This window comes from Gossypium hirsutum, chromosome A11 (genome assembly GCF_007990345.1).
Source record: "Gossypium hirsutum isolate 1008001.06 chromosome A11, Gossypium_hirsutum_v2.1, whole genome shotgun sequence".
In the NCBI taxonomy this organism is placed as follows: domain Eukaryota; kingdom Viridiplantae; phylum Streptophyta; class Magnoliopsida; order Malvales; family Malvaceae; genus Gossypium; species Gossypium hirsutum.
In genome coordinates this window covers 117,225,784-117,290,776 of record NC_053434.1, presented here as the reverse complement: position 1 = coordinate 117,290,776, position 64,993 = coordinate 117,225,784, and the positions used below count along the sequence as shown (strand labels likewise).

Below are 64,993 nucleotides of genomic sequence, written 5' to 3'. Positions count from 1 at the left end.
TATATTTTTCGAATTCCGGCATTTTGAACTTAGGTGGGAGTACTAAATCAGGGACCAAACTCAGATCCTTGGCGTCAACCCCGCGATGATAGTCGATGTTCTCCATGACTCTAAATTTTTCTTCTAACCATCTACATCGGTCCTCCAGCTGTTTTGGCAGGTTCATTCTTGTTTTTTCTGTTTCTACCACGTCATCGAGGTCCGAGACCACAGGATTAGTGGGATTATCCCCGGGATTAGAACCCGAGCCCATTTGAAAATGCACTGGTACCGAGGCACTAGCCAGATATTGAGGTCTAATGGTAACCGGTACCCTCTGTGGGTACACCTCTGGTTGTGCTTGGATGTTAGTTGGGGTGAAACCTGGAGGATAAATAGGGTCATCGTGATCTTCCCCCGCATCGACTACGGGATCTTTTCCTTTGTTGTTTCCTCCAGCCAATAACTGCTTTAATTGGTTCATCACAGTGTTCTGGGATTCTAACATGTCTTGCTGGATTTTTTCCAGTCGTTCATGCATCTGATCTTGCATCTCTCGTTGCAACTGTTCCAATCTTTCCATCCTTTGATCCATTGCTTTTGTTTGGCGACGAGTACCATAGTGATATTTGATTAGATTTTTGTTGGTTTCCAGGGTAACTGTCATAATTTTAATTTTATTAGGGTCATTTTATGAAACTTACTGCATATGATGTAATGCAAATGTATGAGATGAATGCAAAAAGAGGCATTGATTCGAATTCAATTTCATTAGAAAACTCAACTAGAAAGCAAATTTCTTTACATAAAATAAATTACATATACGGCCTCGCCTTTATACCCAAGGCCTTAACCTTCCTAAGAAGCCAAGCTAAATCTCGACCTCGGCTTGATTCTGACTCATATTTTAAACTCAATACATCGGCCTGAACTGCTAATGTTTGCAGATGATCAGCCACTTCCCGCACTTGAGTCACAGCTTCGCCCATAACGTAATCTCTGTCTCTAATCTGCCTTTGAGAATGATGGAATTGCTCTTGCCATTGATCATTACTCCTCTCAAGAAGCTCCATTCGTAGCTCAGAATTGTGTAATGCGCCCTCAAGCTCCTCTACCTTTTCCTTCAGTTCTTCGATCTTATTTAAGCTTGCTCTTAATTCGATCATGGAGTTGCGACTACGGTACGAGTGAAGTGACTTTTCTAGCTCTGCCACCTTGGCCTTTAATCCTGCTTTCTCATTTCGGCACTCTAACAAACTCCTTTCCAAAGCATTTTCTCGAGCTCGAGCATCTTGAAATTTCTTTTCCCACTGATCGGCCCTATTCTTTTCCTCATTGATCTCTTGTCGCCACTGCTCTGACGTTTTGCCCAGACCGACAGTTCTCATCGACAATCGCAGCTTCTTGTAATCTGTTTTTAGACTATCCAAATCCTCTTCAGCTTTGTTCTTTCCCTTCCTTAATTTCTCGGCTTCTAGCTTGTGGATATCGATGTCTAATCCCAAATGCACTCTTTCTTCTTCTAACTGTTCTATCCTCTTTCCCAACTCAGAATTTCTTTTCTCAAAGTCTCGTTTGATGATCTCTAATTCTGACGGAACTACTTGTAGATGCTCTTCTATAGACTGAACGCAATCTTCCCTCGGCTTAGGGATGTTGTCATTGACTCTTTTACTCCACCACCCATAATATTCTGAAGTTGCCATCGCTCCTATGGTAAATATCTTCATTCGGTGAACCTGTTTCCAAGCGTTAGATATTTCTCGAGTTTTTCTCTTGTAGTTTTCATCCTTATAAGAAAACTCACATTGAGCCAGCCCTTGTGTTGCTGGTATGAACTGTCTCGATCTATATTGTCTTAATACGAGTAAAGGGGCATAACCGACAGCTCCCCAAATTCCGAGTAAAGGGACCCAGTCGAAATTACCACATCGATACAGGATCTCGTCGGGTCCCATCCAAGGAGCTTTCCATTCAACGTCGTCCTCCTGAAGATTTTGGAGAATTGTCATCCACTTCTCTTCCGTGATGTCGTCTTGTCTTGGTGTAGCAACCTGTTCCTTCAATGGGGAATAGCCTTCTGAGAAGACTCGATAAGAGACATTTTCCACCTTCCAAAAGTGACTATGGAACCACACCAATAGTAGCTGTGCGCATCCAATGAACCTTCCTTCCCCTGCTCTTCGACATGCGCTTAGAGATCTGAAGGTTTCTGCTAAGATTACCGGGATGGGCGTGACTCCTTTACTGAGCCGATCGAACAAATCAGAGACAGCCTCATCTATGTGCCCTAAAGCTCTAGGGAAAATTACCAAACCATAGATACCTAGAGCGAAGACATCCACTCTTTTCTTCACATCAGGGTGTGCTAATACTAAATCTCGCAAGCTTTTCCAAGGAACGCATTTACTGTTTCCTTTCTGTTGGATTCGGGCAGCGACCCACTGTTCGCTCATCCCCGTAATACTCATCAATTTTTTTAATAATGTTGGGACACTAGCAGCTCTAGAGTAGGCCTTGTCAATTTGAATCTTTGGACACCGGAGCAAGGTCGTATACTCTTCCACGGTGGGCACCAAGTCCACTTTTCCAAAAGTGAAACAACTGTAAGCAGGATTCCAAAACTGGGCTAGGGCTCGGAATAAATGCTTGTCCACTTTGACACCAAGTAGGTGAGGTAAGTCCCCGTAATCACAGTAAAACATCTGCTTGGTCCCGTCGTCCCATTGATCCCATATTTCCTTCATTTCTCGCAGATCATTTTGGACTACGCTGATACGGGTGAAGTCCCATAACTCTGATACGTACCCTTCTGCAAGACTATCGCCTTTCTCTCTCCACATTGTCTCAGCCCATAATCGTACAGCTGCATTGTCTTCTACTTTATCAAGAAACCTCTTTTCCATGATAAGCTTTCTATCTATACTGAACGTGAATCGACACCTCTTTTGAAATGAAAATGCCATGCAATCACAAACAAAGTAAATTAGATCTAGGATTTAAAATAAACAATAATAAATATAGCATCTATTCAGTAAGCACTAGGGTCTAGAATAGCTCTATCTCGATGGGTTCTTATGGCTCGCTATGTGTGGTTTGGTTCTAAAGTGAGGGTACCTGAACCAGCAGATTCCTCGATCCTCACCCATTATAGGCTCATATGGACCGAGTTCAGTTCAGGGGAATACATTTCCCTATGGCCATGCGGAGATGAAAATCTCACGAAGACATAGGTACGGATGTATCCCGGAAGCGATTCACTATCCCATGCGGAGGTGAAAACCTCACGAAGGCGTAGTTTCTCACTCCCACTTAAAAGGTGCGACCAACGGTCATGCAATGGAATGTGCAGAGGTATAAAATAAAATACAGAACACGATAAAAATGTAACTCAAAACAAAAGATGAGAGGATCGTAAATTTAAATCGAATTTTCAACTTTCGACAAAAGACAAGAAATAATTAACACGTGGCTTGACTCTCTTATGTCCCCAGCGGAGTCGCCAAGCTGTTGACAACATTTTTTGATGAAAACGGAGTCGACTTGGATTTAAAAAAGAATGAAAACGGGAGTCGCCACCAATCCTTTTTTGACGAGGTGTGATCGGGTCACCTCAAAAAGTGGTTGTTTTTAATAAATGATTTAATTTTATTAAAACAACGATTTTGGTCTACGAAATTCAGAAAAATGAGTTCGGGAGCCGGTTACGCACGAGGAAGGATTAGCACCCTCGATACGCCCAAAATTGGTACCTAGTTGATTAATTAGTGTCTTAGTGTCGAAAATTGAAAATTTGAAGAGTTTTTTTTTAAAATACGATCCTTAAAAGAAAACTCTGATAACGTGAATTGAAATATAAGATTCTCTTGTTCCGAAGGAATATCACATCCAGCACATTAGGACATGATACTCTAAACCATCGAAACCAAGATCACCTTATAGTTTAATGAAACCATATTTTGAAGCTTTAAGAGGATATTTGGCTGTTTAGTCGAACGAGAAATCGAAACCCAGCACGTTAGGGCACGTTTCCTCGATTTTCCAAACGCGAAATATTGCCTTATTTAAAAGTTTAAAAAGGATATTTGGCTATTTGGTCGAACGAGAAATCGAAACCCAGCACGTTAGGGCACGTTTTCTCGATTTTCCCAAACGCGAAATATTGCCTTATTTAGAAAAATTTTCCTTTTGATGTTTGGTGTTAATGCTTGACGAAACAATAACGAATACGACAAGGTAAGCAAAGTAAAGTGAGTAACAACAATACAATAGGCAAAATGAAATGACGAGGCGATTACGTAAACAAAGCATACAAATAAATAAATAGAACTAACGTTTTAGAAAAAGCACAAGTGTACATGGATAAATAAACAAACACCAAATAACAATGATGACAATGAATACAATTATGTAAAATATATATGTGCATGTATAATTTAAAACCATAAAATAAGAAATATGTATAAATTACAGAATATGAAAACATAGATAAGTATGTACATATATATAAAATCGGTAAATATTATAAAAAATGTAAATGTGTATTTATATTTACAAATCGTGATAATATAAAATATATGTATGTGAATTATAAAATATGTGAAATATACAAAAAACATTTTTAAGAGTATAAAATATATAAGTATGTATATGATGTAAAATATGCATAAATATATGTAAATATATAAGAATTATGAAATGTGAAAAATATATTTAAGTAGGTATAAGTACGTATATCTACATATATAAAAAATATAATATTAAAAAGAAGGGTATATATATATGCGTAATATATATAAATACATATATAATGTAATGTTAAAATATTCACCTAATATATATAATAATTATGTTGAAAACATCTATTAATAATAAATATATACTTATATGTATTAAAGATATATTCATAAATACGAAAACATAGGTAAATACATATAAGATGGTATAGAAATATGTACATGGAAATGTATAAGAACTATATCTAACTACTATATGTAAAATATATTAAAATAGAGACATAATATACGTAGATAAATATATGTAAAACAAATATATGTAATATAATTTTAGGATATACGCGTAAATGTATATATATTTAAAGAATGCATTGGTGATATACAAATATACTAACAAAATAATGATATTAAACCCTTAATAATACTACATAACATATACAGGTTAGTATTAAGTAGAATAACAACAATAAAATACTAAAAATGTAATAATAGTAACGTTAATAGGATATATTAGTATGAAATAATATTGAAATTAAAATAAATAATGATGAGAAGTAAAAGGGATGAAAATCGAAATAAAAAAGGGTTAGGGGGAATTTTAAAAGAAATATATAAAAGAGAAGGACCAATTGGAACACGCTAAAACACGGGAAGGATTAAAAGTGCAAATATTCTGTCCTCTCGAAACGCAGCGTTTAGTGGGGATCGAAATAAAAAATGCGCTTGAATTTTATGCCAATTTAAAAAGAATGAAAACCTGATCGCAAAAGTTTAGAAAAGCGGAAGGGTCATTCGCGCAATTAGACCCTTCCGCAAAAACACGCGGATCCTCCTCGTGGGTCAGGTCGGGTCGGTCCGACCCAGGGCAAAACGACGTCGTTTTATCCCCTGGGTCAGTTTCGCAAACGTCGCCGTTTTATTAACAGTATAAAAGTTAGATTTCCTTTCTTGTTTTCATTTTAGCTGGGTCTTAGAAAAAAAAAGGGAGAGAGGGATTTTTCTCTCTGGGGAAACCCAGAAACCGGCCAGGAAAGCCACCGCGCCGTCACAGCTCCACCGCGCCGGCCACCGTACACGGTGGCCGGAAATCGCCTTAGGTAAAAAAAAATTTCTCTCTTTTTTTTTTGTATTTTTATTATACGCATACATAGATGAGTGTAAATCTGAAGATAAAAAGAAACGAGAAAATATTAGAGACCTTGACTCGTTTTGCCGTTGTTCTCTTCTTCTTTCTCTTTTTGCTAGTAGCGTTTCCGATTTTAGGGCGTTTAAATTTCCCCTTTTTGATGTTTGATCTATGCTACTTGTGAGGTTTTAACTTTTGTATATTGGTTGTTGAAATCTTTTTTTGAGATTTTCGAATTTTACACTGCTCGGTAAAGAGAAAAGAAAAAAAGGCCCCTTTCTCATCCTTGATTTTGGCTTTTTAAAGCCGATCCATAAACATTCATTTCTCCCTTTTTTGTTTCTGTTTTGTTTATTCTTTGCCCCCATTCCTCGCATGCTGCTTTTGCTGTTGTTTCTGTCTCTGTTGCAGGTCGTGGGCGCGGTGGACGAGGGGGTAGTGCGCAAGGTAGCCAATGGTTGGCTGATGGTGGGAAGCGGCGGCTGACAAGGTGGGAGCTAGGGCTTGCTGCTGAAATCTTTTAAGCAGATGGGCTGTTAGGGTTTTAAGATTTGGGCTCAGGTAGTTTTAGGATTGGGCTAGGTTGGTTTAGGGTATTGGGCTAGGTTAGTTGGGTTTTGGGTTTAGCCCAAAATTGGCCTGTACAATGTCAATCAGTTTACGTTTAAGCTTTCAAAAGATAAGTCTAGGGTGAGTTTTCTAGCTTGAGTATAAGGGTGAGGTAGTTACTTGGTTAATGAGTGGGACTTAAATCACAACTTGTACTTATTGAAGCATAGTGGATTAACTCTACATGCAAGGCCGTACATCCACAAGAAGTTTCTAAATTGCATGAACAAACTCGTGATGTCCATATCTATTTTTTCTATAATAGTGACTTAGTCCAATTGTAACTATTGGAGTGTAAACTTGTCCCTTCATCATCCAAAGAAGAATCTTGAAGGACCAACGATAAGTGCTAAAAGTAACATGTTTTAATCTCATTATTAATACGATTTAGGTGATTATTCGATGTTAATGGTGAATTTTATGCTCTTAATCCTTTAAATTCATGTTTTTATACTTAGGAGAGTGTACAGGCCCAAATTTGCCCGAGCCTGATAAGACACAAACCAAAGCCAAAAAATAAATAATAGTCTATTTACATATCATGCCCAAACCCTAAACAGCCCAAAACAAAATAAATCCCTAACCCAAACTAAAACTTAAGCCCAAAAACCTAAAACATTTTCAGTAAGAAGAAATAGAGGAAACCCTAGGCGCGTCGCTACCCCCACGTGCCTCAACAATGCACACATCGCCCGAGGCTCAACCTCCGTTGCACCAAAACAGCAATCTACAACCCCGTTGACTCCCTGACACATGTGAAAGGAAACAGAAACAGCGCAAACCAAGAGCAAACCAAGCAGAGAGCAGACCAACAATAGCAAATAAAAGCAAAAGAAAAACTAATATTTTATAATATTCATTAGCTATAAAGGCCATTCCAAAACCAATGTATTGGGGGAGATTTTTCAATACAAAAAACAGAGAGAAAATTGAAAATAAAAAGAAAACAAAAGAGTTGAGCCCAAGTACAGATTCAAAAGGTTTCTATCTATCTATTTTTGTTTCTATTTCTATTTCATTTTATTCTATTTTAAAATAGAAAAAATGGTAAAATGTTACCTGCTTCAGTTGCCAAAGGGGAAAGTCGAAGAGTCCCCTCGCTTCGAGCTCGACCTTTGCTGAGATTTCGCAACTCTTAACCTCAAAACGGGGCTCCTCGCGAAAAGAAGGCCAGAACGGAGCCTTTTGGACTCTCCGACCACCGTGGATGGCGGCACTGTCACCGGCAACCAATGGCTGCCACGGTGGTCTAGTGACCGGACCTGGGCTGGAGACATAGGTCTAGAGAGTGAGAGAGAGTTGAGAGGATATGTGTGAGAGTTTTTTTTTAGTGAATGGTAGAATGAGTTAAAAAAATTTGCTTTTATAAAAGATGCGAAACGGCATCGTTTAGGGCCTATTTCAGTGGCCTCAAAATGGCGCCATATAAGGCCACCCACGCGCCACCCGACCTGCTCCAGGGGCATCCGCGCGTTTTCGTTAAATGGGTTATTTACAACCCTAGTCCTTCCACATTTTTGTGTTGTTTCAATCTAGCCCTTTTTTCTCTTTTTAAATTTACCCCGCGATTTTAATTATGTTTCACTTTGGTTCATCGCAAAATTGCGCACATAGGGACCAGGGATATTTTCCCATTTAATCCCCATTATTTTTAGCGCATTATATTCTGGTCCTTGTCAGCCTATTTTTATTATTTGCAATTTATACCTTTTAAACTCATTTAAATTTCAATTGAATCCTTTATTTATTTAGTTTCAGCCTTTTAATGATTATTTTTTTATTATTTATTTACCTGTTTATTATCATTGCCTTACCTTTTATTTGAAATTTATATCACCGATATTTGCTTTATTTATTATTCTTCATTTTTTTTATATTCTAAGTTAATATTATTTATACTTTTATATATCTAAATTTAGTATTACCTAAATCTATTATATTTATTGATTTATTTTTCTATTATTCTTTTATCCTTTAAGTATTTAAATTTAATATTATTTATAAATTTTTTTATCAATTTACCTATTTATTCATTTTTTTAACATTTAATTTTAATATTATGTATACCTATTTTATTTATCCATTAACATTTTACCTTTTCAATACTTAAGTTATTATTTATGCTTGTTTTACCTATTCATATATTTATTTATTCTTTTTTATTTAGTTGTTAGATATTTAAATGTGATGTTATTTATTTATTTCATCCATTTATTTATGATTCATTCCTTTTTTTTAATTGGATGCTATTTTTTTTAAACATCTTTTATTTTCATTTTTTTTGAACCATTGTATTTGTTTTATTATTGATGTCATAATTTTATAATCCTCATTTTAATATTCTCGGTCATTTCATATCGTCATTACATCATGAATTGAGTTTAAATACAATTGGTTTTTATACTATACCTCAAACAAAATAAATGTGCATCATTTTCAATATTACACTTATATTTATTCAAAATTATTTTTTAAAAAAGGTGATGTTTGGAAACTCAAGAAGACGTACCCTAACTTACGGGGTTTCGATCTTCTCGTTGAATCTAAATAACCGAACATCCTTTTAAAATTCAAAATACATGTTAAATAATAAAATAAAGGGTCAGCTTATCCTTGAGAATTTAAAATGTCGTGTCCTAACTTACGGGATACGACTTCTTTCGTTACCTCGAGATAAAAGGGCCTTTAGCATACATTTCGATTTATTCGAACGATTTTCACAAAATAATACAATACAAAGAGGGATCATATTTTAAATTCTTTTCAAGTATTCAACTTTCAACATTAAAACATTAATTAATTAATTAGGTACCAATTTTAGGAATTACGAGGGTGCTAATACTTCCTCACACATAACTGACGCCCGAACTCATTTTTGGATTTTTGTAGACCGAAAAATATTATTTTAATAAATTAAACCTTTTGTTAAAAGGATCAAATTTCGAGGTGATCCGATCACGCCTCATATAAAAAGGATCGGTGGCAACTCCTATTTTTGTTTTTCAAAATATAAGTTGACATTTCAAAAAAAATAGTTTCGACAGAGATCATTTGGGAGTAAGTTACAGGAGTCATACGAGCTAACCCTTTCCACACGACCATGTGCTAGGCCATGTTGGTTTTGCGGTTTTGCAGCCTAAACCACGGGAAATCATTTTTCTTAAAGCTTTTCGAGTATTCTAAGATGTATATATGACAAAAATAAAAAGATTGGAGTGAGCCGTCATAGAATGCTCAAGAAAACAACTCGAAAAACACCATTGAAGCAGATTCTGAAGCAAATTCCTGACAAGATTGAAGATTTGCATTTGATTTCTTAGAATATTATCATTAGTTTCTTTGTTCTTTCACTTATACTATCTCTTGGATGTCAAACATGAACTAATTTTCTAAATACCTAGGGAGATGAACCCTATGATGGATTCTATCATTTGATTTTTATTTTATGCTATAAATACTTAAATTTTGTTCTTAATTATGTGTGTTTAATTCTTGGTTTGATATTTTTAGATTACTGATCCATGTTTAATGTGCTTAAATCAAAGGAGGAATAGATCATGTTTAAGAGTAGGTCTAGTGTAATTGAGTGGAATTACATGCAATCCTAGAGATAGGACAACATAAATCTACCAGATTAGAGGCAAATCTAATAGGGAATCTATAACACAAGTTAATGTGATAATAAGGGTATTAATTAGAAAGAATTCAATTAATCAACCTAGAGTTAGTTGCTCTTGCTCTCGAAAGAAATATTAGCATAATTTAGGGATTTCTACGGATCAAGATACTAAGTAAAGAAATTGCGTAATTTAGATTGATAATGACAGATGAAATCTAGGTGAATTCTTTCATGTGTATTGTTTCTCTTTTTGGTTGTTAATCGTTTATGCTTGTTTTGTTCTTTTATCGTGTTCATTAGTTAATTAAATTAGTTAATTTTAGATTTTAATCAATCACTCGAATTATTCGATTAAATAATAGAAAACAGTAATTACTAATACTTTTAATCTTCGTGAGAACGATATCCGTACTCACCGTAACTATACTATGAATTGATAGGGGCACTTACCTTAGTCGAATTTTTAGTTGGTTTTGTGAACATTAATCATTATCTATAAACAACTTTAAACAACTTTAAAGTAATTTGAAAATTGAAAAAATTTTAATAGAAGCCAATAATTAATCTTGAAATATGGAAAGTTATTTTCTAAAATGATCCATTAAATTTATAAATATGCAACCTCATTAATTTTATTGAATGAAAAGCAAGTGAAAATACTAACAGGCTTTTTTTAAAAAAAAAATTCTATGCTTTCTATGTTGGGCAAAAATAACATTTTGAGTGTTGCTCAAATTTTGGAGAAATGATATGATATGAAAATGAAGGATTTGGTTAGCATTCGTGATGAAAATAATAATCTTATCACTTACATAAGAAAGACTAAGAACACGATGTTTTTGCTACGGTTCAATGTTAACGAGGAAAAATGTTTCAAAGCAATTGCCTTGAGTAACTCCTCCCTTTGGCATCTTCGATATATGACCATCTTAACTTTAAGGCGTTGAAGTGTTGGGTTTTTGACAGCAGCAAAAGAACAAGACAGAGAGCAAAAATAGAGCAAAATGAGCTAAAGCCATAAGCTCCCTTGCTGCACGTTTGTGAGCAAGTAAAATATTTTTTTTTTTTTTGCATCTTGCTTCCTTGTTTTACGTCCTGTATTTCTTCCTCTGCTTATGTTTTCTTCTTTTGCTGCTGTCAAAAAACCCAAGATGAAGTTGATGGAATGCTAACTGAACTCATAAAAATTGAATGCCCCAGCAGTTTGTGTGAAGTTTGTGTTATGGGAAGCCTTTCAAGAAGTACAAGTCGAGAAGAGCATCCATGCGTGTTGAGCTAGTGAATTTGGATGTGTGTGGACCCATTAAGCCTATCTCCATTGGTCGAATCAGGTATTTCCTAATATTCATAGATGGTTATTGTGGAAAAACACGAGTCTACATGAAAAACAAAGTGGTTCTCAAATAAAATGTTTTCGGAGTAATTGAGGTGGTGAATACACCTCATCAGAGTTCAAAACTTTTTGTAAGGAGAATGGGATTGTTCACTAGCTCACAATGCCTCAAGCATCACGCCCAAGGAAACTTGTTTTGTTTAGTTATTAAATAGGTTTCCAACTAAACAAATTGGGAATAACACTCCCAATGAAACTTGGAGTTTGCGTAAACAGAAGGTAGATCACCTTTGAAGCTTCAAGGGCATTCCAGAAATTGATTTTCCTGCGATATTGTGAAAATTCCAGTGCCTACAAACTATATAATCCCATAACTTGTAAGGTCGTGATATCAAGATATGTTGAGTTTGATGAGGAGAAGATGTAGGACTGAAAAGAGAAAGATAACCATCAGGAATAATTTTGTCTTGGAGGATGAAATTGAGCAGAAGCAGAAGCAAAGAAACACAGAGAAATCGGAGAAGCATAATCACCTTATCAAGTTGGAATTCAATTCGAAAGCGATGATTTGAGTAGTTGAATCATTAAAAAGATGAGGAGAATCCAGGTAATCAACGATTCTACCTCACATTGAGTAAGTAAAAATATTCCTTTGTAAAAATAGAGCTTAGAACAATTCTCGAGACAGAAAAAAGAAAAAGAAGAATACAACATCACCAACGACAACTGCAAAGCCATAAAAAATGTCCTATAAGAATTCTAAGCTTATTGTCAAGTCAAGCAAAGTGATATTATAGTTTTAGATAGAACTCATGCATGGAAAACCTTGAAAGCCCATTGGCTAATGAAATTTCTTTCTTTTTGTTCAGTAAGTAGTATTCATTTGAAGTAACAAGGATGAGACAAAAGTGTAACAACATTAAAAACAATATCATATATAAAATTTTATTAATCAAGATTTATCATGCTAAATAATTAAGAATAAAACTAAACGTGAAAGTGTACCTGAATTTATTGATTTCTTGAAATCTTCGATCTTATGATTTTAATCTTCCAAATTAACACAAAAGTAATTCAGAGAAAATAACTCTCTTCTCTAAAGATGGGATATTAGAAAAGTTACATATGTGTAATTTAGGACTATAACCCTAATATATAACTTTTACATATTAACCTAATTTCTAATCAATCCATCCTGTATTAGAAATTAATTACTAAAATATTTTCACATATTTGACCCATAATTTATAATGGACATAAATTTATATTTATAATCTTCCAAAGTTAAAAATTGTTATCAATATATATAATTCTCTGTTACTATTACCATCTTTAATACATTTTTTTAAAAATATTTAAAAAATTCCCATTTACAGTTATTTTTTCAAATCTTTATGAAAAATATTTGGATGAACAGCTAATTATTAATAAAATAAATATAAAGATATTTAATAAAAATGTTTGAGCACAAAAAGCATACATCATTTCGCAATTGACAAAAAAAAGAGAGTGAATTTTTGAAAACATCAATTTCAGTTATATTTATTTATAAATCTTTTAAAAAGTACAATGTTATATTTTTATAATTTTTTATAATTAAATTTATTTAAATTAAAAGTTTTAAATCCCTAACGAAGCAGGTGGAAATTTGTAGTAGATATATAGATTCTAAGTTTATCGAGTAGTTTGACTCACCGAAGAAACTCTTCCTGTAACCTATTGTCTTCATCAAGTCTGCTCTCTATGTGACGAACTTGCAGCTGTTGGATCTCCAATTTCCAATGAAGAACTTGTTGTCAAAATCCTTCCTGGATTAGGACCTGAATTCCGAGAAATTTCCACTGTCATCTATGCTCGAGACTCCATTATATCCTATGAAGAACTATATGAAAGGCTCTTTGACCACAAGCTCTTCCTCGGGACCTCAATCACCATGAACCTCGTTTATTGTCATCTACACACATCACAACTGTTTTTGCTCAACAAACTCTGTCCACCCTTTCAAACATCAACAAAAATAATAATAGTCTGCCCAACTTGGAAACCTCAGTAGAATTTTGCTCAACCTACCAACACACTGGTATGTCAGCTATGTGATCGTCCCATTCATTCTGCTCGAGTATGTCGCAGTCAATCTCACAATTACGTGCAAGCTAAAGAAAACTTTGCAACATCAAATGCCCCCAAAATACTCCTCGGATCATTGACACGCTGGCCACTCATCATAGTGCCTCCGGTGCTCAGAGTCTAACAAATGCTAATGATTATCACAACTCAGAGGGAATCTCCATGGGCAATTGTAATACTATCTGATCTCCTGATATCAAGTATAATCTAATTTTTGTTTCTCAATTTTGTCAAGACAATAAAACCTCTTCCAATTTTCATTTTGTCAAGAATCTGATTAACGAAGGGCGCCATTGGTCTGCGGATGGAGTAAAGACGGCTTGTATGAGTGGTCATTAAGCGAAGTAGATGGTCCTACCGAATGCAATGTTTATATTCCCTATCACTTGTGGCATCCTCGATTAGGACATCCTAATCCTCGCGTTCTGAATAAAATTTTAAATAAGTTTTCAATTCTAGTTTATAATTCAAAAACTATATTAATTGTAATCCTTGTAGCCATAGGCCAACTTTTTCCAGAGACTCTTTACAAAGTAACAAGCCATTACATCTAATTTTTAACGACATGCGTGGGTCATCTCCGATTTTATCGATCCACAAAAAACCGATATGATCAATTTTCCAAATATACGTGGTTGTTCACACTTAAAACTAAAATTAAAATAGCGTTTGAGTTCACTAAAACGTATTATCTTCTTATTTATGAGTTAGGAAAGGATTATGGGTAATTGTAGGTATTGTGTAAAAAAAATACGATCAGAACCTATTATGAGATTACTAAAAAAAACTAAAACTGGAATATTGAATATTTTTCAAACATTACATCCTTTACTCAAACATTGTTTCAAAACAAAAATATTATCTTCTTATACTGATGGCGATGATGGTGAATTTCAAAAATTAGATTCCTATTTAGAATCACATGAAATTAAGTGTTTATATAATGTTTGGAAAGTCATTTTGTTTATAGATTTGAGTATAATTGTTTGTAATTACGTAATAATGGCATATTTAGGTAACCATTGTAATTAGTGAGTCCTACTAAATATGATGTAATTGTAGCACCCCAATTACATTTTTTAATTCTTAAGGAAAGGGTAAAAATTGGAGTAATTACACAAGTAATTACATCTAAATCTAATTACCTCATGGCTTTACAAATACTCATACATTATATTATAAGTATGAGCATTTATGAGTATTTGGGATGATCATGGCAAAAATATTAAAACTTATAATAAAAATAATTTTTGTCTTTTATAAAGTTATAATAAAAACTTATATTATTTTAAATTCAAAAAAATTTCCAAAGTTATGAAAAAAAAATTATAAAAAAATAATTTACGTGCTATAAAAGTATTATATTATTTTTTAAAAATGTTATATATTATAAATTTTATATTATTTTTAATTAAAATTACTTATTATAAAAGTGTTATAACCTAATATAAGTCTTTCTATAAATTAAGTTTATATAAGTTTTTATAATCAAAGTTATAGACTGTTTACATTGTGAACCCAAATATAATATGGTAGATGCTACTTATGCAAATACAAAAGGTTTTCTTGCACCATATCAAGGGGTACGATACCATTTGAGAAATTGGAATCAGACACAAACGCCAAAGATAGATTACAAACTCTTTAATTTGAAACATTTAAAACTTTCAAATGTGGTTGAGAGGACATTTGTTGTTCTAAAAAAAATCATTTTTAACAATACCCCCTCAGTATAGCATAAAAAAAGGTTAGATCATACTAGCATGTTGCATACTTTGTAGTTTTATTTATAGGTGGAATTGAGATGATCCATACTTTGAATAGTAAAAGGAAGAATGAGATCATGATAAAGTTAATGATACAGAATCAGATGATGAGAAGAGTATATGTTGGATGTTAAAAAACAAAATCTAACAAATATGGAATCCTAAAGCAATTAGATAAAATTACATATAATATTTATTTTTCTTGTTATTTTTATTAGTAATTATATTATCGGCTACTTTCTTGGACTAATGTATTACATATAATGAATTGATTTCAACTTGTTACTCGTTTAGAAATTTTTTATCGTGTATTAAAAAAATTATCGTATTGATATTTTTATAGTAATTAATATTTTTTAAAAATCTAGATTATCTAACTATGTAATTACAACCTATACTATCAAGCATGATAGAGAAAATTGCTGATATAATTACACTATATTAACCTAACATGTTTACTGTAACAATTAATACACTTGCATCAAATTACCGTACAAACGTTAACTTTAGTGTCACCTCATTGTACTCCTCAACAAGTAGCTTTAGTTTAATGCCGATATCGGCATGTTATATCAATCATCGTTACCCCCAATTTTTGGAGTTATGCCTGGCACCAAGCTATATATTTTATAAATCTGATGACTACACCTAACTTACAAAATAAAACTACCCTTTGAAGTTTTAATCCAAACTGTTCCTAATTATGATTCTATCAAAGTGTTTGGATGTTTATGCTACTCGTGGCTCAAACATAAATTAGAGCCTCGCTCTACACCATGTGTTCATTTAGGTTTTTCTAATAAATTTTACAGCCACTAATGTTTTGATCCTATTAATTCCAAGCTATGTATATTCAGGGATGTATTATGTTTGGAAGATAATTTTTCCTTTGAAAATACGTTTTCAAATTCAAAAATTAAGGATAATATTTCTTGGAACATTCTTTCTACTAAACAACCTAAAGAGGGCAACGATTTACTTTTGAAATCTTCTTATTAGTTACCATCGACAAGTACATTGTTGCCCACCCACTCTCAACAATCTCAATAACTCTCTTCCGGATCCAATTGCTCAAGTATTATTTCTCCTTCACCATCGACTTTAGCTTTGCAAATAAACATTGATATGTTCCAGCTGCCATCCACTACAACTCCACATCAAGCTTCTCCCCGTCCAAGTGTTCCTTCAACTCATATGCCTTCCTCACCACCTCTTCTAACTTATCACCACCGACCAAGACCACCCTCTCACCCACCAAGTCTACTGTTGCGCGGAAGCGTGTGAAAAAGAAAAAATATTGTACTGAAAAATCACACTAAGTTCAATTCCCAGGAAAGAGAGGTAGATCACGAAGATCACTTAAATACCAAGTCTTTCCTAGCCAGAATATCCCTCTATCGTAATTTAATAGCACAATAAATCACTATAATCACATTCACAAAATATGCAAAATAAATAATAAAGAACACCAGAATTTTAACGAGGTTCAGCAAATTTTGCCTACGTCCTCGGGCACTACCAAATATATTTCACTCCAAAAATTACAAGTGAAATTTACAAATAGAGAGATAGAATAATGCCTTAAGTAGAGAATGGCAATTATGGGATGAAGAAAGTAAGAAATGGTTAGGCCTATTTATAGTTGAGGTTCAAGGATCAACTTGCAATGTCCCTATACAATTAGGGACCAAAATTGCAATTATCCCATGCCAACTTTTAACCCAACTTGCCAACCAATATTACTTTCTACTTTTCGGTGCCCACCCATTTTGACTTTTCAAACAAATGGGTGGGTTCCAATATCTACTTCCCTCTACTACGACTCAGCCATCACATTCGATGGCATCTCTACAAAACAAACCCTGATTCACCCACAACCTCTCAAACAGTAACTCGAACTCATCCTATGGTAACTCATTCACAAACAAACAGTCTTAAACCTTGCCAATTCCTCACCAAAGTTGAGCCTACCAACCAAATTCCAAGAACTCCCAACAAGCCAAGTTAATTCCCCACTGGAATTTAGCGATGAAAACTGAATTTGATGCACTCGTTCGCAATTAGACCTGGGAAATGGTTCCAAGTGATCCTTCCAAGAATGTAGTGGACTGTAGGTGGCTATTTTGTCTTAAGCAAAATCCTGATGGTATTATTGACAGGTATAAGGCTTGTCTCGTGGTCAAGGGGTTTACTCAATAGCTTGGTCTTGGTTATCATTCCACTTCAGTCCACTGGTCAAGCCAGTCACTGTCTGTCTAATTCCGACTATTGCAACTCAACTCCACTAACCAATTAATCAAATGGATGTTAATAATGCATTCTTTCAAGGTCATCTTACAGTAGAAGTGTAAATGCGACAACCACCAGGATTTGAATATTCTGAATATCCTAATCATGTCTGTCGCCTCAAGAAAGCAATTTATGGTCTTAAACAGGCTACTCATGCGTGGTACACAGAACTTAAAAATTATCTTCTTAATTTGGGTTTTGTTAAACCATAGTCCGACTCTTCACTATTTATCTTGAATAAGTTTGGCTCCACTGTGTATATTCTAGTCTACGTTGACGATGTTATAGTCCCTAGAAATCAACTTCGGGGTGTTGAACATATCATTGAGGCTCTCTCTAATCAATTTTCACTAAGGGGTTTAGGTTCGCTTCACTATTTTCCTAGTATTGACGTGTTTCAATCTACTGATGGCCTCTTGCTTTCTCAACACAAATGCACAAATTATTTATTACAAGAGGTTGATGTGCACAACTGTAAAAGAGTTTCTACACCTATGATTTCTACAATTGTTTTTGAGCCGTCTCCCAGTGACTCACTTGTTGACAATTCTCTCTATTTGCGGATAATTGATAAGCTTCATTACCTCTCCTGATATTGCCTATGTTGTAAGCAAGTTATCACAAGCAATGCATCAACCAATTATGTCTCATTGGATTGCTCTCAAACGACTTCTTCAGTATCTCCATGCTACCTCGTCTTATGGTCTTTAAATTGCCAAGGCACCTGATCAACGCCTCGTATTTTGGCTCTGATTGGACTAATGATCCTAATTATCGCATTTCAACAACCGGACATATTTCGGTAACTCTCCTCTTTCATCGTCTTCGAAGAAGCAACGCTCTATTTCCCACTCATCGAAAAGGCTGAATATCGAATTGTTGCCGCAGCTATATCGAAGACCAATTGGCTCACTGGCCTACTTCATGAACTTCGTGTTCCACTTATAGCAATCCCTCACATTCTCTGTGACAATGTAAGCAACACTTACATTTGTGTCAATCCAGTGTTCCACAGCCGCATGAAACATGTGGCAATTGACTTTCACGTCGTTCATGAACAAGTTCAAAATAAAACACTTGAAGTTAAAACATTTGCATGCAACTAATCAAGTCCTGGATATTCTAACAAAACCATTGGCTTAGTTCGCAACAACAATTATTTTTTTTTTTATTTCTTGTTATCTTTTTTTAAATTTCCTTTTATCTTTTATTTTATTTTAATTTTTTTTAAATTTCTATGTTTTTTCTTTATGGTTTGCTTATGTAACCTCTATAAATAGTTACCAAGTTCTCGTATCAATGTGCAAGTATGTATTTTAAAAAATACCCTTTATTTAGTTCATAAAATTATATATTAAAAGATACTTGATAAAAATGTTACCAAATTTAGATGAGTAATAAATATAAATAGATAGATAGCTATACACAACAATGAGTAAAATATTTTTACGATTTTCTTTCAAGTATCGATATATATAAATTTATTGAAATCCTCCATAAATAAAAATCAAATCCAAACACACTATTGTATAAGAATTCGGAGCTTAGTTCGTTCCGTTCGTATAACCACTTTTATAAGATAATAATCCTATAAATTTGGAGTTTGAATTTCAACCTCTACTTTCTCTCCTTTCATCCCAAAGCCAAGCCAAGTATATAAACATCACTTGTAATACAACTTTACAGCTTGCTACTTTATAATCTTAAACGCTCTCTCCCTCATCAGTATTCATTACTGATATTCATTACATTAATTAACACAAAAATGTCTGCAATTGTAATTTAAACCAAACTATTCGAAAGATTTCTTTCTTTTTCGATTGTGTTTTTGTCTGTCACAACTGTTCCTGTCATTCCAAGCCTAGGGAGGTTGTTAAGAGGCGAAAATGGGACATTGGGTTGATTCCATTGTCCTTGGTTCTTCGTATTATTTCATGGTTTTGGCTGTTTTTTGGTGCAACAATCAGGTGGGAAATGCGGCTGCTACCAAGGGGTGTGATTTGTTCAAGGGCAGTTGGGTTTATGATCCATCTTACCCTCTTTACTCAGACTGGGCTTGTCCTTTCATCCAAAGAGAGTTCAGTTGTCAGAGAAATGGACGCCTGGATATGCTTTACTCTCAATACCGATGGCAGCCTCTTCAGTGCTCCCTCACAAGGTACTCCATTTATTTGTATAAATAAATATTTAAATTATTTATATTAGAAAATTGTTTGGTAAATTAGTAAATATAATAATTATGGTAATTTTAAAAAATTGCTTATTTTTTAATTTTAATTTGAATTTTAGTAATAAAATATTTTATATTATTTTAAATAATTTTGGATGAAAAATAAATATGTTAATTTAAATATCTCATTTTTTTAAGGTTATTTTATTTCAACTTTTTAATAAAATAAGTAGCGACCTATTTATTTATCTTATTTAACATATTTTTGTTGAAAACTTTATTTTAAGTAAAAATTAAAATGATTGTCAAACACATCTAAAATATTAATTGTTAAAAATTTTTATTTTCAATAAAATAAAATTTAATAAAATTTTTCAATAGTTTATCAAACACGCCTTACGGAATGGATGATATGGTATTTTCTAATTGGTATAATAACAAATTCAGTCATTAATATTTATATATTCTATTAATTTGTTCTTAATTCTAAATAATTTAATAAATTTAACTCTTTACATTGATAAATTCTATCAAATTAATCCTCAAACACATGTCATTAAAATCTAATTAAATAAAATTTAATATTAATAATAAAATAAAATCTAATTAAAAAATCTTATTATATAAATATAAAATAAAATATTCCACCCCTCCCCAAACCTTCCCCTACCGTTCCTCTGCCTATACCTCTCCCTCACTGTCCCTCCCTCTCACTCTGAATATCAAATTACTGACTTCGTCCCTAATTAGAAATATGTGATAATATAAGTATAATTTTTATTATTGTTATGTTGTAGATTTGATGCATTGAAGTTCCTAGAAAATTTCAGAGGGAAGAGCATAATGTTTGTGGGAGACTCCCTAAGTCTAAATCAATGGCAATCCTTGACATGCATGCTTTATTCTGCACTTCCTAATGCCAATTTCAACATTTCTCGAGTTGCAGCTATCTCCATCTTCCAATTCCAGGTCTGTAAATAAAACCCTTCATCTTTATTTAATTTGTTCTTCTTGCTTCTATAAGCACACTCCGAATTGAGTTAAATATCCGACCAATCGAATACAAATTAGTAATTGATTAAGAATTTTTATTTAAATCTAATATAATTTTTTAAATGTATGAAAATAATTTTGATTTTTTAAAAACATCAATAAATTTTCGAGTTCAAAGATTGAATTAGGGTTTAGACAAGCAAAATTTTCACTGTCAAACAATGGCAGAATGTGCTGGGCTAGAGGTGTGCATGGGCCGGGCTACTCGGCCCGGCCCGAAGGCCCGCCCGAAAAATGGGAGGGTTCAAGTAAAAATATAGGCCCGAAATATGGGTTTGGGCAAAAAAATGAGGCCCGTTTAGAAAATGGGCCGGGCTCGGGTAAAAAAATTTTGGTCCGGGCCCGGCCCGGCCCAGCCCGAATTATATAATAAATATATTTTTTTTATTTTTAATCATATTTTATTGTTTTAAGAATTGTTTTAATATATTTTTTATTTGTTTCTTGTTTTAATATTTGTTTTAAATGTATTTAATTATTTAATATATTTTAAAATTTTTTATTTAATGAAATAAGTTAAAAAAATTTAATATGGGTCGGGCCGGGCCGGGCCGGGCTCGGGCTTAACAATTTTATTTCGGGCCGGGCTTGGGAAAATTTTTAGGCCCATATTTTGGGCCGGGTCGGGCCCGGGCCTAGAAAATGGGCCTGAAATTTTCAGTAGGCCCGGCCCGAACCCGGCCCGGCCCGGTCCATGCACACCTCTATGCTGGGCAGCCTACTTAAAATTTTCAAAAATTCCAAGGGGTTTAATTAAAATTTATAATAAAAAAAATTAGGGGCTTAATATTTTGTGAGGATATCAAAATTTTCAAAAATTTTAAAACTTTTGAAAAGCATAATTAGAATTTCTAGAAATTATAGAAGGACCAAATTAAAATTTTCAAAAATTTTAAAAGCCAAGGTCCCCTCTGACTCCAATTATGTTTTGCCCACTATCATCATAAAACTTTGATTCCCTCTATCCGCATCATGATGATATGTTTAAGTTATTCCATAAAAATTTCATAAATCTAGAAAAATACCATGCAATAATGTTGGTAATCGAAATATGATCATAAATTGAAGTACAAAATATGTAATTTGGACGTTATTTTGCAATGTTGATCATCATAACTTGTGGGGAAAAATTTTGCAGGATTATGAAGTGAAGGTGATGCTTGATCGAAGTTTGTATTTAGTAGATGTTGTGAGTGAAGACATTGGGAGGGTATTGAGACTTGACTCAATTGAAGGAGGCCAGTTATGGAAAGGGATTGACATGCTTATCTTCAATACTTGGCATTGGTGGTACCGTAGCGGACCGGGCCAACCGTAAGTTTTTAATAACATCACAAGTCAATCGTATATCAATTTCATTAAGAAATGAGTAAAAAAAATATTCTTTTTAAAAAGTAATAAATATTATTCTATAAGTATTTCTATCTTTTTATATAAAATTTATTAAAAATAATAAAAACTCATAATAAAACACACACAATAGGTTTTAAACTTAGGACAATGTAATTTTTAAAGTTTCAACATTACCATGTCAATTAAAATCTCAATTGTCTTTTATATGAATATTTTTTAACATGAATTTTTTCAACTACATCGTGATCATGCGATCAAAGACGGAGGGAAAGGGCAAGAAGTGACCTTGGCACCCTCAACATGGTAAATTTGCCCCTCCAACTCCTTTAAATTTTATAAAAACGTAAATAGGTAAAATGGTAAAATTTTACCTTGATTTTCAAAAAATTGTAATTCAATTTTATCCCTTAAATAATATTCTAACTTTGTTTAATTTAGTGTGTAAGTGTATGTATGTATAAACTTGTCCATTTCTATATACAATATATATACATGATTATGATACATTAAATGCTTAGGTTATTTTAAACACATATAAATTAGTAAATAGTTTTTAACACGTTTTATCTAAGTTGAAATTTAGCGTCAAAGCATACGCTTAGACTGACAAAAGGACCTAAATAGAATGATGCTTTAGTTTGAGATTTAATTGTAATGTTTTGAAGTTTAATAATTAATTTAGGATTTGATATATAATTTGGGGATGTCTAGTGGAAGTAACTCTAAAACATTTTGAAAAAAAGCAAGAGCAATTTTTTAAATAACTTGGTTTGTTTTAGAATTTTAGGGATAAAGCACTATTTAGTCCTTAAACTTGGTAATTTTTTTCAATTTGGTCCTTGAATTTTTTTTATCCCCATTAGTCCTAGTATTTGGAAACCTTTCTAACTTGGCCTTTGAACTTAAATTCCATCAAAGTTTGATGGCGTGACAATTTATCAGAGCACAACACCATCACCTCAAAATTTTTAAAGCATTATATAACATCTAAAATTACAAAACTATATTAAAAATCTAAAGAAATTATAACATTTTTTTTAAAGTACCACATCATCACACTTTAACGGAATCCAAGTTTATGGTTGAAATAGGTAAAAGTTGTTAAGTTTCGAGACTAACGTGGATAAAAAAAAGCTTTGGAAAAGTTATCAAATTCAGGAGCTAAATGGTGCTTTATCCCAAAATTTTATTCAATCAACAAAAAGAAATCATATGCTTTTATTGGTAAAAGTATTATAGAGGCCCTTGTAATAGGAGTCGGGTTGCACTTTGCCCCTTCTACTAAAAAAATTAGCAAACTAGTCCCCATACATTAGATTAAAGAGCAAAATGATCCTTTCTGATAAAAATTCCATCCATTTATACTATTAAAAATTGGCATGGTTGACAAAATAATTAAACAATGACACGTGTTCCTCATGCTAATGTACAATGATCAATTTTTAATGGCAAAAAATGATGAATTTTTTAACAGAAGGACCAATTCGTTCTTTGATCTAACTTATAGAAACTAATTTACTCATTTTTTAGTAGAGAGGTCAAATTGAAATCTGATTCATAGTGAAATCTAATTGGAATATATATTAATGAAATTTTATAAAAAAAATTTCCAGATGGGATTTTATTGAAGTAGGAGGCGTAATTATGAAAGACATGGACCGTATGCTTGCTTTTGAAACAGCACTCAAAACATGGGCTGCATGGGTGGAAGCCAACATCGATCCTTCAAAATCTCTTGTCTTCTTCCAGGGAATTTCTCCATCACATTACAAGTAAAACCTTTAACAAAACACAAACTTCATCAAACCCTTCAATATCAAAACCCTCAAATTCGAATCAAAGTTCATGTTTTCTTATGCTTTATTTCAGCTCATCTTTATGGAATGACCCAAAGGCAAAGGGGTGTTTAGGGCAAGAGCAACCGTTGTTAGGGTCAAGCTATCCAGGAGGTGTTCCACAAGCTTTAGGTGTGCTGAAGAGAGTGTTGAGCACAGTGAGAAAGAAGGTTAAATTGCTTGATATAACGGTGTTGTCGTTGCTACGCAAAGATGGGCATCCCTCCGTATATGGATTTGGAGGGTCGACAGGATTGGATTGTAGCCATTGGTGTTTAGCTGGTGTTCCAGATACTTGGAACGAAATTCTTTTCAATCTTATTTTTTGAGTACATTTTTAATTTGTTAACTTTAGCTAATAATTTTCAGGGAAAAAGATAATAATGTTATAATGATCAATGCTTGATGTGATTATTTTCGAGACTTAAATGGTGGTTGTAATTTCATGTTATTAGGAGGTTTTTTTTTGTGTGTGATTTTGATTCTTTCTGTTTCAATTTTTTTATACAAATTGTTTAGATTTACCCATAGTTCTTTCCCAATCCTTCGATAGGAGGATAAATGTTATTCAGCACACTCAAAGTTACATCCTCCTGCATAAGCAACAATATCGATGCTAACCAAGCTAGAACTCAATCAATTACAAAACTGTAGCACTTGGATATTGAGGCACTTGTAAAGGTACCTCTTGTAATATACTATGTTGAAAATTTATTGTAGAGACAATATATGATTTGAGCTCAATCAATTCTAGCAGGAAAAGTAATACCAAATCCTGGTTTCAAGTTTTTTTTTTTTGAACTTTTGTTTGCACCCTGGGTGAGGCCAAAAAAAATTGTAAACTTTTTGAGAGAAAAGTGTAATTTAACCATTTTATTAATTAAAAAGTTTACAATTCTGAGGGAGAGAACGAAGAAATTTACCAATGATTTGCACATAAATAAATATTGATCTTTAATTAGCGTTCAAATAAGCTCTTACATTTAATTTAATACATAAGCCTTATCTTTTAGGTTAAAATATGATGTTAGCTCTTGTTCTTTGACAAATTTTGAGATTTAGTCCCTATACTTAAAAAGTTAGAAATTAAGTCCTTCAATTATTTTGATTTAAAAATCTCAATCCAATCATTAAAATCATGAGTATTTTCTATCAGAAGTTGTTAATTTGGCATGTTGATAAGTATTTTCTAACAGAAACTACCAATGACGATAATGATTGAATTAAGATTTTTAAATTAAAAAAGTAAGAGGATAAAATTTTTAACTTTTAAAGAATAGGGACTAAATCTCAAATTCTATAGAAGTATAGGAACTAATAACATATTTTAACCTATCTCTTGTTTATAATTTTTTTTTCCTTTAAAGTAGGGGGAAAAGGTGAACATAATTACAAAAAGTGCAATAAATCCAAGACTTTTCCAAATATATTACCTATATAATTCACATCACTGCTCATGCCTTTAATCTTTTTGTTTGCTTTACAAACAAATTATTCCATACTGATTAGGCTAAACTTTTAAATCAATGAATATCAGAAAAAAATGTATATAATTACCTTCATTATTTTCAATTTGGACACATGTCATAATTGCAATTTCTTATTACGAATTAGGCATGGTTTTCTTTTCCCCCCACAATTAGGCATGGTTAGTATTGTCAAATATTCTGGCATCACTTCCACCAACACTCATACTTCCAGAAAAACACAGATATAAACAATATATATAATTTAATTGTATCTTATTGAGTATAATATATGGTTTTCATGTTTATTAAATATATATTATATTCAGGAATGAAGCCAAAAAAAAATTTAGGAGGGCTGAAATTAAATTGTATTTTTTATCTATAGTAAAAATATAAATTTTTATCATTTTGAGGGCAAAGTGTAATTTTATCATTACAATTTTAAAATTTTAAGGGGCTTAAATGAAAATTTTTCATTTTACGCGACTGGGCCCTACCAGTCCCTGGATTCACCACTGATTATATTGGAATCATATCCAATTATAAAAAAAATATATATCCGAAATAAATCATGGAGAGGTGAAATAATTAGGTTAAAATATTATATTGTTGGTATTCTATTTTTATTTTTAAGAATTTAGTCTCTTTACTTTTTTAATATTAAAATTCAGGTCCAATTATTAATCTTATTAAACTTTCTCTATCAAATTCACCGGCGTCACATTTTGGAATAAAAAACATTCACTTCGTAGTTATGTAATAAAAAAGACCATGTTACAATAAACTTGAATTTAATAGAAGAAGTTTAACAATATTAACAATTGGATTTACATTTTTAAATCCAAAAAATAAAAAAAAAAACCTAAATTTCTTGAAATAAAAGTAGCACTAAATTTCAAATGTACGGAAAATATAGAAACATCCACCATATTTAAACTAATTAATTAAATTCTAATATTATTCACTAAATTCCCTTGCCGACAGTAGAAAGATTCTTTACTTTAGTATTGTAAATATTGAATTTTCTTAAAAGAACCAAAGTAAGAAATTTATATAAATTGTTGTCAACAACACTGCAAGAAGATGCATTACCCCCCAAAGGAAGCTTTCCTTAGAAGGCTGGTATCTAACTATACCCTAATGATTGCAGATTTAATTGGCCTTCACGTTTTCCAAGCACCTATCTTTGTTTGGTGCAATGGAGGCCATACTGTAGGTAGCGCTTAACATTTTGATCCCTTGGATTTTAAAACGTTAAAATATAGTCCAACTTTCTATATTCTTTTTTGTATATTTGAAGTTTAATTTTGGAAATTGAGTTCTCTATTTTTCAAAATTGATGTTGTTCAAATTATTTTTTTAAAATTTATTGGTGGTATGATATTTTAAAATTTTAAAAAAAAGTATTTACTCGCTAACCATATAACAAAAAATAACATTATAATAGACTAAATTTTAGTAATGTTTACGATGGGACTTGCAGTTTTAAATATAAAAATAGAGGGATTAGATTTATAGAAATGTAAGTAAAAATATTAAATTTCAAATATATGAAGAGCATAATAACTTAGAGTAAATTTTAAGATAAAAACAGTAAGAAAAATTAAATCAGTGGACTCAAATTGAAGAAGATACAATTACAAATGTAAGTAGCATGAATGCAGTCTGAACAACTACACGAAGATGGGTATAGGAAAGGGCAAGGGTCCTTGAAAATGGAAAAATTATCATTTAATCCCGTCAAAATTTTTTAGATTATAAGTTAATATAATGATAAAATTGTATTTTAATTCCGAAAATTTTATACTTCATTTATAGTCCTTCCAAAGCTTTTTTTTCTTTTTTCACTTACATTATACATGTTGGGACTTGAAGTTGAAATCTCAAGATTTTGAAAATCTTTTACTACCTTTGAATCAAAATCTTAATTATCAACAAAAAAAAAATTGATTGGTTTAGGATTTAGGGGGTTCAGTCAACTGATTGAAATAAAAAATTAATTCAAAGGTTAAAAAGATTTATCACTTTTAAAAGTAATCAATCCTTATGTCGATTGAGTCTTAACTTGATTGGCATAGGCATTTTTGCTAATGAAGGTGAATATGGGTTTGAGTTCACTGAAGTGTATTATACTCATATTTATGAGTTGAGGAGGAGATAAGGGTAGTTTTAGGCATTATGTCAAAAAGAACAGATATTATTAAAATTGTTCAATAAAATAATAATCAATCCACACAAATTTTAGTTACAATTAATTTGTATGTTAATTATGTTACCAAATCCAGTGAAACTAATCACTTAAATGAATAATTAACTTTTTAATATTTAAAATTAAACATCACAAATCAAGTTCACCGAATTATAGTGTAGCGATGTAAAAATTTTAGCTTAGCTTGGTCGCTAATTGTGGCAATTTATTGAAAAAAAGTTTGAAATTTGACGTTTGATTTTTGAAATAAACAGGGAGTCGCCACCGATCCTTTTTCCTAGGTGTGATCGGACACCTATTAGATCTCTTATTAAAACAAATAAAAGGCTAAGTTTAGGTCTATGTTAAAATTCAGAGAAAATTTAGGGTTCGGGAGTCGGTTACGCGCGAGGAAGGTATTAGCACCCTTGCGACGCCCAAAATTGGTATCTTATTAAACACATGTTGTCTTGATTTTCAAAAATACGAATTCAATTTGACATTTAAGTGTGATCCGATTGAAGGAAATGAGAAGTTGCAAGTTTTTTTGTTTTTTAGAAGGACGTCCCGTTTTTAACACGAGCCGATTAATTTCACCCAACATAGCGATGAAATCGATGACTTAATGTTAAAATCGGTACATTGCCTTATTCTTAAAATTAAAATGTAAAAAGTTTTTAAAATGATAGTAAAAAAAATCTAAGAATATTATTGTCAAAAAAATGCGAATAATGATGTGAATAATAAAATATATAAAATATTAAATATTAAAATATCAAAATATTAGAATAATAATAATTAATATTGACAAATAAAAAATAAAATAGAAATAAAAAATGTACATAATATATATATATTAGAAATAATAATGATGTTTAAAAATCAATACTATTAATAATACTACATCAATATGTACATATATAAAAATAAATACGTGATAATATTAAAAATATGTACATAATATAGTGTTAAAAATACATACATAATATAGTTAAGATATATACATAAGATAACATGTAAAATATATATATATATAAATAATATAATATTAAAGATATATACATAAAATAGTATAATATATATACATAATATAGAATTTAAAATATACCTAATATATTAAAAGAATATATATAATATAATATTAAGAAATATAATAATAACAAAAAAAAGGAGAGAGAGGGAGAGGGTGGATGATTTTCGGCCACAAGGTCGGCCATCGTCCGGTCGCCGGACCGCCGCCGGCTCCACTATACACGGCAGCCGGACCTCAAAAAAACTTTTTAGATAAAAATGGGTAAGCTTCCTCCTTTTATTTTTTTTTTACTTTCGTATAAAAGAAACAAAATAAGATTGAAAAGAAAACAATAAGTAAACAAATAACTTAAAATGAGAATAAACAAAGAAACCTCTTTTGCTTTGATCTTTGATTAATCTTCAAAAAAAACTAGCTTCTCCAAAAACTAGCCTTCACAATAACTCTTCTCCTTAATTACTTTAAAAAGAAACCTCTCCAAAAATCCTTTACAATAACTTTCTCTCCCAAAAACTCTCCAAAAAAAAATCCCCCCATATACAAAATATGAGAAGGCTTATATAGCCATTTACAAAATATTTTTTTATTGTTTATGTCTTCATTTGTAGGTACAAGTGGTGGTGGAGCAAGTGTGGTTAGTGGAGTAGGTGGTGGAAAAGGAGTGGCTAGTGGAGTTGGTGGTGGAAAAGGTGTGGCTAGTGGGTTTTGATGTAAATGGGCTAAAATTGTCCTACAACATATAGAATCTATTCAACTTGTTTAAATGTATTACGTAAATCAACTAGATTAAATTGTCAAAAAAGAAGAAGCCAAAAAAGGTATCTTTGTTCTAAAGTGATCCCAATTGGCCACTATAGGGAAAGAGAAAAGTAACACTTTCCTTCCAAATCCTGATTAGCATATATATAAAAACCCTTTTCAACTCTTGATGGAAATTAATACACATTTTGCTTCCAACACACATAATTGTTCTTTCATCTTCTCTTACAATGGGAAATGGGTTTCCTAGGTTTTGTTGGATTGTGTTGTCTTGGATTTTGATCGTAAGCATTCAACAGGTTCAACTGAGTGAACCACAAGCCGCAGCTGTTGGCTGTGATTATTTCCAAGGGAGTTGGGTTTTCGACAAAACTTACCCTCTTTACAACACCATGGATTGTCCATTCATTGAGAAAGAATTCGATTGCCAAGCCAATGGCCGACCTGATCAACTTTATCTCAAATATAGATGGAAGCCAAATGATTGTATGCTGCCAAGGTAATGAAGTTCTTCTATTTTTTATTATTGAATCTTGGTTCAGGTGGTTCATATAATTATTTTTAAGAGGTGGTATTCAACTAATTTAAATATTCGAACGTCTTTTATTCTCATATTAACGTGTCAGCAAATAATAAAAATTGAATCTTAAATTTATTGAATATCACTTTTTAAAAATAATTAATTGTGTTTTTTTTAAAATTAATAAATTCATTACTGAATTTGAAGAAAAAGTTTTGGTGAAATCTACCTATCGTTCCAACTCCTAAGTGATAATTAGCACAGACCTTTTACCTATAAAGGTCCAATAATTTCTGTATAAAAGGGAAAGTTTTATTTAATTATAAGGTAGTTGATCTTTTTTTTTTCCTCTTTTTACTTAATTATTGATCAATTTACACCATTAAAAGTAGTCCGAGTTTTTGTAATAATATCATGGAGACTTATGTATTAGGAGTTAAATTGTATTTTGCCTTATTTAATCAAAAAATGAGCAAATTAATCCTTGCAATATGAGTTAAATTTTCATTCATTTTTACTATTAAAAAATAGAGTGGCTAAAGTGTAATTTTACCATTTCTAATTTAAATTTTTTAAATTTCAAATGGATAATTTTCCATTTTAAGGAGGTCGGGGCCCTACCAACCCCTAGATACGCCACTATGGCATGCCATATGTAACTCATGTCAACAAACATGAACCCGTTTTTAACAGTTAAAATGAATGATTTTTTTAGCAGGAGGACTAGTTTGCTCTTTAATCTAATATATAGTGATTAATTTTCTTATTTTTTGAGTAGAGGGAACAAAATGCAATCCGATTCCTAATACAAGGTCCTCCATGTCTTTCATCATTACTCAATTATTTGTCACCAAAAGTTATATATGTTCAAATATAAATACAATAAAACATACATGTAGTTATTAAACATATCATGCTAATGTCACTGTTTCTTCTTTATCCAAAATTATTGGATTTATGAATTTCGAATTTCAACTTTTCTAGAGAATAAGAAAATCCCATGAAACTTCCTTTTAAGTAAAACGTGTGTTTAAAATCTTGAACTAGGTTTTTGCAGCAATAGAATTTCACAAGCTGTTTTTTGATACATGAGATGTGAATCTCAAAATTTTAGGGTTTCTGATCTTATATATTTTGGATCCAGATTTAATGCTAAGGATTTGTTGAGAAAGTTGAAAGGGAAGAAAATGATGTTCATTGGGGATTCACTAAGCTTGAATCAATGGCAGTCTCTAACATGCATGTTGCATGCATTTTTGCCACAATCAAACTACACTGTTCACAGAGAAGGGAACCTTTCTACCTTTTATTTGCCTGTGAGTTGCCAAATCTAGTAGCTATTTTATTTCCTTCTTATATTTAAACCTTTTCAATGTCACCTTTAGAAGGTAGCTGCATGAATCAAATGAGTTAAATCAAATAGACTAATTACTATTGTTTGGCAAAAATACCGAGTAGACCTTTTTAAAAATAGTTATTAAACTTTTATTACAATAAAATAAGCAGGGGTGAATCTAAATTTTTTTTTAGCCTGATAGAAATTTAATTATAATTTTTTCATAGATCAAAATATAAATTTATTATGTATTAATTTATAATTTCATTATTTTTAAAGGGACTAAACAGAAATCATTTCATTTTTATAGGGGCTAAAGTACAATTTTACTATATATTAATTTATAAGGAAAAATTTTTATGGGGGCCGAAGTACAATTTTACTATATATTAATTTATAATTTCTCTTGTTATAAAATAACTAAATTAAAAACTTTTCTTTTTTTGGGGGGGCCAAGGCCCCTGCCCACCCCTTTCAGATTCACCTCTGAAAATAAGTCATTAAACTTTAATTTATATATCGATATCCAAATAAATCATAACATTTTATTTATACTCAAAATAAAAATTAACATAAATAAAGGTGAGAGAGCAGCCTTGGCCTATTGGTTAAAATAAAAATTTTCATTTAGGCCTAGAGGTAAAGTCAAAAAATCGTTTTAGGGGATCGGAAATGAATAATAAATTTTTGGGAGAACAAATTACAATTTTATCATTATATCAATTTATAATTTCATAAATTTTGAAAAGATTAAAAGACAATTTTATCAACTTTCGAGGTTGTCTACTCCCCTGAGTTGGCCTCTATTGAAAATTAATAATTCTATATAAGCCTTTTCCATGCAAAAATATAGCTTTCCTAAATTTATAATTTTAACTCGACCCCTTAATATAAAATTCGTTGCTTTGCCCCTTATATTAAATCAAAAGATAGAAACTTATTATGTTACTTTTTTTTGCTCGATCGAATTATTACACATTTTAAGCATTTGCAAATAATGTTACAATCTGCAAAATGCAACAATCCCCCACGAAACTGTCTCACCCCCAAGTACAAAACACCAAAATCTCAACCCGATAAAATCATAATTTCATACCACTAGACCCCAAAAAACCCCTATGTTATTCTACTCTCTAAAAAATGTGTAAAAGCAAACTATTTCAAGGACTTTTTTGGTAGTTTGCACTTATAGTTGGTATTAGTTAGAATTAAGTGCCAAGATTAAGTTTCTTTTTAAATATGTAGTTGGTTAAGCAATTTAATAAAAGTGGAAATTTAGACCCCTAAGTTATACCCTTCATGCATTTGGACAATTGTGTTGAGCCAAAAAAAAAATTGCAGGAGTATGAAGTTTCCTTGATGCTATCACGCAATGCATTTCTTGCGGACATTGTCCAAGAAAATATAGGCACCGTTTTGAAGCTTGATTCCATTAAAAACGGCGAATCATGGAAAGGATATGACTTTCTCATCTTCAATACCTGGCATTGGTGGCTCCACACTGGAAGAAAACAACCGTAAGCAAAACATAATTTCAGTAATTAAAACCCAATTTTTTAATTGCATCCCCGAGTAGATTTGTAAACAAATACAATACTCGAATTGGGTTGGGTTTGAACCGGAATATGATTCCTATAGTTCTGATTAGATCTGTTCAAAAATTAATTATTTATCTAAGTCTGAAAGTTCAATTGAAATTTGGAAGGGTTTAGATAAAAATATCAGACTTTATAAATAAGCTTGAGCAAAAAAATTAAACCTATTTTTAATATGTGTTAAGTTTAAGCTCAAAAAAGTTAAGGATCGAGACATGTTGATGAACTTAAAATGAGTTTGCGATAACTATTTACAAATATTAGTATGTTGGGGAAAAATTTTAAGCCATTGTTTGACCCAATTAAACTTAGGCAAACATTAAGTGTATTAATATCATGCTTAAAAGTTAAAACTGATTCAAACCGAACCCAACCCATAATCACTTCTAGTTCTGATTAGTTTGACCCAATTTTTTATTTTTTTAAATACTTATAAAATCTCTTATCTAATTATATTTATATTTGAGCAAAAAAATGATGTATGTATGTATGTATGTATGTAACTTGAAAATGAATTGGATATTAGATGGGATTTCATTGAATCAAGAGGAAAGGTGAAGAAAGACATGGATCGTATGGCTGCATATAGAGAGGCACTAAGAACATGGTCAAAATGGGTGGATTCCAATGTTAACACTACAACTACCCAGGTGTTTTTTCAAGGCATTTCTCCCACTCATTTCAAGTAAGCTTTAGCTCTTCTCTTCTCTTCTCTTACCATTTGCATTAACTTCCTTGTTCTTGTTTTACTTAAAAGAAATAGAATTATGAAAAAAATTGAAAGCCATTTTTCTCCGATAGAACTTAATCCATTTTAATCCCATTAGATTTGGTTCAAATTAGAGGTGTTTATAAGTTTGTGAGTCAATCGACTTAATCCCCTTTAAACTGCACTTGAAGTTAAGTTTTTAAGTTTCGAGCCAGATTAGCCTTACTTGTTTTATTAGTTAAAGAAAACTATTTTTAATTGTTTTTTAAACAATGAAAATGGACCATTTAGGCAAGCTCGAGTTTGGAAATCGAGCTTAAACTTGACTTAGTCCATAAACACCTGTAGTTGAAGGAAACTCATTTGTCATAAAAGCAAAATTACTTTTATGATTAGAGACATTAATGGACCTGAACTTAAATTTTCTTTTGGGTTTAAGCTTGGTTCGAGTCGAAAACTCGTGTTGTTTAAAATATTTTCAATATATTATTATTTAAAATATTTCATAAATATTTTCAAGATGAAATATGTGTAAGAATCATAAATTCAAGCTGTAGTGTTTCCTCATATATATATATATATATATATATAAATTATGAATCACTCTAGATATCTCAAAGAGAAAATGACAGTTCATTGACATCTATTTAAAGATTTTTTTTTTTAAATAAAAATGAACAAGTCTCTTACGTTATCCATATATTATATGTGGATGTACAATTATAAACTTCATCTCATACAATTTGGTATTTTGATCCACAATTTTGACAGTGGCAAAGAATGGAATGGTACCAAAGCAACAACTTGCACACATCAAATCAGACCGGCTACCGATTTAACATACGAAAGTGGTCCACCTCCGGAAGTGATGATCGTAAAGGAAGTGCTAAAAAACATGTCGACACCGGTGGTTTTGCTCGACATAACCAGATTATCACAGCTGAGGAAAGATGGTCACCCATCAATTTATACTGGTCTAAAAGGAAATGATTGTAGTCATTGGTGCCTAGCTGGTGTTCCTGATACATGGAATGAAATCTTATATGCAATTCTTACAAGTAGGAAAACTTAATTCAAGATTATAAGATAATTTTTTTTTCAATTTAATGTATTTAGTTAATAAAAAAATTAATTTCCCATTAATAGATGAAAAATTTTAAATTTAATATTTTTTTACCCAAATCCAAATTAGGTCAAGCTCAAACCAATGAAAAACTTATAATGTTACAGGCTAATTTTGACCCACCAAATTCCAAACCTAAATTGAATCAAACAACCCAAAACCTTTAACCCATCAGACCTACTTAAACCCATTTACACTAAACTCACCCCATTACATTAGCCCAAAACCAAACTCAAACTAATTAAAAAAAAAACCTAGCAGCCCAACCTAATCCTAGCCCAAACAAAATTAGAAAAAGAAAAAACCCTAGCCTTCCCTTAAGTTAAGCCGCCGCTCCTAGCCTCTGCCACCACCAACTCCTCTGATGCCTCTGCCACCACCCACCGCCACTTGCTCCAGCAACTTACATCTGCAAAAGGAAGGAAAAGACGACAAATAAGAGAAAAAGACTTGTACAATGGCTATAAAAGCCGATTTAGAACCTTGTAAAAAATGGGGGCAATTCATGAATAAAAATCATAGTTTTAAACGCAAAAACAAGTGACTCCAAACCACCAAAGTAGAGAACAACACTAAAACAGAGGATAACCAAAAGCAAGAAAAATATAGAAACGAAAGAAGGTGGTTTGCATCCTTTTCTTTTTTTTCTTTCTTTCGAATCTTTTTCTTTCTTTCTTTTTTGTTTTTTTTCTCCTTTTATATACATATACATATGTATTATTAAAAAAATAAAAACAAAAAAATTACCTTTTGAACTTCGGGCCACCGTGTGCGGTGGCCGACGACGGTGGCCGGTGCGGTGGCAGTGACCGGAGCTCCCATCTGAGATTGACTGGAGAGGGTAGAGGATGAGAGAGTTTGAGAGAGGGAGTTTAGTTTTTTTTTTATGAAATAGGAAAATGAATTTTTTTTATAAAGTTAGGTCTTTTATAGCCTCCCAAAATGACGTCGTTTTGGGGGCTACCTTTTAAACCCAAAACGATGTTGTTTTACTTGACCCGGATTTGACCCGACCCAATAGGCTGAGATCCACGTGTTTTTCATTGGAGGGGCTAATTTCACTTTTAGCCCCTCCACTTTTTTATGGTGTTGCAATTAGATTTATTGTGTTTTTAATTTGGCCCCATGATTTTGTTTCATGTTCATTTTGGTCCTATCTTAAGTGCAGTGTTTTGGAAGGAAGGAAAAATCTCCGTTTTAGTCCCCTATTTTATTCGCGCACTTCAAAAGGGTCCCTATTCTCATTTTTTATTTCAATCTCGCCCCAAGCCTTTTGTTTTTAATTCGATTCGATCCTTTTTAATCACTTTATTATTAAAATTAATTATTTTAGCATTATTATTATTAGTACTATTCATATATTATCATTATTGTTACTATACTATTATTTATCTTCGTATTATTGTTATTTCTTTACTTTTATTTTATATTATTAGTTTTTACTATATTAGTATTAGTTTTAGCTTCAATTAATATTTTTAACATGCACATATATATATATATACTTTTATGTAACATTATTAATAATTGTTTTTTAAATATTGTTATTATTTTTAATACATGCATATATATTTTGTGTATATTCTTTTTAATAGATATTATGTATATATTTTTGTATATTATTTTTAACTTTATATTATGTATATATTTTTAATATTATATTTTTATATATATTATGTACATATTTCGAATACTATATTATTATTATTATTATTATTTATATATATTATCTCATGTATATATATTTTTGATAACTATATTATATATATATTTTTAATACCATATTATGTACGTATTATTATTATATCTATTTTTATCCCTATTATATTTATTGTTAATACTAGTACATACATTTTATTATATGAGTATATATACTTTTATATATAGTATTATTTTCATACATCATTATATTTAGTATTATACCTATTATTTTCACTATTATCACTTATTATTTTATTTTAATATCATTATGTATATATTTTAACATTACTAGTTATATATTTACTATCTTAGGTATATACTTCAAACACTATATATAGTATATTTCCAACACTATTACTATATATATATATTACGTACATACTCTTAATATCACTATTATGTATATATATTCATTGTTTTTATTTCTTGTTTGAAACTATTATTACGTTTAATATATCGCATGCATTATCATTGTTTTTTATATTATGGTCATTTTTATTATCATATTTAATATTTGCTTCGATGTATTTCCAATGCGGTTCTTACCCATTCTGTATTAGTTTGCTTATCTTATTATATTATTAGCATGTCATTATTTATATATTTTTTATTTTTATTTTTTTATTGTAAATATTGTTTTTTTTTGTTTTTTTTTTATCTTTATCCTAGGATTCTTATATTATATGTTAACATTTGTCGCTCATCATATCATCGTTTGTACCGTTTATTTACTTATGATTTTTTTTTAAATATTTGATTCATTTTTATTAATTTCAATAAGCAAGGCAACGTATCGATTTAACATTAAGTCATCGATTTCATCGCTATTTTGGGTGAACATCAATCGACTCGTGTTAAAACGGTATGTCCTTCTCAAAAAAACCAAAAAATTAAAAATTCTCGTGTTTTAATCGGATCACGATTAAATGCTACATTGAACTCGTATTTTTGAAAATTAAGACAACACATTTTTAACGAGATACCAATTTTGGGCGTCGCGAGGGTGCTAATACCTTCCTCGTGCGTAACCGACTCTCGAACCCTATTTTTCTCTGGATTTTCTCGTAGACCCAAATTTGGCCTTCATTTTTGTTTAAGAATAATTTTTTTCTTAAAAAAGATGATTTATTAGGTGTCCGATCACACCTAGAAAAAAGATCGGTGGCGACTCCTTTTTTTTTAAAATCAAACTTTGGTTTTCAAGTTTTCACTAAATCGCCACAATTAGCGACCGAAAGCAAAGCAAAAATTTTACGTCGCTACATATAATATTATTCATAATAATATTAAAAAAATTAGATTTTTTATTAATATTATATATTTTAATAATTAATTTTAAATATTTTTATTAATAAATAGTGTCGAAACCATTTTTTTGAAAACAGAGTATCGACTTAGGAAATGAAAATGAAAGAACGGGAGTCGTCACCAATCCTTTTTTTCGATGAGGTGTGATCGGATCACCTTAAATTAATCATTTTAATAAAAGTTAAGATTTACTAAAATGATAATTTTTGGTCTACGAAAAATCAGAAAACGAGTTCGGGAGTCGGTTACACATGAGGAAGGATTAGCACCCTCGATACGCCCAAAATTGGTACCTAGTTGATTAATTAGTGTCTTAGTGTCGAAAATTTGAAAACTTGAAAGACTTTCAAAAATGATCCCTCTTTTTTTGTAAAAAAAAACACTCGAATGTTAAAGACCTTCTCATCTCGAAGTAATAAAATGTCACATCCAGTAAGTTAGGACACGACATCTCGAACTTTGAGAATGAGCTTGCCTTTTATTTAAAATTCGTGTATTTTAACTTTTTTAAAAGGATATTCGATTATTTAGGGTAAACGAGAAAGATCGAAAACTAGTAAGTTAGGGCACATTTTCTTGAATTTCCAAATACCGAATAATGCCTCTATTTACAAAAATTCTTATCTCGAGGTAACAAGATACCATATCCAGTAAGTTGGGCCACGACACCTCGAATCTCAGAGAGTAAGTCTTTATTCAAAACTCGTATTGCGATTTTAAAAGAATATTCCGTAATTTAGGTTAAATGAGAAAAATCGAAACTCAGTAAATTAGAACACGATTTTCTCAAAGTCCCAAATATGGAGTATCGCTTTTTATGAAAAAGTTATTTGCGTCGGGTAAAGGTTAATACAACATAAGTTTGTAATAATAAGATAAAGAATGCATAAACAAATATAAATTTCAGTATTGGCATGGCATAACAGAATAAACATGAACACGAATGTGAACGATAATGATGATAAGAGCAAAAATAAAATAAATGATCAAAACAAATAAAAAAGGAAATAATGAATAAGCTAAGAGATGTTCAAAATTAAAAGGAACTAGTGGTAAATAAATAAATAAACATTATGTAAAACTAAAAAATGATAGTATAGCAATGATAATAATAATATTAATAGTAATAATAAAAGTAATAAGTATTTTAAAGTTTGGAATGATATATGAAAATGTATGTATGTATGTGTATATATATAAATAACGTGCAATGTGAGTGAAGAATAAAAATGAATGAGTGTGTTTATAGAGTAATAGGTAAAACATAATACAATAATAATATAATAGTAATAATAACAGTGCTAATAATAAAAATAATAAATAGTAATAGCAAAATAATGATATTAGTACGTAAATATAAATATAGATATCATATCTTAAAATATAATAGTAACAAAAATATAAATAAGCAAGAAATATAAATCAATAAATGAAAGCTAGATGAATAATAATATAGGTGTAAATATAATTGTAGCACCCCAAACCCGGCCCAGAAGTTATGGCCGGATCCGGCATGCCACATCAAAAACGTAAAAATAAAATAAAAATTTCCATTCTAAGTCCAGAAAATCGTACTTGATGTTCAAAAGATTAATTCATTAAGGGTTAAAGTGAATGGAAGCTGTGCACCAGGTAGGAAACCGGAAAAGAGGTGGTGAGTCCATCGGACTGCTTAAGTACCAAGCTCCATTCGGATCCAATCCTAGACATGCATACCGCCATTGCCACACCTTAACGTCATGGATATTTCTAAGAAACCGATTCGATTAAGTCATTTTTAGGAAAAGTGATTAATTTTGGAAAATACTTTCATTGCGGAAGCTTTGCTTGTTGTCGTGTTATTTTGAAATCAACTGTTGTTTTTGAAAACGCGCCCTAAAGCTATCCAATTTCAACAGTTAAAATAAGTATTACCTATCTTAGTAATAAATATTAAAAACCATCAAAAATAAATAAGCGGCCTTATTACATTTAAAAGCCCAAAACCTCAAACGTAATTAAAAGGATGTCCAGTTCACTAGAAGAAAATCAAACTTTCAGAATGGGTGGCCACTCCGAATTCCCTCACAGCTCCGAGCCCACTATGGTTGGGGATTTCCTGCGTGGATGAAAATAAAATGGGTGAGTTTGGGGAAACTCAGTGTGTAAGGAAAACCCATTCAAAGCCCAAGTCAGCTCAAGCCTATTGGGCCTAAGCCCATTCAGGTAACAGTGGTACTGGACCAAAGCCCTTTTCAGATTACAATAAACTGGGCCTTAGCCCCTTATTCAGATAACAGTATGGCCCATAGGCCCATTTCAAAATACATGCAACATCAATAAACATATGCAAGCCCATTTGGGGAGACTACTCAACCCACCAACTACTACACTCCACCCGTACCAGCCATACACTCCATGTGGGGAATAGCTCAACCCACCCAGCCCAACACTCCACAGTTGCAGCATTGCTGCTCAGTTAACAGTAAATTGAGGCAAAGCCTCCAGTATGTGGACAAGCCACTTTCAGTACTTCCTCCGTCAATATCCCAATCCCATGCATCAGATAATAACAACATGGCATACAGTAAATAACAACAGTCAAACATGCATTTAGGTCAATTTAACCCTAGGGGTATTTCGGTAATTTATCTACTATGGGTAAAACTATAAATTTTCCACTTTTAAAGGTATTTCAGTAATTTATCTATTTTAGGGTTTTTCATGCATATTCCTACTTTTCACGTACTAACAGAATCACGTACCGAGGGTTCTTACCGAATTGGGCCCGTTGGCCCATCATTCCAATTTTGGCCCATTAAGCCCAAAAATATCAAGGGCACAGAAATCATGCACTTTGCAGTCCAAATTTTGCAGCTTACCAAAAACATTAATCGATTTACCTCACGAGCATTCGCACACTCGCAAATCTATAAAATACCGGTTTTCGGCATTTCGGCTTTTCGACTTTTGCCGATCCAGACTAAGAAAGAGGGTGTTAGTTACACACCTGTTTGCGACGATATGCTGACGAGATCCACACACGAACCGCCTACAATTGGATTACTAACACGTTAATCTAACTATTCAAATACGAACTACGTATTAACCCCTTACAATATTCGGCCAACCACACCTACAGATCATAGTAAGCTTATAAGAAAACAATAAGCAACTCATTAACAAATTTTTGTCAATGTTTACCACATAATCATAATTTCACTGCAAGCTGTCTTCCTGAGCAACAGTCACTAAATTATTTATAACTGGAGCTATGAAACTCCAAATCAAGTTCCGTTAATTTTCCCTGAAAATAGACTCATATATCTTATATCCATAAAATTTTCAGAATTTTTGGTTTGGCCAATCAATACCAGATTTTTCTTAAAGTTTCCCATGTTTCACTGTTTGACTAATCTGACCACTCTTCATTACGAATCAAATTTCTCATTGTACAGAATTCAAAATATGTTCTCGTTTATTTCATTTGAAACTAGACTCAACAATATTTAATTACATAATTTATTCAGCTTCTAATTCATCTCCCACAATTTATGGTGATTTTCCAAAGTCACGTTACTGCTGCTGTCCCAAGCAGATTTATTACCAAATCACTCTTTCACACCTAACTTGCATGTTTGTTATTTAAACATGTATATCACCAACCAATCATCACATATCTATGATTTTACTTAAGTATAATCTCCATTTCATCATTTTAAAGCACAACATGTTAGCCGATTTTTCCCCTTAGCATCTAAGGCACATGCATGCTCATTTGTTTGGCTCAACTTCACCTATCTTCCATTTTTCATCAAAAGAACATGAAACAACAACCATTTCCTTCATTTTAATTCATGACTAAATGCTCACAACACAACTAAAAACCAAAATATGCTTCAAGAGTTAAAGTAAAATCAAGAAGAACTCATGAACATCAAGATAGAAGCAAGGTACCAAGAACTTGCCTTCAATTTTCCTCCTCCTAATGACCGAATACTCAAGAGCTTTCTCCTCTCCTTTCTCTTCTCTAACTTTCAGCTATGATGAACAAAGATGGACAAAGCTTTGTTCTTTTCACCCCTTTTTCTTTTAATAAAACTTCATATTTCATCCATTTAATTCTTTAATACAAAAGACATGAAATTCTTATCATGAAACATTTACCTAACCCATTATCATGGAACATTTACCTAACATATTATCAATTTGTACCATAAATTATGGATATCAAGTGCACATTTTGTCTACAACAACATGATGGCTGGCCACTTCATGTAAAATGGGAGGTTTGTCATGCAAATCCTCCTATTTTGCACTCCTATTTATTTGGTCACTTCAATTTAGTCTATAGCATTTTCAAACATTTTCACATAGGTCATATTTCATAATTTCACCCCCTTTTTCTTATCGAACAAAAATTAACTAAAATTGTCGGGTTCTATCTTAAGTTTGGGCTTTCTAGAGGCCCACTAACATAATTAAACCTATGCCAACATTTATAGGATTCCCGAAAATTGGGGCGTTACAATAATAATAGTACTAATACAATAGTAATAATAGAAGGGTGATAATCATGTATTAAATAGTAAAAGAAATAATAGTAACAGTAATTAAAAAAAGATAATAGTAATAGCAAAAATAACAATAATAATAATAAATAATGCTAAATTAAATAATAAAATAATAAGTAGATAAACTCAAAAAGAAAATATAATCATAAAAATAATAGCCATAATAATAATAGTAATAATAGTAATAATAAAATAAAGAATAACAATAATATATTGATAATAATAAAATCAGGTATAATAATAATAACAACAATAGTATAAAAAAATAATAGTAATAACGATAATAATAATAATAATAATAATAATAATAATAATAATAATAATGGTTATGGTGAAAATAATAGATTAAATGTAATAATAAGCAAATAAACAAAAAAATGGTTATAATTGTGATAATAATACGAAGTTACTAATATAATAATAGCAAATAAGTGAGCATGAAAATATAATATGATTATAGTAACAATAATATTAAATTAGTTGATGAAATAGCAAAAAGAACAAAAAGGGACCAAAATAAAAAGAAATGAACTCTAAGGGATAAATTATGAAAGAAAAGCTAGATTTTGGACTAAAACGAGACACGCATAAGGGAGGAGGGATTCATCAGGAAATATCCCTTGTCCCAAAACGCACAGTCCCTTGGGAGACTAAATCGAAACAAAGTGAAAATTAAAGAAAAAAATTAAAAGTAAAAAGGATTAGATTAAAACATGACAAAAATGCAGAAGGCCTTTAAAGGGTAAATAACTCGTTTAAAAAAAACGCGGATCTTTCAAGCGGGTCGGGTCGTGTGTGCGGGTAGAGATGAAACGACGTCGTTTTGCATCTGGGGCATAAAGCCCAAAACGGTACCGTTTTATCCATAGTATTTAAGTTATTTTCTCTCTTTTTTTTCTTCATTCTTATTCAAACAAAAACAGAGAACACCCCATTCCCTTTTCCCCTTTTTGGTTAGGGTTTCTAAACCCATTTTTGCCGCCGTCATCGTGGTTCTTTGAAGCCACCGAGGCTTCCACCGTCAACGGTGGTCAGGGCCATCAAGATCCAGGTGAGTTTTTTTATTTTTTTTCATTTTTTATTTAAAAACGATTCATAATGAAAATAATGAAATTAAACCCAAAAAATAAGAAAGAAAAAGGAATTAAAATCAACCTTTCTTTCTTATGTTGTTTTACTTTTTTTGATTTTCAATATACTTATCTAACAGTCTTTTTTCTTTTCTCCAAACAGAATAACAACCAAAGAAAATCAAAAACAAAAAATCCTCCCTCCTCCCTCAATTACCTTGAGATTGTGGCTTCATATCTCCTTTTACAACTTGTTCTTTTTTAATTTATTTGTCTTTTCCGTTGCAGGCAAGTGGGGCAAGTGGAGGTGCTGCCATGGCAGCTGGTGGCAGAGGTTAGGGGCGGCACTAAGGTCATGGGGCTAGGGTTTTTTGTTTAGATTTATTTAGGCTTGATTTTTGGTTGTTGGGCCTGAACGGATTTGACCCGTTACAAATAGTATTTAGGTCTGCCCAGCTCAATTTAAAAGATATTTAACTCAATATAAATTCAACATATTAAATATGTCAAAATAAGCAAAGGGAAAATCTAGAGTTGTAAGCTTTGCAACTTTAAATTGGACATGAAAGTTTTTTTTTTATTGGATAAATGCCACATTATTTTTTTAACAAAATTCCTTTATTTTATCAATTGAATTTAAATTATTATATTAATAAAATCATTTAATTTTTTAATTGTATTTCAACCTTTTACATAAAATAAAATTTTATCTTTTATCTTTTCATCATTTAATTTTTCACTTTTTAAAATCACCCTCAATTTCAAATATAAAAAATCTAAATTTGTTTGTGTTAAAAAAATCTAAATTTATTAATTACATCTAGACCTGTTCATGAGTCGGATCAGTCTTGTCAAAATTTTAAGTATGTTTGCTAGGCCCAGGTTTAGCCTAAAAAATAGACTTAAAATTTTTTTCAAGTTTAACTCTGATAAAATGTTAAAATCGGGCTTGACTAGGCCCACCTGAATTAATTTTTTATATAAAAAATTTTAAAAATAATACTTCAAAATATAAAAAATATTAAAATAAATATTTTTAATAAATTAAAAAATATTAAAAAATATTTATACTTAAATAAAATTAATAATGAAACAAGAGTTATATAATATCTAAATAATAATAATAAAATAATAACAAATAATAATAATAATTTTTTGTCTTTTTATTAATTCAGGTCAGACGGGCTTAAACTAAAAAAATTGTAACAACAACCTGAGTCTTGACCCGTTTTTTAAACGACGTTACTCATTTTCGGACTTATATTTGTACCAAAAAAATCAATGAGAACGGTAATTAACCCGGTTGAGTCGGAGCTCCATGACCCGAACAGCCTTTTATTTTTCAATTCTTCTTCGTTACGCAAAAAGGGCAAAAAAAAAAAAACCCAGCTCATGAAAATGGCATGGTCAAATACTCTGCTTCAGATTCACATCAAATCCCCTTCGAGCCCTTCTATCCATTTCCCACATTCCCTCCCAAAAAGATCCCCATTCCTTCTTAATCCTAACCCTATAAATCCCATTCCCAGATCCCTCAGAATGCAATTCCTTCACAGACCCAACGCTGTCCCACTCGTATCAAGAGCCATGGACATCATGCAATCGTCTCCTCCCACGTGGCAATCCGCAGTCCTCAGTAACCTCTTGATCTTCGTCGTCGGCACCCCACTTTTAGTGGCGGGGCTTTCTCTCTCCGGAATTTGTGCTGCGTTCTTGCTTGGCACTCTCACTTGGCGCGCTTTTGGCTCCCCTGGGTTTCTCCTCGTTGCTTCGTACTTCGTTATTGTGAGTTGCTAATAATATATTATGAATTGTAGCTGAATTATGGGATTTAAGTTGAATTTTGGAAATTGGGTTTTGATTTTGTATCCATCTGGTATTAAAAGTTAATTGCTTTGGAGAATTAGCTGTCATTGTTTGGTAGTATGGCAAGGAAAATAAACTTAATTTATGTCGAAAGGTTACTTTTTAATTAGTTAGCTATTCAAGTTTGATTAGTTGTATTTAGAGAAATTGATTGTACTGGGTGAAATGAGGTCAAAATATTAACAAAAGTTACTTGATGGTTTCTAGCATTTTAGCTGAAATAAAGTCCTGTATGAAATGATATAATATTTTAATTTTCTATTATGGCTTGTTTTCCTTGCAAAGTATGAATCTTGAATTAGTTCCTGCCTCCCTCTTCTAATTCTCCTTACCCATTTCTAGCTGAAAGTTAATTGAAATTCCATGTGATTTTGTGTTATAATTCCAGTTCATAATCTGAATGGAGACAATAATTTTGGCTGAAGGAGCTTTAAGCAGTGGGAAAAATCCATAATAATTTGTAATTCTCTAAATCTCTAAACAATCTTACATCTCTTTGTCATGCCTTTCAAACATAGTTGGTATAACTATGTTCAATTGTTTATTATGCTTAGCTATTGGTTTAATCATTTTTAATTTTTCATTCCCCCTGCTTCCCCAAAAAAAAAAGTTTGTCTGAGCAATGAGTCTTTCTCAAAATCAATTTCCAAGGCCATTTTATTTGATTATGACTTTGTGAGTAAATCATGTTTGTATTTGTTAGGGAACAGCAGTAACAAAAGTGAAAATGGCTCAAAAGGAGGCCCAAGGGGTTGCTGAGAAGAGGAAAGGAAGAAGAGGACCTGGGAGTGTAATTGGGTCCAGTGCTGCTGGTTGTGTATGTGCTGTTCTAACAATATATGGAGTTGGCGGAGAGGCATTTACACGTCTTTGGCGACTTGGTTTTATTGCTAGTTTCTGTACTAAGTTGAGTGATACAGTGTCAAGTGAGATTGGGAAAGCATATGGCAAAACAACGTAAGTAGTGCATCTCTGTTTGTTAATGTATAGGCACTTTAGATTAACTGTATTAATAATTCTCCTTAGTTCATTCTAAAGAAAGGATATGTCAAATCAAGTGGAATTTAGATCCCTTATGGTTCTTGCTATATTCGAGCGCTATCATTGTCATATATGCTGGTGATAAAGGTCTCTTTGACATCCTATATAGAAACAAAATTTGTGAGTGTTAATATTGCCTCAAATCTTTTTTTTCTTTAAAGGTTTATGTCAATTGCTACTTTTTTTTTTACTGTTAAACTACTCTTTAGAATTGCAAATATAAAGTGGGTGATGTGCCAAAATGAACAGGTACCTGGTGACAAACTTTCAGATTGTTCCTAGGGGAACAGAAGGAGCTGTCAGTGTTGAAGGAACTGTTGCTGGACTTCTAGCATCTATACTGCTTGCCACTATTGGTTGTCTATTGGGTGAGGTAGTACTTGCTATGTACTCATACCATGTGAATAATTTGTTCTGCCATTCATGATACCATTTTTTTTTAATAACAAGCATTATTGTGATCATTACAAAATGTTTACACCTTGTAAGAACCTGGAATTTTTTCTATTCTCTGCAACAATAGACTAATTGGTACTGACATGTCAAGAAAACAATACTGTTGGGTGGTGCTGAGATGGAATGATTTTGCAGATATAATTTGTTGAAGGTATATTTTAGATAGTTAAAGGTGTTTTTCAAAGGGAACTCTTAGCGAAATAGCAGATCATGATATATTTATAAATTGAATTTGACATCTCAGTTTAGGTGTGTACGACCTTTGTGAGCTTTATTTTGCTGGGAACTTAAATTTCAATTTAATATAGTTCAGGTATTACAATTTGGTAAATTGGAATTGGATAGTATTTTCAAGGGGAAGGAGAATTAAATTAGTTGAAACTGACTTTTATTGTTAGTGGTTTTTTGTATGTGAGTGGATGAGGTTGTCACTCTAGCCTTGCTGCATCTTTAACTAGGATTTTCTAAAAATTTTATATGTATCCCTAAGGTTATGGTGTTGTTCATAATATTGACGCCATAACCTCAATACACTTTCAAACTGAATATGATCTATAGCTTCTAGAGAATGCATAAATGAAATATGGGTATTTGAATTTATAGAGATGTTCTAAGCTTCTGTTTTTTGCTTTTTCATTTATCTTTGCAAGCAGATAAATGTTCCTGAGGTATTGATATGTGTAATAGCATCTCAGATTGCTAATCTTGGTGAGAGCATAATTGGTGCTGCATTCCAAGGGAAAGAAGGGTTTCGTTGGGTAAGGAATCATTTGAATAATAGGATGGTTTCTGTCATCCTGTTTTCTTAACCATTTTTTCTTAAATTAGTGCCTATGTATCTTCTAGATTTTAGTGTTACCGATGAATCAGGCTTGATTGTATACGAATGTATGGTTTGATGTGGTATATCGATGAGATGATTACATGTATATCATTTTGTGGACTCTCATTATGATTGGATCTGGCTGCACTCCTAAAACTGTAGCGAGGAAGAATTATATACCCACTGTTTCGGGGTAAAGAAGATCGAAGAGTAAATTTAGAGAGATCAACCTGTTATAAAACTGCCTGCTAAGGATTAATTCTAGTCTTAATTTTCATTCGATGAAAACGTGGTATTGTGCATGTAGTAGGCTGTTATGTTAGTCTGATTCTTCTTTTTATTTTGAAGTATCCATCTTCAACATATAGTCACACAAGAAATAGGAGATATGACCTTCAAGATACATGATAAACTCTAGCACGAATCTCTATCAGACACTTACCTGAATTTGAGCGAAAAATCTGGGTTGGCCATATATAAATCTGCCTAGGATCTATTATCTTTGCATTTTTATATGCTTTTCATTATGAGGCTGAAACTTGGATTCTTTTACCATATTGATTTTGGCTTTCATCTTGCAGCTGAACAATGATGCTGTTAATGTCATCAACATATCCATAGGCTGCATTTTGGCAGTCTTAATGCAACAACTACTCCAAAACTGGCAAATGTGAGTTCACCCCATCATCTCTTTTGCGATGTCAGGTAATTATTGCTGAGTTCATTGACACTGCAATCGACATATTGCAATGTGGGGAAAGAAAAAAAGAAGAAGAAAGAGAAAGTCTTCAATGTAATGCAAGAGATGAGCACAAAGGTGCAACAATTATAGCAATGATTTGGCTAACCTTGAAAGATTCTCAAATGATATGGAAAATCATTAGCATAACCATTTGTTCCATGAGTATATTTTAAAAAGGCTTATCTCTTTTATAGTCTTGGTATTCAAAGATGTATTTCTTTTATCTATCTCCAGTTAGAAATGAATCAGATGCTTTTTAAATTGCATTTCTTAACCAAAATCATTGGCTCTTTTTTATTGTTGTGAGCCGCACTGGATTTAGGGGTGTAATTGAAGCACAAGTTTGACATGAACTTTTATGTTCAAAGTTCAGCCTGAGTCCAAGCTTGAGTTCAATTAAGCCATTTGTGAATATATCAATCAATTGTTCCTTTGTAAAGACATGTCTAGTTTGGACTAAACCATCTTGGATTTTTTTTACAAGGTGAGAGTCAATCTCTATATGTTTCGTTCTCTCGTAGTATTCAAGGTTGGTAGCAATCTGAATTGTTGCTTGACTATAATAGAATAATATGATTGGTTCTACACCTTTAAATCCAAGTTCCTTCAGTAGTCCAGTCAACCAAACTAACTCAGCCATACTTCTATACTTTGCCTTTGCTGAAGATCGTGGTACTGCATTTTGTTTTGTTTTTCTCCAAGAGATTAAAGAATTTCCTAGCTTCACACAGAAACCCGTCACTAATCGCTTTGACATTGGACTTGAAGCGCAATTCGAATCACAATATGCTACAAGTTATGGAGGACCAACTACAGCACAGAATAAACCTTGTCCTGGATCCTTTTTAATGTATCTGACTATTCTAAGAGCAGCTTTATAATGCGACTTCTTGGGTCGTTGCACAAACTGACTGGATGCTATACCACAAACGTCATATCTAGCCTTGTATGAGTCAAGGACAAAAGCCTTCTAATAAGTCTTTGATATAATGAAACATCTGTCAATACCTCATCATCAGGATTCATTTGCACCATCTCATCATACTCTAGAGATGTCTAGTTTTGATTTTGTCCTAAAGGAGTGACAACTATCTTTCCTCCCCCTAACCTTGTGTCTGAAATTAATTCAAGAGCATATTTGCGTTGATTCTGTACAATTTCAAACTGTGATCTTGTGATTTCAATGCCAAGAAAATACTTGAGATCACCTAAATCTTTCATTTTGAAATTTTGATGCACAGTTCCTTTAAGCTCATTTATAAGCTTGGTATCATTTCCAGAAATCAACAAATCGTTAACATATATCAACATGACAACCAGCTTATAACCTTTCTTCTTGATAAAACGAGAATAATCGTACTTACTTTGTGAATAACCATTAAGAAGAAGAGCTTTAGTAAGCTTTAGATTCCACTGTCAGACTTAGCAATTGACATACTCTAGTCTCTCTTTGATTGCGAAAATCGTCTGGAAGAGTCATATAAATCTTCTCATGTAAATCTCCTTACATTATAGGCGTCCATTTGAAACAAGGGCCAACCAAACTATACAGCAAGAGCAATGACCGTGCAAATTGTGACTTGCTTCGCAACAGGGGAAAGTGTCATGAAAATAAAAAACCTGCCTGCTGAGTATAACTCTTCCTAACAAGTCTGGCTTTAAATCTTTCAACCGAGCCACCAGAGTTGTACTTGACCTTGTAGACCATTGCAACCAATGGGCGTTTTACTACGAGGTAAAGGAATTACCTCCCACGTGACATTTGATTCCAATGCTTGAATTTCTTGATCCATGGCCTTTATCCAATGTTTATCCTTTATTGCTTCACTGTAGGTTTAAGGTTCAACAATATGGGAAATGGAGGCAGCAAAAAATTGGATATGCAAAGGTAAATGAGCATAAGCTATACAATTAGAAATAGGGTAAAAACTTTATGGAGTGAAGAAGGTAAAGAAGAGCAATTTAAATCTTTCATCCATGTAGGATCCTTAAAAAGGACGAGTAGTGCGACGTAAAGACTCAACTGGTAAGGTAGTTGACTACGAAGGTAATAAGGACTGGTTGGGAAATGGAGATGAAGAACGACAAGGAGCTAAGGATGAACATTTCAAATGGGTTTTTTCCAATTCAAAGCTGAAGTAGGTAATCTGTTAACAATATAACAAGCAACAAGGATACACTCGCCCCAAAATTTGGTAGGTACATTAGACTGAACTTTGAAAGCACATGCTGTTTCTAACAAATGTCGATGCACACAAGAACTTTGATGTATTATGCCTAAGAAGAAAAAAAAGAGTACATTCAGAGTTAAAGTACCATTATCACTTCTAAATGTTTTAACAACAGTTGAAAACTGCGTGTGAACCAAGGCTATAAACTGCTTCAAAATGACAATAGTGTCAGTTTTAAGCTTAAAAAGATGAACCAAAGAAAAAGGTGAATCCCCTCGAGAATTACTAATAGGAAATGACAATCGGGTTTGTTTAGTAAGAGGACGAACATGGCATCGACTAATAAAGTCTGTTCCAAAATGAAAGAATCATGGCCAAGTCCGGCATGCCAAAGGAAAGACTGATCATGAGATGTCAAAAAAGCAGAAATGGGAGAAGATACAAAAGATGGCAATTGAGGCTGTTGATGCACCAGAATGTAAAGATCATTCTGTTCTTTACCAATCCCCTTCACTTGTCCACTGCAAAGTCCCCGTAAAAGGCAAAAATCGGGATAAAAGGATACAAAACAATGTAAGTCTCGAGTTAACTTGAAAACGAAAATTAAATTGAAATGAAAGTCTGGGACATGAAGGGCATTGGTTAACATGATAGAGAAGGACAAGACATAGGAACCCATGTGAGTAATAGGGACGGATTTACCAGTGGGAAATTGGACAAATGAAGAATGAAAAGTACAAGGAACAAGAGAATCCAAATATTGGCCATCAGATATCATGTGGTTGGTGGCCCTCGTCTCCAAAATCCATTGTAAAGATGCAGGCTAAATAACCATACCTGCAATGTGAGCGGCTACACCAACAGTTGAAGTGAACTCAAGACTGAGTAAATTCAAGACAAGTAGACACTGTGCCTGAATAAAAAGTGCAAATACTATGGTAGCATTGTTAGCAATAGTGGACCTTTGTCTTGTAAATTTAAAATCAACAGGATACCCAATAAGCTTCTAACTGACCTTTAATCTTACAATGGTCACACACATCGGTAAACCTTCTCATTTGAAAGCCTTGTTGTTCATCGGAAGAATACAATGTTGTAGGTTCAGAAGGAAAATACATGCCAGAAGTATGTTAGTCTTTGAGCTTCCTCTTGACCAAGCACGGAAGAAGCTTAATTAACAGAAGGTAAGGGTTCCATTAACAAAACCTGACTTCGAACAACAGCATAAGAATCATTCAAGCACGTCAGAAACTGAAATAACCACTGTTGCTGAACAAGTTGATTCTTGCGGAAATTTTCACAACTACAAGAAAAGGAACCAAAGCATCGTATTCATCCCACAAAAGCTTCAATCGTGTAAACAAAACTGAAACAGAGTAAGTACCTTGAGCATGGGAAGCAATCTCACAATGAAGAACCATCAACTTTCTCATATCGTTATTCAAGTTCTTTCCATAAATGTAGAAATATACTATTACAAAACAAACCGTTAGAACCGACAAAACAAAAATAAACTGTGCAGTATAATTATATAGTAAACGTCACCCTAAAATTTACATAAAATTTTAATATTTGTACATTCGAATAAAAAAAGGTGAAATTCAATTATATTACATACTCAGTACTATGCAAATTAAATATAAAATATTTATATTAATATGATAAAAAATTAAATTAAATTATATATTAAATAAAAAATAAAATTCAGTTTTAGTTACATTCAAATACTCCATTTTTGGGTTTTTCTGCGCCCTAATAGTAGTAAAAGAAAATTCTCATCAAACCCTAAAGCCCGGAAAAGAAAAAGTGAGAAGTTTAGTTGATCTCTGAGAATCTCAAACAGAAGTTTAGTTGATCTCTGAGAATCTCAAACAATCACCCTTAATTTGCAGTAAGTTGCGAGTCTGCAATTCTTTAGACACCTTTTCTCAATTGATTTTCTTCTTTAACCAATCGTTTCTGTGCTCTGTTTCTTTTAGGATGGCCGATGAACATATTTCCTCAGTCCTGGAGCAGCTACGACGAATCATCGCCGACGAAAGTTTTCGGTACTTGGAGGTTGAGATAAACTTGCTTGTATGTAGACTCGATGCTTTTCAATCTATGATTCTTGTTCATGGGGATGGGCTATTTTCGGTTGAGCTATTGGAGCGTGGGATTACTGTTCATGCACTCGATCAAGTGCTATATGAAATAGAAGATTTAATTAGCGACGTCTTACATTTAGGAGTATCTACTGAATTAGCAGCAGCAGGCGTTAAGGAGGTTGAAACTAAATCAACAGCAGCAGGCCCTGAGAAGTTTGCTTCTACTAAATCAGAAGCAGCATGGCTTAAGAAGCGTCAACCTAGATCAAGAGCAGCAGGCCTTGGGAATTTTGCTTTTGCTATTTCAGTATTGTTGATGAAGCGTGAAACTAAACCATCACTAGCAAAAGCCAATGCGAGGTTGGAAGAATTGATGGGGGTATTGATTGGTATTCCGCATGGTATTCCGCATGGATCAGAATTGATGGAGGTATTGATTGGTATTCCGCATGGATCGCATCCCTTGCACTCTAAACGATCTTTTTTTGTAAAACTGTCAAAGTTATATGGTCTAGATGTGGTTAAGAAAGATATAATAAATGTAATTTTGGGTGAAAGTTTCAGGGATAGTAGCGACAGCATTAAAACCATCATTATTGTTGGCATGGAAGGAACGGGGAAAACATGTCTTGCACGGTGCATTAGTACTGATTGTCAAGTTCTGGAAATTTTTGACAACATAATTTGGGTGAATGTTTCGGATGATTTTGATTTAGGTAAAATTGCAAGAAAAATTATTCTGTCTCTTGAAGGTTTGGAGCACGACTCTTTGCGTCTCCTAACATTAGTTCCATTGCAAAGTCTGTTAGATAGAATTCAGCGAAAGATTGTTAACAAGAAATCACTTCTTGTTTTAGATGGTGTGGGGAGATATGATTGTGATGATTGGGAAGCACTTAGAGCTGTTTTTCAACATGGCATGTCGGGGAGTGGGATTCTAGTGACTACTCATGAGCACTTGGTTGCAGGAGCAATGGAATCATCTTGTATGTTTTGTTTGGGAAAGCTGTCTGATGAGTTGTGTTGGATGATACTTCGTGAAGTTGGATTGAATGATGATACTCTTGAATATGCAGTAGAGGATATAGGAAGGGAACTTGCAAGGAGGTGTGAAGGACTACCCTTTGCTGCGAAGGTTTTGGGAGATGCTCTACGACATTATGACTTTGGGATAAGAGGATGGGATTTTTTTCTGAGAAATTGTATCTGGATATCTCCTAGAATACCCAAATATATGTCTAAAGTTCTATCACTATCTTATTGCAATCTACCTTTGTCTGTAAGACGGTGCTTATCGTATTGGGCTATCTTCCCCAAAAACTTTGAGATTTCGAAAACTCTTTTGGTGCAACACTGGATGGCACAAGGTTATCTGTACTCATCTGATAATTTAGAAATGGAACTAAAAGGTGAAGAGTACTTTAAATGCTTAGAAGCTCATTCATGTTTCCAATATTGTAGCAGAGATGGTGGTATGCTTACTTGTAAGATGCATAGCATAGTACATGATTGTGTCCAATCTTTGTCCCCATATGACTTAATGATGGGGATCGAGTCTGTTAAACAGCTGACTTTGAATTTATCTTCTTGGACGGAGGAGGTCAAAGTTATTGGCACTCATCATTTGATAATGATGGTTGCTCAAGGAGCTGGTTTTCCCCTGGACATTAGTGGTGCAGAGAAATTGCGGACCCTTGTTGCTGTTACTCAAGGGTGTTTGATAACTAGTCAAGCATTATCTAACTTATTTAAACAATCCAAACATCTGAGGTTATTGGATTTGAGCTTGACTAGTGGGTGGCATAATTGTTTTGGGCCATCCGGACAAGGTAATATACTAGATGAAATTCCGGTGGAAATCGGCGGATTGATTAATTTGAGGTACCTTAGCTTGGCTGGCAGCAAAGTATTGAAGATATTACCGGAAACATTGTGTGACTTGCATAATTTGCAATCCTTGGATCTTACTGGTTGTAGTAGTCTTAGAAAATTGCCAGATGGAATGGGGAAATTAATGAACTTGAGGTATTTTTATACCTGGTTTTGCTCTAGTATAACTTCCTATCCAAAAGGGATTAGCTGCTTAACTTCTCTTAGAGAATTAACCAATGTCATTGCTAGAGCTGATCACAATGATGCAAAGGAATTCACTCTTGGAGATTTTGAAAAGTTGAACAACCTTTGTGGACATGTTCGTGTGAAACTGGTAGGAAATGCGATAGATGCAGATGAGGCTATTAGAGCTAGCCTTTGGAACAAGAAGGATCTTGACCGTATCAGAATAAATCTGGATGGGGATATAGGGAAAGAAAGCCAAGACGTTATAAAGAAAGCATTAAACCCGCCTTCCGACTTGAATATAGAGTTCGTAGGTTGGTGGTTCTAGTCCAGAAATGTAAGGATGCTGCAAAGCAACAGGTAGTCTCTCTTTCTCATTTTCTCTTTTGTTGTAGCTTTGATGGTTCAAATTCAGTATTGGTGGTTCTATTCCAGAAATGTAAGGATGCTGCAAAGCAACAGGTAGTCTCTCTTTCTCATTTTCTCTTTTGTTGTAGCTTTGATGGTTCAAATTCAGTATGTACTCCTATGATTCATTCAAACCCAAATTTCAGTTGTGTTATAGTAGTATCAGTTTCTGTTGTTATCATCTGATTAGATGGAATATTATGAAATCTCTTATAACATTACAATGACACAGATAACGGCTTGTCTATCACATTAAATTTCTCTCTTGCTAAAGCATGCTCTGAATGAATCACTTTAAAACGGCAAGATAACTTAGATGATCCTTATTTTCGTTTGCAGGGCATACATATCCCCTGAGAGGCATTGTCGTTGTCGTTGGTAGTGAAAGTTGAAGTATATTTTTAGTGTTTTAGTTTTTATATTAGGATTTAACAAGTTATTAAGATGGATTTTTTTCTGGAAAAAACATGGATACTTTTTTCTAAAAATTTTTATGAACTCTTTTGAAATTTGTTGAATTTTTAATTATTTTTATTATGTTTTGAATTTTTATGAATTTTACGTAGGACAGCACACGAGTTGATCATGTCAATGTTGTTAAAATTTTAACAATTTTTTTCATCCAAAAGAAAGTAATTTAACTAAATTGTAAAGGTTAAGTGTAAAAGTCAAAATGACAAAATAAGTCAACATTAAAAGATTAAATTTATCTATCATGCCTTTTTTATATACTCATAATTAATTATAATAAAAAGTTTTTTAAAATTTATTTAGATATATTTGTTATTTTAAATAAATATACAGAAGACAAATTGAAAATAATCTCATGCTTATAATTATAACACAAAAACTTGACTTATTATATAATGGAAGAGTATTTGGTACACTAACAGTGTACTTTTTTTATTGCATAAGCATGTGTAAAAGATTGATATGTGTCTTTATTTTTTAAATATCTATTTTTTAATATTTTATTATACTTTTTAAAACACTTGTCAATCTTTTAATCTTGCTTATAGAATTTAAAAATTTCACTAACAATGTACTAAATATTTTCTCACGTAGCAAAATAGATTAAAAACATTTGAAGTAATTTAATTGAATTACAATAAAAGTTCAATGTATTCTAAAATGCTAATGGCATAAATATGAGTTTGTCAAATTCTCTAGCATTGGGAGGTAAGTCAAACTCCAAACTAAGTTGAATAATTTTTGGCTTTCCACTACTCATATTCATGCTAATATTTTTAGATTTAATTCTCACTTTCAATATTAAAAGAGGGTTCAAATGCAACAAGGAGTCAACATGAACATGATACTTTAAAAGCCCTAAAGGACACTTGCACTCTTGTTTTGGAGATGAGGTTAAGAAGACCTACAACAAGTTTTAATATAATTTGATATAGTTGAAAAAGATTCAGAGAAAAATGGTAACAAAATCTACAGTCGTGGAATATGATGAATGTATTAAAATATAAATTGGTTGATGGTTTTATTTATTGTGAAACTGGACTCCCTCCTTCTGAAATATGAAAACTTTTCAAAATATGGTTGTCTATTAATATTTTAACTAAGCAATTAAGGAGTAATGAGGAGGACATGACACTTAATTGTTATAGTGACAGTTTCTAGTTAAAGTTTCAAAATGTGAATATGCATTGACATCAATTCACTAATTTTTATGAAAAATGTTTTTAACCAGTTTATATCTCCATTACCATTGAACGTTGAATTAAGTGGCTTTGTTGATTAGAGAAAGACACTGAGAAATGTAGAGGAACATATATACGTAAGAGAGAATTTAAGGCACATTTAATAGGTTAACTTTGAGAATTTTATATGTGGATCATAGCAATAAAGAAAGAGATTGTTGAGAACGATCAAACATGCATTGATAAAGGAGCATATGTTGCGATCCATGTGGAGGTACCTATTAGGTAAGTGAAACAATGAATTGAGATGATGGAGAGTTTTGTACACCGGTATCGTACTACGATAATTTATGGTCATTTTTAATTAATACGAGTCAAAAAAATAGGGCCAATGCAACCACCAAGATCAAGATCAAATCCTTGGATATCGAAAAAATAATTAATAACCCTAAAATTAATGGGCATATAGTAATGAGTTAACCTAAAATAGAATTGAAGAGGGTAAGCTCCCACAATTAATAATAAGAAAAGTGAAGACTCCTTGAAAAGATTAAGGATGTACTTTGATTAAGAGTGGTTATAAAAAAAATTGGGAGGAAGGGATAGAGAGGAGTAAGGAAAGTGGTGTGATTGCCCATTAACACAAGTAAGAAATATGTGAATGATTGCCCATTAACATATAGAGTAGGTAAAATTGACTTGTTTTTCTAGAAAGACAATAGATAAGCCTAAAAAGTTATAAAAAGTAATTGTTAAAATAGTTAAAATGAGAGGAAAAAATAAGATATTTTTGTTTATGGGAATTAAGTATATTTTATGACTAATCATTTATTTTTTCGGAAAGCACTCGCGAGTCGAGACAAGAGGATTAATCATTGTTACGACTGTAGATATCCTGATTACAATAAAAAAAGATAAAATACCATTTTACCTTATAGAAAATTCTCATGATTTTATAAAACATATCATGAATATATTAAATCATATAAGTAAAATATATCTATAGTCATCATAATAAAAAGCGTATTTCTATAACTCATAACTAATTTAAATATAGAATGATATTTAGAATGATTATAAGAAAATGTTTGTTGATAAATGTTGTGAGTTATTAAATTTGTACCTAATTTTGACATTAAATATATATAATTAAATTTTGGGAGTTTAATTAAGACTTTCAGAATTTTTAAAAGGTTTAATGGAAAATTCCAAAAATTCGAAGAGTCATTTAATTGAAAACAATAAAAATTTCTAGAAATTTTGAGAGACTTAAGTTAAAAGTTTCAAAAAATTTTACAAAGCTTAACTAGAAAGGCCTAATAGCAGTTTTCCAAATCTTGGGGCAAGGTATCCTCTGGCTCCCATGAGGATTCACCTGGTAATTTATAAAAAGGAATAAACAATCACTTGGTAACTCACAACTCACAATGCATAAAATATAATCACGTCAACCAACAAAACACAAACCTTTTTTTTTTTTATATTACAATCTAATACAAGTGATAATATCAAGTCTTAGAACCCTAACTCTTAAAAGTATTAGCATATCATTTTAACCACTTACTTTTAATAAATACAAAATGGTAGAAGCATAAATGAATTATACCACCATCACTACCATTATCACCATCGACAGAGCCTCTCAATTCTTATGTCCTGCAAAAGATTAGGATCATTGAATATGATATCTTGACGCTTTCAAGTGATTCATTGAGAGCAAGTTCAGCGACAGACAGAAATTCAATGTAAAACTCAACTACGCAAAGTTAAATAACTGCTATTGAAATTGAAAAGCTATGTAGCTTTTTTCCATATTCAAACATTAATTACATAAAAACAAAAACAAAAAAAATTATTTTGTAGTTTGTTTTTAAGCTTGTTTAAAAGTATCTAGTTAGTATATAAATTTGTATTCTGTCACTCAAGTTTGTACTTCTGCACTAGCCCCGTTAGTTTGTGCTAACAGCACTAATAACCAATCTTATAGTGACACGTGGCAACCACTCAATATGACACGTGACAAATATATATTAAAAAATTAAAAATCTTTTTAAAATGTAAATTAATTTAAAATATATTTTTTTTTGGACAAGTTCCAGTATCAACTAGACTTATTCATGGGACGGGCAAAAATATAAATTTGTGAGTGTTTGGGCAAAAATATTATGCCCGAAGTTTGTAATATTTTATATTATGTTATTTTTATATATTAATTAATTTATAAAACATAAAAATTAAGTCTATAGTAATATATTAAAAAATTTTAAGATCACTATACTTAAAACTATAATAAATAAAAATATATATAAATTTATTAAATATAAAATTAAAATAAATATAGATTTATTTTTTTTCTAAATAATATGGGTGACCTTAAAATGAGTTTAGATTAACCATATACAAACATGGGTAGGTTTAGACAAAATGTTAGACTTATATTGCGAGTCAAGCCAAGCTTAAGCAAGCATAAAATATGTTAATATCATGATCAGACTTAGTCTGACCCATGAACACTTTTAACACCAACTAGGTACTTTTTTATAAATTCAGATGTAAACTAGGTAAAAAAAAAGTTCAAATACCAACAAAATATATTTGGACAAGTTAAGGGTAAACCACTTATTAACCCAAGGAGAAAAATTACCTTCAAGCAACATTTCACCATTCGTGATCGTTGAAGAAACCATTCGCCATGGAGAGAGGTAGATTCAATGTTGTATCTGCAACAGCATGGTCTATTCTTCCATCTAAATAGATCTTAATCTTCTTGAGATGCGTCTTGTTTTGGAGCTTGGCTTTGTCAGCCTGTTGCACATCTATTACATTTCCCACCAGCTTCAGACGGAGAATTTCATGGAGGTTGTCCAAGTTTTCGAGATCTCCAATGCAGAACACTTTAGGATCATCGCAATCCGCTCTTGCAATGATATCTGTTAAAGTCCTTAGAGATGTTAATTTCCCAATCCCTTTGGGGTAGTAAGTTAGACTGGAACAATCTGTAGTACAAAGATACCTCAAATTGATCAAGTTCCCCAGACCATCCGGTAGTTTTCCAAGACGACTGCATCCATGAAGATCCAAGGATAACAAATCATGCAATTGGCAGATTGTATCAGGTAATCTATGTATCATCTTGCAACAAAATAAGTTGAGATGCCTTAAATGTATCAAATCACCTATTTTGCTTGAAATCTCGGGAATCAAATCATCACATGAATTATTCATGCCCAAATCTAGCACCCTTAGGCACGGAGATTTTTCAAACAATTGATGCAGAGACTTGTCTGTAACAACTCGGGTTCCTAAGGCAGAAAAGATTGAAAGGCTACGCAATTTGCTACCACCTTCAATTGAAAGAGGAAAATAAGGTTCAAGAATGACCGTCAAGTGGCGAGCATCATTCGAAGGTAATTGAAATTTCATTTCATATCTATTTACCTCTTTCATCACAAAGTCTTTACTTGTCAAATACTGTACAAGATCATGTATTATGTCATGCATCTTACATGCAACAATGCCAGCGCCATCTTCTTCCACAAAATCTTGGAATAAAGAGCAAGATGCTAAGTGTTGAAAGAACTCTCTACCTGTAGCTTCAACCTCATCTTCCCTCTTTACATTGCCACTAGGAGCTAAGTAACCTTGTCCAATCCAATGCCTGATTAAATTATCTCTCCAGATTTGCAATCCTTTAGGAAAGATTACACAATACAAGAAACAGTCTCTGATTCTTGACCGCGGCAAATCATGATAACTCAAGAATAAAGAACGCACAACTCGTTCCCACACAGCCAAATTGCATAGCTCTTTGTCATTGATATCATTCCACAATCTAGCTTCACTTTTTTGTAAGTGATGTCCTAGATCCTTTGCAACAAGTGGTAAACCTTTGCTTTTTGTTGAAATTCTCTCTGCAATGCATTCCAAGGTTTCGCGATTTTGTTGAGAGAGTTGATCCTTTCCAACAAATGCAAATTGCTTAAGAATTGACCAACAATCTTCGTCAGGTAAACTCGACAAATGATAAATCAAACCTGAACTGCAAGATAGAGTATTTGCAACAGATACCTTCCTAGTAGTAACCAAAATCTTACTTCCAGGCTTACCATGTTTTAAAACAGCTTGCAGGTCTTCCCAATCTCCATTATCGTCTGCCCACACATCATCTAAAACAAGAAAAAATCTTGTATCTATGATTTTCTGCTTAAGATTACCAAGAAGGAAATCTAAAGTAACTGAATCTTGGAGGTACACAGGAAAACTAAAATTATCTTCTTCAAAAGCTAAAATGATATCACGCGCAACTTTTTCTGGTCAAAAAGGTTGGAAACACACACCCAAATCATTTTGTCAAATCTTGTTTAAGAAGTTCATCATTGTAAATCAATCGAGCAAGGTCGGTTTTGCCAATACCTCCCATCCCCACTATGGAGATAGTTTGAGTACCCTGTTCTTCCTCATCAACTAAACGGAACACTAACTCAGTTTTAATTCCGTTTCGACCAATAATTTTTGACAGATCACAATAGCTAGTACTTTCTTTGTTCCGCAGAGGAGATATAATTTTACTCTTGCCCAGATCCAGCTTGTTTTTCAGCTCAAATGGACTCAGTTTTTCACAAATCTTCTTTATTCTATCAGAACTACGACGATATATACCGAATTCACGTAGAAAATTTACCTTGGTACGAACAGATTCTGCCTTCCGTACTTTACAGCTCCATAAATTCAACTCATCCTCGATTTCATAAATTACAATTTTCAGATCTTCTAGCAACAGTTTGATTGCATCGTCTGTAATTTGTAGTTCCTCTGCATCTTTGAGAACGGATCGGATGGATTTCAGATATGTCTCAAGATTTTTGAGAACAGTCTTGCGGTCTCCCCACCTCGTCATCTCTTCTGCCGCTTTGTCACTCAAGATTGTTGTTATCTGTTGCAAGACAACCGTAAGAATTGCCTCCGCCATTTTTATGATAGCTTTTACTTCTCCCTGATTTATACTTCAAATCACAACAAATTACAGGGAAAGAAACATTGAGAAATCGAGAGAAAGGGAGTGAAACAGCGTCAATGGATTGAGGAGAGCAGCAGGAAACAAAAGCCAAATAACCCAAAATGTTATTCTTTTTTTTTTTTTCCTCTTCGCTAATGTTTTCGCTATTAGTCTATTATATTATTGTTTAGGTAGAAGTATCAAAAGAGTATAGTATAAAAGGATGAATTTCACTTTCCTCTTGGATAAATTATTTGTTCTAGTTTCAACTGAGAAAAACAATTCATCAATTAATTTTGTATAGTTAAATGTTTATTTTGTGTTTTATATATAAGGTAAAATAATAAATTTAATTAAATATAGCCTATTTTAGCTGCGAAACTAGAAATTTTGTTTTAGGGGTCGAAATTAAATTATAATTTTTATGATAGAAAAATTTAATTTCACCATTTTAATAGACTATATCTATATAATTTTTAAATGATTAAATCAAATTTTTATATTTTAGGGGGCTAAAGTATAATTTTATCTTTATTAATTTAAAATTTAAATTTTTTTAGAGGGTACATATGAAAAAAAATCATTTTAGGGAGGGTTGAGGCCCTTGCCAATCCCGCTAGTTTCGCCACTGGTTTGCTTTATATTTTATTTATAAGGTATAATAATTGAAACGTACGACGAAATCTAAGGTTTTAAAAACTAGATCGATGATCGAACCAATAAGGTTACTAGTTTGTTGATCCAATCGATTCAATTGGTTTGATTGATTAGTCCGATTAAATTAGATCATTCTTAAAAAAATCATAAAAAATAAAAATATATTAAAATATTTTAGTTTAACTAGTTCAATCGTCTAATTCAACCAATTTTTTTGCCAGTTCAACCAATCTTTTATTAACTTTTAGTGAGAAAGTTAATTCTCTGTATAAAAATCGAAAACTTTAAGCTTTTCAGAATATAGAATTTATTCTTATAAACAAATTACCACTATTTTATGATAAAATAATAGCGATAGGTGTAATTAAGTCATCTCATAGATCCTATTTTAGGAAAATAATACAAGAGTTTTACTTGAATAATAAGTAATTAAATAGTATTGTTTTAATATAATACTACAGTTCCCCTTTATTCGAAACACTACGGGGCAGCGACATACCTCATACCCTACTATGCACTAGGGTTTGTCACCTCTTTTACATAGGATGAGCTCTTGGGCCTGTCTCAAATTCTCAAGTTATACATATTGAAGGCTTAGCCCGAATAGGTAATCTCGTTATAATGTCAGTTTATGTGAGCAATTATGTTATAATGCCAGCTTGTGTGAGTAACCTTGATATATTGTCATTTTGTGTGAGCAACTTACTCCTATATATTCGAGTCCGTTTTGCTATAGTTTCATCCGACGATATTCAATTAATTGAAAATAGAAATTAAACGATGGAATAGGAATGAAATAGTATTCAGTGATACTTGATATATGGATTGTTACATGACTTTGTTTAATTTTTTATATTACTCATGATTTTTAAACCTAGACTCTCTTTTTGAGAATTAAATGTGACTTATTATCACATTCAACCACTTATTGATCTCTTTTTGTAAAGTTGGAGAATTGAATAATTGGCCGTGCTTGTATAAAATATTGTTATTGTTAGTTATATTTCTAATATTTTTATTATTACATTAATTATTAAAACATATATTATGACATTTTTCACAAAAACAAGTAAAAGAAAAAGGGAAAAGAAGCAAAATAAAGAGTGAATTATTATGGTCTTAGGGCCAATTCTGCATTGCTTTTCAAAAGCACTTCTGGCTTCAAAAACACTTTTGGAAGAAAAGCTGTACAGAACAAGCTGCTTTTGGCTGAAATTTTTAGCTTTTCAGAAGTGCTTTTCAAAAGCACTTCTGAAACGGAGAAGTTAAAATTTTTAACTTTTCCTCTCCCAAAAGCACTTTTAGTGCTTAATTACTTTTTCACCCTTCAATAATAGAGTACTTCTCTTTTTTTTTTCTTGGTACTTAATTACAAATGTGTTAAAATCATTAATTAAAAATAAAAAATATTTTTAAAATACTAATTACAAATATTTAATAGTTATATTTAAATATTTAAAATATAGTTTATATACTCTAATTACATTCTATAAATAATTAATATTTATTGCTTAAAAATATTTAAAATTTTTATTTTATATATTAAAATATTAACAAGAAATTATAATATATTTTTTTATATTTTTACTAAAATATAATAATATTAACTAATTTAAATATTATTTAAATGTATATTTGTTACTTGATAATAACATTCTAAAATGGACATTTATTTCTCAAAAGCACTTTTTGACAGAATGCTAAACACTCAAATTTTAAACCAAATTTTTCAAAAGCACTTTTCAAAAATACTTTTTCACAGCATTTCTCAAAAGTACTTTTCAAAAGTATTACCAAACTAACCCTTAGTCCAAATTGATGGAGGGGTAGCACAGATCATTGCTTCTTGTACCTGTCATGGGTCCACCTTGAAGACTTTTCATGTCTTGCAATAGTAAGAAACAGAAACGAGAGAAAATGGACAAAAATGTTGACCCAATTGTTGGGAGCCAAATAGTACATTATTAATCTCTCAAACATATAATTAATATTTATTCAAACCTTTCTTCAACATGAATGGGAGGGATTCCCTTCACTAAATTTTTTTTTGAGAATTTTCAAAAATTCTGAATAGTTTAATTAAAAAAAATTAATTGAGAAAATGTGAATTTCTAAAAAATTTGAGAGATCTAATTAAAAGTTTCAAAAATTGTTTAATGAAAATTTATGGAATTTTAATAAAACAAATTAAAAATTTTATAAAATTAAAAAGGTCAAATAGTAATCTTCCAAATCTTGGGGGCCAAGGTCCCCTCTATCTTTCATGAGGATCAATGGCAGAGCGTAGTAGAGACCCAAGAGGCCATAACCCCCTTAAAATAGTAAATTTTAATTTAAACCCTTTATAATTTTTAAAATTTTAAATTAGTAATAGTAAGATTATATTTTGACCCCTTAAAATAATAAAAATTTGGCCTAAATTGAAAAAATTGTAAAATTTTCTATTCCGAAGCTCTAAATTGAAAGTTATGTTTGTTTCGGTTCTAAGGACTAAATTGAATAAATTATAAAATATGTATAATTTCGTATTTGATTGTGAATTGTCTTGTAATTGGTTGTGTGATATGTCTTGTGACTGTACGTAGCTAACATCGACGTAGAACCATCAAGAGAGAAAATAAAAACGAAGGTTATCGACGAGTGACTCAAAAATACTTATTTGTACTTTTATGATTTA

The 64,993-nt window shown here is 32.0% G+C and overlaps 5 protein-coding genes and 1 long non-coding RNA gene across 11 annotated transcripts; 4 read left to right on the top strand and 2 right to left on the bottom strand.

Moving 5' to 3' along the window:
• Nucleotides 1-19,251: 19,251 nt before the first annotated feature.
• Nucleotides 19,252-24,489, top strand: LOC121209420 (protein trichome birefringence-like 41). The gene is made up of 5 exons (XM_041080055.1): nucleotides 19,252-19,742; nucleotides 20,552-20,723; nucleotides 21,946-22,121; nucleotides 23,774-23,932; nucleotides 24,030-24,489. Exons 1-5 carry the CDS (start codon nucleotides 19,471-19,473, stop codon nucleotides 24,322-24,324), a joined length of 1,074 nt encoding a protein of 357 aa, XP_040935989.1. The 5' UTR covers nucleotides 19,252-19,470; the 3' UTR covers nucleotides 24,325-24,489.
• A 5,139-nt stretch (nucleotides 24,490-29,628) lies between these two features.
• LOC121209418 (protein trichome birefringence-like 41) lies at nucleotides 29,629-34,969 on the top strand. Its single transcript, XM_041080054.1, has 5 exons — nucleotides 29,629-29,943; nucleotides 31,109-31,280; nucleotides 32,642-32,817; nucleotides 33,422-33,580; nucleotides 34,376-34,969. Exons 1-5 carry the CDS (start codon nucleotides 29,675-29,677, stop codon nucleotides 34,674-34,676), a joined length of 1,077 nt encoding a protein of 358 aa, XP_040935988.1. The 5' UTR covers nucleotides 29,629-29,674; the 3' UTR covers nucleotides 34,677-34,969.
• On the bottom strand, nucleotides 34,748-35,667 carry LOC121209419 (uncharacterized). Its single transcript, XR_005904548.1, has 2 exons — nucleotides 35,475-35,667; nucleotides 34,748-35,136 (listed from the first exon to the last, which is right to left on the bottom strand). It is a non-coding gene; the product is annotated as an uncharacterized lncRNA (long non-coding RNA).
• Nucleotides 35,668-44,718: 9,051 nt separating this feature from the next.
• LOC107963913 (protein VTE6, chloroplastic) lies at nucleotides 44,719-48,553 on the top strand. Of its 3 annotated transcripts, XM_016900473.2 has the most exons (6): nucleotides 44,719-45,144; nucleotides 45,614-45,685; nucleotides 45,929-46,182; nucleotides 46,516-46,639; nucleotides 47,376-47,480; nucleotides 48,127-48,553. In XM_016900473.2, exons 3-6 carry the CDS (start codon nucleotides 45,953-45,955, stop codon nucleotides 48,217-48,219), a joined length of 552 nt encoding a protein of 183 aa, XP_016755962.2. In that variant the 5' UTR covers nucleotides 44,719-45,144; nucleotides 45,614-45,685; nucleotides 45,929-45,952; the 3' UTR covers nucleotides 48,220-48,553. The 3 variants fall into 3 exon arrangements, 2 of the variants coding, with proteins under 2 accessions (XP_016755962.2, XP_016755954.2); XR_005904547.1 differs by lacking the exon at nucleotides 45,614-45,685 and having other exon boundaries at nucleotides 46,516-46,634; nucleotides 48,127-48,201; XM_016900465.2 differs by lacking the exon at nucleotides 45,614-45,685.
• A 3,621-nt stretch (nucleotides 48,554-52,174) lies between these two features.
• LOC121209417 (putative disease resistance protein RGA3) lies at nucleotides 52,175-56,805 on the top strand. Of its 4 annotated transcripts, none has more exons than XR_005904546.1 (3): nucleotides 52,175-52,349; nucleotides 52,438-55,065; nucleotides 55,351-56,805. XR_005904546.1 is itself a non-coding variant. In XM_041080052.1 (3 exons), exon 2 carries the CDS (start codon nucleotides 52,439-52,441, stop codon nucleotides 54,929-54,931), a length of 2,493 nt encoding a protein of 830 aa, XP_040935986.1. In that variant the 5' UTR covers nucleotides 52,175-52,349; nucleotide 52,438; the 3' UTR covers nucleotides 54,932-54,963; nucleotides 55,351-56,805. The 4 variants fall into 4 exon arrangements, 3 of the variants coding, with proteins under 3 accessions (XP_040935986.1, XP_040935987.1, XP_040935985.1); XM_041080052.1 differs by having other exon boundaries at nucleotides 52,438-54,963; XM_041080053.1 differs by lacking the exon at nucleotides 55,351-56,805 and having other exon boundaries at nucleotides 52,438-52,534; nucleotides 52,686-55,189.
• A 2,516-nt stretch (nucleotides 56,806-59,321) lies between these two features.
• On the bottom strand, nucleotides 59,322-61,632 carry LOC107963898 (putative disease resistance protein RGA3). The gene is made up of 2 exons (XM_041082179.1): nucleotides 61,077-61,632; nucleotides 59,322-60,973 (listed from the first exon to the last, which is right to left on the bottom strand). The coding sequence occupies exons 1-2, from the start codon at nucleotides 61,630-61,632 to the stop codon at nucleotides 59,322-59,324; spliced, it is 2,208 nt and encodes a 735-aa protein (XP_040938113.1).
• Between the last annotated feature and the right edge of the window lie 3,361 nt (nucleotides 61,633-64,993).

What these genes read in the sequence shown, in the direction of transcription:
- LOC121209418 (XM_041080054.1), top strand. Translation starts at nt 29,675, where the DNA reads ATGGGAAATGGGTTTCCTAGGTTTTGTTGGATTGTGTTGTCTTGGATT. An exon ending in AATGATTGTATGCTGCCAAG is followed by an intron (nt 29,944 to 31,108) that starts GTAATGAAGTTC and finishes TTTTGGATCCAG; the next exon opens with ATTTAATGCTAAGGATTTGT. An exon ending in TTTCTACCTTTTATTTGCCT is followed by an intron (nt 31,281 to 32,641) that starts GTGAGTTGCCAA and finishes AAAAAATTGCAG; the next exon opens with GAGTATGAAGTTTCCTTGAT.
- LOC107963913 (XM_016900465.2), top strand. Translation starts at nt 44,752, where the DNA reads ATGAAAATGGCATGGTCAAATACTCTGCTTCAGATTCACATCAAATCC. An exon ending in AAAGCATATGGCAAAACAAC is followed by an intron (nt 46,183 to 46,515) that starts GTAAGTAGTGCA and finishes CAAAATGAACAG; the next exon opens with GTACCTGGTGACAAACTTTC. An exon ending in GGAAAGAAGGGTTTCGTTGG is followed by an intron (nt 47,481 to 48,126) that starts GTAAGGAATCAT and finishes TTCATCTTGCAG; the next exon opens with CTGAACAATGATGCTGTTAA.
- LOC121209420 (XM_041080055.1), top strand. Translation starts at nt 19,471, where the DNA reads ATGGGACATTGGGTTGATTCCATTGTCCTTGGTTCTTCGTATTATTTC. An exon ending in CTTCAGTGCTCCCTCACAAG is followed by an intron (nt 19,743 to 20,551) that starts GTACTCCATTTA and finishes GTTATGTTGTAG; the next exon opens with ATTTGATGCATTGAAGTTCC. An exon ending in CGTAGCGGACCGGGCCAACC is followed by an intron (nt 22,122 to 23,773) that starts GTAAGTTTTTAA and finishes AAAAATTTCCAG; the next exon opens with ATGGGATTTTATTGAAGTAG.
- LOC121209417 (XM_041080052.1), top strand. Translation starts at nt 52,439, where the DNA reads ATGGCCGATGAACATATTTCCTCAGTCCTGGAGCAGCTACGACGAATC.
- LOC107963898 (XM_041082179.1), bottom strand. Translation starts at nt 61,632, where the DNA reads ATGGCGGAGGCAATTCTTACGGTTGTCTTGCAACAGATAACAACAATC. An exon ending in CTCCATAGTGGGGATGGGAG is followed by an intron (nt 60,974 to 61,076) that starts GTATTGGCAAAA and finishes CTTTTTGACCAG; the next exon opens with AAAAAGTTGCGCGTGATATC.